Source organism: Amphiura filiformis, chromosome 7 (genome assembly GCF_039555335.1).
Source record: "Amphiura filiformis chromosome 7, Afil_fr2py, whole genome shotgun sequence".
Taxonomy (NCBI): Eukaryota; Metazoa; Echinodermata; class Ophiuroidea; order Amphilepidida; family Amphiuridae; genus Amphiura; species Amphiura filiformis.
In genome coordinates, this window is record NC_092634.1 from 60173442 (window position 1) to 60245530 (window position 72089).

The following is a 72089-nucleotide window of genomic DNA, read 5'->3' on the forward strand; positions in this document are numbered from 1 at the left end:
ATCAGGGGTGGGTACATAGTACAATTGGTTGGCCTAATCTTGTTTATGACCTTCTGTGTCAGTGTATTTTGCTGTTGTGTCAGTTGAGCAACTGTTTGGTTACTGACATGTGTTTAGAGTAGATTATTTTTTGTAATTTTGGTCCATTTTTATGGAGAGACTTTAAGATATGACCTTGTGAAAAATAATTATAAGTTTCTTTTTGAGACCAGTTTATGAAAAATAACGCTGTACGTATACAGTACCCTCTTTAGTTCTTCAAGCATAGAAAAGGTCAAAAGGCAATGGTTGGAGCCCTCTATTGATAATTAAACTGAGTATTTCAGGAAAAAACAAAACAATTATGGGTATTAGGAGTCCAAATATGCTGTCACTTAACAAGTTTAAGTAGTAGCTAATTTGGTTTGGTCGCTATCTTGAATTTCAAAATGGCCGCCATTTTCAGCATATTTGCCTTACAAATCAGCTTGTAAGCAGTGTAGAAGGTGAAAATAGTGCAATACCCATGTTTAGGGGGTGAGGATTCCAACTATTTCATGAAGTAACCAATTTGACTTGCGTCAGGATATTGTATTTCTACTAAAATGGCCGCCATTAATTTGGTGTCATTTTCTATTCACCAATGTGTAAATAAGATAGTGCGCTTTCATTGTGTATCCATGTTTTGACTGTAGTAGTAATGATTTTTAAATACTCTGATGTCTCAGTGTCTTCTTCTGGCTGCTGTATGTATATAGAATAAATGTGATCGTACACCACGAATGAACCGTAAACTCGGCCCCAATCAATTTATTTCGTGTTTAGAAAATATATATCATAAGCTTTAAAATGGTATATCATTTGACTTCAAACGATATCCAGAAGCGGGGTTATGGTTTGTTGAACTTTGCTCCTTCAAAAAAATGGTACTTTTTTCGGATCTACATGTGTTTAGTTTTCCACATTGCTGGTACTAAATATCAAAGAGTCATAATTGGCGGTCATTTCAAATCATCCCCAAGTCAACGAGGTTCAGGAATGTCCTCTCATTGTTAATTGTTGGTTATACATACCTAGACAACATACAGTGCTTTGTAACGCACCACTTCAGGATTTAGCCAAAGTAAACAAAGACCAGAGTTATTTAAGAATTCTATAGAAATAGATAGAAGCTTATTATCCTCTTTAACAATAGGATTATAGTGATATCAACATGATCAAAATGAGATACAGATCGCACCAACTTGAGGTACCTATGAAGTCACACATTTTACACGGTAACTCAGAATACAATTTAGGCCATTACGGCTCTGTAGAGTCTACTGTGCAGGTCAGCTTAGCTTATCCGCAGCTATTACACCTGCTCTGGTGCAGCTGAAATCTCGCGGCACGTCTTATAAATGGGGTGGGGTGGGTGGGTGGGTGGGTGGGTGGTGTGTGGGTGGGGTGGGGGTACGTGCATCTCGTTGCCATGCCATCCAGTGCAGCGACTCTTCAAGACCATTATTACTGATAGTATGAATAAAATTGTTTGAGAACGCAGTGTGTCAAACCTTGTAGAGATGTTGCGCTATTCCATCTAAAATTCACACTCCCCCTGTGGGAGATTTTGGAAATATCTGCCACTGGGGGAATATTAATTTCAAACGAAATTAACACATTAGCAGCTCCATTCGAAACTCCCTCTCCCTCAGGGGAAGAATCAGGTTGAATCTTTCTCAGAGGGTGTATGAAATTCAAATGGAGCTGCCAATGTGTTAATTCCATTTCAAATTCATACTCCCCCTGCGGGAGATATTTCCAAAATGTTCCACAGGGGTAGTGTGGATTTTAGATGGAATAGCCCATTGCGCATTGCCCAACTTGGTGACAGACTAAGCTCTCGAAATGCTCGAGCTGAGAACCAAATAAGTTTGTAATAATAAAAAAAAACTCACCCAGAGACATATGGAGAAGGGCAGGAGGCTCGACATCAGCCTGAGTGATTCTTCCACTAGAGCTGATGAGCTTGACAATTAAATAAGCAGATGGAAGATTTACAAACATTAACAGAAATGTAAATCGTAAGTGGAGACCTGAGCGCAAGAAGACCGTAAGTCCACTTGGCCCCTCAACATGTATACACTAAAGTTACGTATAGTTTCTTAGGGTTTATAATGCTTTTAAACATTATAGGCCTACATGTTCCAGGGTGAAACATCATGGAAGGTTGTGAAAGATTTATTTTGGTCCCTGAACATGTATAAAACATTACCAAACTATACGAAACTGTACGCAACTTTAGTGCATACATGTAGAGGGGCCGCCAAGTGGACTTATGGTCTTCTTGCACTTTAACATAACACCGGAACCAATAATGTGGCCCATAACCCCATCCTTGGCACCCTAACCACATGCTGAGTACGAAGTCTCTTAATACTCCAGTACCCTTGTTCAGCCTTTGGTGCCCCTAACGCCATCCTTGGGACTCCTAACGCCAAACCTGGCCCCCGAACTTCATCATTCCCCAAACCATATCCCCGGGCCACCTAACACCAACTAAGAGACCTTTAACAGTGTACTTCGGGTATATTTACAAATGCGCTTAAATACGCACATGATCAGATGGTCAGTGCCATATATTTGCACTACGTCATTGAAATTCACTGTCCATCACTGAAATGACGACAATTGAGGGAGTGGCTACTATTGTGACCTTGCTTCGTGGCTAGCACTGGCAAGGAACATTCCCTCATTTCAAATCTTTAGTTTTGGTTTCTCTTTTGTTCAGAAACCAAGGGATTAAAAAGTAGAGCTGATCTGGTCTGCAATCACTATTATGCTGGGAGGACACAGTATAGGGTATATAACCAGAAGTATACAATAGCCTATTGTGCTAACATAATTATTATCATGATTGATATCGGAAATCTATCCCGCGGACGACAGTTGATGCTCTCTGTCGAAGGTAGGTGGCATATTACACTCACGAGTTCTAGGCCTAGAAATCATATACATGCGCGTATATTGAAGGACGGGGCGGGGTGGGGATTTGTTTGTTTGTATGAAACATAAACGATGCATGGAGATGATTTGATTATGAATTAGTTTATTATCCCCGGAAGCACAACCCATACCACTTTAAGAGGGGCTCCTCCCTATACATGCTATATAACCACCTCTTCCCTAAATTACCCCTTTCCCCTCCTCCTCCCCTACATTCGATATCTTCATCTCGAGCTCTCCTCCCCTTCTCTTTCACTTCCAATGCTCTCTCATCTGTTTCTCTCTCTCCCGGCCCATATCCCCATTGCCCTCCAACCACCCCCCCACACACACACACACACACAATCTCTTCTCCCCTCTATCTTCTACTTTTTGCAGTAAAAATTGCTTCAGTAAAAGTCATTAGGTTATTAGAGGTCATATAATGGCCTTCCATCGATTCTGGTACATGGGATTAAGGACATGAATCGATTTTGTTTATAGCACCTATACAATTGCAATAGTGGCCCCTTTTGTAATGTCGAATGCAAATATTTCGATGGTCTATATTTTTTCACAGGCAGGGGTGTCTATTCTTCCAAAAAATTTAAATTATTCCCTCACCCTACCGCGCTGTGTCACATCCGTCCCCAGATTCTTCCCCAACTGAGATTTCAAAAAATGGACCCAAAAGGGACAATTTTAGGCTAGTTGCTATCTACATGTACATGTACTTTTCCTTATTTTCTTGTTCACTCCCTTCCTTGTCTGAATATAGGTGTGTTGTCAGACCCAGAAACTTCTTTATACAACTGTTAGGCTAAGTTGTGAGTTGTTTTATTCTTTCTTCCCTAAAAACATCAAATTCTTTCCTAGATGGTACAGCTAGTCTGGACACTGAACCATTGTATCTAAGGACTAATGGTTCAAAGGGAAGACAGGCTGGCAAACACCTCTAGGTGTTTGAGCTAACTGTGATTAATTATTTACAGGGTGTGAGAGTCCCGGGGGGGGGGGTACTCTAGTTTGGTTTTGGTAGGGACGTGCCGCTGAGATTTTGGAAGTAGACCCATAAATATAGCAATTTTTCAAGAAATTTGGACCCATTGATATACCAAAAGTCAAAATTTTCGGCCGAATTTACCTGAAATTGTCTCAGTTTTTACAAATTTTCTCAAAATTTTGGCCAGATTAAAGAAAAATTGGGCTGTTTTCCGAAAAAATTGAGAAAATTTTGAAAAAGGACCCATTCATATACCAAAATAGGCTTTGAAAAAGGGGTCATTGATATACCAGAAGGCTGAAAATGCTACCCATGTTTGCGGCACGTCCCCGTATGGTCATTTGTACTGAGTACCCCCCCGGGTGAGAGTTCAGCTTTTTTTGTTTTGATTTTCAGCTTTTTTTGTACCAGTACACTTGTTCTGTACAAAAGTATAGGATCTTCCCAAATTGCAGCTTTTTGGTAGGTGTTTTCATCTTTTTGCTAACTGTTTTCAGCTCTTTTATATATGTGGTGACTCACATGCCCCTGATTTATAAAGCCTTAGAATTAAAATTCTTCTGTACTAGCAGAGTTCGGAGATTGCCACTGAACTATTGCATCTAGGCCTAGGGAAGGATAATCAAGGATTTGGATCTGAAGCTGAGGTTTAAAATGGAAGATAAACTTGGACAATAGAGCTGTTAACTAATTGATGGTTCTGTCTTCCCTTATCCCAAATGCTTCCCTAGATAGGCAGATGTCCAAACAAAAAAGAAAATGGATTTTGTATGAAATATGCAAAGCAGAGCTCCCTTAATCTTTGTGTGCAAATTACCTACATGTACAGTATGACCACTAGTCACTATTGCCCAGGCAGGGAAGAATTACTAACCCAACTTTTCCCTGTTTTATGCATAAGTCCATGGTTTCCCACAAAATAATTATTTTTGGGATGGGAATAAGCCAAGGCAAGGGACCACTACAGTATGCTAATGCTATGTACCCATTATAATTCTTCCCTAAATTACACTTGATGAATTCACCTACCCTGTAGGGGGCCTACTGCCAGCTAGTGACCATCTATTTCATTCCAAAAATAGCCATTAAACATAATAATACATGTTCCAGTTATACATTTTCCCCCAAATTTGTTAATTTTATTTTTAATCTTCCTTGAATCTTGTTGACTTTCTTCTATTTTTCGCCTCTATTTTTGTTTTCTTTTTCAAAATGCAAAATTCTTCCCCAAAGGGGTAAAATTATTCCCTCCCCTTTGGGGGCGATTAACGGAAGAATAGACGCCCCTGTCACAGGTGAATTAGCCTAGGCTTATTCGGTTTTGTAAACCATGTCTTTCAATGTAGATTACCATGCTCGATTTCTCTCCTCGTGAATATTGCGCTGCGAAATTTAAACATTTCTTTTGTATACTTAGAGTAGGTAACTTCAAATCAAATAATTTTACGATTCACACCACTTATAAGAAACTGAAACCAAAACCGAAACTGACTGACACAAATGTTCGGTTTTAAACAAAAGGTAGAAACAATGAGTTCGATATCTTATGATTCAAGTGGTTAGGCAGCACAATAGGAAACCACGTGACCAAAACCAAAACCAAAACTAAAACTAAACATTTGAAATGAGGCACTATTATACACAACTCTATTTATGTGCATGTCGCATGACGGAAGATCAATATCATAGAAAGCTGGTTTAAACTAACTTTTATTCAATTTATTTATTGGAGAATAGAGAGAGAGAGATAGAAGAGATCGCCAGGGAAAGAGGGTATGTGTGTGTGAGGGGGTAAGGGTAAGGGAGAAAGAGAAACAGAGGGGAGAGAACATTGGAAGTGGGAAGGGAAGGAGGGGGGAGGGGGGGCTCAAGAGTGGAGTGGAATAATAGGGAAGAGTCGATATCGAGTGTGGGGAGGGGGGAGGTAGGAGGTTATATATAGGTGGCGGAGGAACATAGGTAAGAGGTATGGGTTGTGCTTTCCGGGAATAATCTAATTCATAATCAAATCATCTACATCATCATGCATCGTTTATATTTCAGACAAATAAACAAAACACACCCCACCCCCACCCCTCAATATATGCACATGATGTCTATGCATAACTTATCAAACGAATCTCGGAACTCGGGTGTAATTTTATGGTGTAATGGAAGTGTGCCACATACGGCAGAGAGCATCAAAAGTCGTCCGCGTTGATAGATATCGATAATGAAAATGTTAGCACAATAGGCTATTATATACGTATGGTTATAGGCCATTATACTTTTGATTATATATACCCTCTTGTGTCCTCCCAGCACAATAGTGTTATGATTGCATACCAGTTCATCTCCACATTTTAATCCCTTGATTTTTGGTTTCTGAACAATAGAGAAACCAAAACTATATATTTGAAATGAGGGAGTGGCTGGAGGTTCGATGCTAATTTGCAAGGATAATTAATATCGAAAGAGAAGCAACATATTACGTAACGCATTATCCCTTTGATGCCGATTTCATCTGCCAGCAGGCTATTCGTAAAATTGGTACCATTGTTTGGAACAGGAGAATTCAGCTGTCGATGTACACTTCTTAATCACCTACCTGACTTTAGGCGCAAATAAATTGAATGCTCTTTCTGATCGATTACACTTCAGAAGGTATCCAATTTCACGCATTCCTACACCTGAACGGCAGCCATAGCTGGATCCCCGTTGGTTCCACCCCACCTAAAATGTGAAATAAAGCGGCCTTAGCGGCAGTGACGTAGCTGGGATTTTTTCCAAGGGGGGGGCAAGCCTGTATGGGGCGGGGCTCATATCCACCAAACAAAAATGGGGGTAGGTGCAGTGGCGGCGCTACGGGGGGGCAAGTGGACATCCCCCAATATTTTTCTTGCCCCTCCCTCCCCCCCACTTTTGAGGCAAACCCCAAAATCACGTAAATTTCCACTTTTTGCGGCAATTTTGCGCAAAAGCCAATTTTGCCCCCCCTGAAATTCACTTTCCCCCCCAATGCCCCCTAAAAAAATTCCTGGCGCCGCCAATGGGTAGGTGCGGGTGGTGCGACGCACCCCCATCGAAAAGAAAGTGTACTTTCAAAGAAAAGTACACTTTCAAATACTAGTATATCAAAGAAAAAACAAAGGAAATAAGTTTAAATTTGGCAGTAGGGGCCTAAAGTGGCCCAAGATAAAAAATGGTAAATTGGGTTATTACTTTTTCAAACAAATTATGCGCTCCACGAGAAAAATATGCTTTTGTTATATAATTTGGTCTTTATAGAAAAATTGAATTTTGGGCATAATTCTTGCTTATTTCCTGGTAAAAATGTCCAAGTTCAGACAACTTTAGCCCAAAATGAAGGTAAATTTATGTAAAGGCTAGTGCGTGCGCTAATTTTCCAATGTTACCATATTTCGGTCCAAAACATGGTGTTTTGGGAACATACCCTAGGCTATTTTAGTGGCCTGGACCCGTACCCACCTGGTCTAATGGTAAATCCGGCCCCAAGTTTAAAATAGCTCAAATGGTAAATGACTTACACAGCAAACACAAAAATGTTTTTAAATCGTTTTAAACATGTTTAATATGTTGGGTTTTGGTTTAGATAAAACATTAAATGTCGGGTTATATAAAGGTCATGGACACGTTATAAAACGTTTTGTATGAAAACACACTACAACTATATTTTTAAAATGTTTTCAAAATGTTATTGTAAAATATTTTTGCAAACATTTTTTTCCAAATATATTGTCAACATTTAAATAACATTATATTAGAATATTTGCAATAGGTTATCAGCAAATGTTTTTGAATGCTATGAAAACGTTTTATACCCTTTATATGCCCTTCATATAACCCTACATTTAAACGTTTTCTGGCAACCTTTTCTAACCTTTTACGAATGATGTCGAAAACGTTTTGTGTTTACTGGGTAATCGGCCAATTTTGTGTCGATACTGAACATTTTCGGTTGGGGCATGCAATACAAGAAACATGTCGGACACAGCCTTAATTTTCATTGGGGATTTTTGAAATCATCGAACGAAATTCAGGTGACCTCGAGCCTTTTCATATAAATCAATAGTATATCGCTATCAGTTGCACGTTATTTAATCCGATACAACTCGGCGTGTCATATTTTATTCGTTGCCGTATATATTTTGACGTCACAAAAAGTATTCGGCATCGAATATTCGCCTTCGAATATGCACTATGAACCGACCCTAATTCAAACAAGTAACAGGAATAAAAGCAGATGTGTTAAAAAACTGCACTCCTCCAAATAGGATTTTCAGTTTTGTGTGTTTTTGACGAATCTTTAACTTTATTCTTACAGAAATCCATGATTATATTTTTTTAAAATTGTCATGTCAAAAATATGTGACAGTCTTTTGGCATCCATCTGACTTTTTGAAAGTGAAAACAAAGAGAAAAAGATTCACCTCAAAAATCACATTGACTTCGCACACAAAATTTCGGTAGGAAATGACTGTGTGCGGAAATCTTAATGTACTCCGTCTCGGTCTAAACATTTATATCTTATGAAGTGTGAACCTATAGGGCGAATTTCTCGACGGGTGGCTTAGCAATTGGCTTGTCTAGCCTCAAGGCTTAAGAGGTCGTAAGACCAGGCTTAACTGATAACGTATTTCCCGAAGCACGGCTACCATAGCCTCGAGGCTTCGTTAGCCCGTGGGCCAGGCTTGTACTTGTAGGATTAGCCCCAGGCTTCAGTAAAATGTGCATTTCTCGAAATCAGTCTTCTGTAGCCGTAGTCTACGCAAGCCTGTTAGACCAGGCTTACAGCGGCTTTTCTTGGCCCTGCCTCAGAGCAGGTCTTAGGTCGTAAGCCTTGGTCTATTTCAATTGACAAATTATTTAAATTGTAACGCAAAGTTTATCTTTCATATTTTGACGTTCTTTCAATTAACATGAGTAAGCAGTCGCGTAACTAGAGGGGGTGCGCAGGAGCTCTTGCCCCCCCCCCCACCATGAAAAAGGTAAATTAGGCCTACTTCTGAGAGTTATTAATTAACCTCATATTTGGTCATTTTAACCTTAAAAACTCAATTTTTAAGGTTAAATAAATTGCATTTATCCCACTTTTGTACCATTGGCCTATATGCCACCAGCTTTAATAGCTTAAATATGGCATTTGTACCATAATTTTTTTTTCAATCCCACCTCCCCCCATGTCAAAAATAAATCTACGCCGGGGACACATTCCAAGCAGATCCCATAACTCCTCAGACCCACTCCACCCCTTACAAACCCAAACAGCATGAACGATGCCTGCCCCTCATTTATTATGTTTGCCCCCGCTTTCCCCCCACCCCATCCCCAAATGAAAATGTCTAGTTACGCCACTGTGGGTAATTGTTCGATTTAGTTGAACATTACAGCATTTTATTTTAATAGTAAATATTTGACACGAAACAATAATGCATGCAGTATTAAAACTGAATTTACGGATAAGATGCATAATAATATTGCTATATCTTCTACTTAAATAATTATAAATATTGTACCAACAGATAACTTCATGTGAGATCTGAGAAGACTACTGATATCAGCAGTAGATAGCACGTTGGTTGCTTTCCTTTTTAGGGGAATCACAGATTCCTTTCCCATTAGGCTTACAGTTTTACCCTTTTTGGGATGCAAGAAAAAATTCACGAGTATAAAGCATAGACGTATCATTCATCTTCGAGAGCGGGCTAGGCTTAGTAGCCTCAAGGCCACCTTAAGACTACGGCTTAATAAGACTCCTGTCGGGAAACTCGCCCTTATTGCCTTGACCGCTCGGGCAAGTTATTAATCGACGAGAAGCATATTGTATTTGTCATAAGATGTACTGCTACTGCTGCTACTACCACTACCACCCTAGTACCACCTATACTACCACCTATACTACCACCTATACTACCACCTATACTACCACCTATACTACCACCTATACTACCACCTATACTACCACCTATACTACCACCTATACTACCACCTATACTACCACCTATAATACCACCTATAATACTACCTATAATACTACTGTGGAGAATGGATATACGATCGGTCTTACGCCCCCTCCCTTCCTGAGCGGTGCTCCCTGAGAAGAAGGGATCAAAAGGAGTGCTTAGGTTTTGATGGATCCAGAATAAAACACGAATAAAAGTCTCTCCGAAACTCCGATATTAAGCGAGTGCCTCTTTTATACCATTATGAGCTAATTCATCCCAAGTGGCATACCCCAAATAACAAAACCGCCACATATGGTGGAGAATCCGGGTAGAGATTCTGTGTAACCTCTCGCAGGATGGATTTTAACAAACTGTGAAAAGGAGACTTAAACAAAATGTGACTTTTCAACGTGTGAAGTTTCGTCTGCCGCGAGCGCACGTGCGGTACGTACCTGCATCATGCAGCGGCAGGCAGCCTAGGACGGGGCATCATGGACTATTAAAGAAAGCGTAGGCCAAGGGCGAAAAGCATGAAAGACTGGCAGCAGATTTTGTTTTTGACGACGTGAAGTTACAGTTTTGGAACGCTACACTGTTAAAAATGCATGTAATATTACTAAGTGAAATCGTAACTTTACAGTAAGTTTGGTGTCAAAAAACAGCCGACAGGATTAATTAAACAAACCGAACGTTTTTTGCAGTGATATATGCGGTATAATTACAATTTAAATGTAAAAAAAAATATGTCGGTAAAAATACCATCGTATTTGAGAATAGATCGTGATTCCACGTTGACCGTAGTATATCTCTCGTAATAATAAGTGCTTCTATTTGTAATTTTACAGATATTTTCATGTTAGGATAAAGAAGATACTATTTATACTATTTTTGGGCGGTAATTTTACGAAGAATACCGTAACTGTTAAAAACGCATGTAATATTACTAAGTGAAATCGTAACTTTACAGTAAGTTTGGTGTCAAAAACAGCCGACAGGATTAATTAAACAAACCGAACGTTTTTTTGGCAGTGATATATGCGGTATAATTATAATTTAAATGTAAAACAAAGTAAAAAAAAATATGTCGGTAAAAATACCATCGTATTTGAGAATAGATCGTGATTTTACGTTGACCGTAGTATATCTCTCGTAATAATAAGTGCTTCTATTTGTAATTTTACAGAGATTTTCATGTTAGGATAAAGAAGATACTATACTATTTTTGGGCGGTAATTTTACGAAGAATACCGTAACTGTTAAAAATGCCCAGTAAAATGCCTGTAATTTTACTATTACTGAAATTGTAAATTTATAGTAAGTTTGGTGTCAAACAACAGCCGACAGGATTAATTAAACAAGCCGAACGTTTTTTTTTGCAGTGATATATGCGGTATAATTACAATTTAAATGTAAAACAAAGTAAAAAAAAATATGTCGGTAAAATTACCATCGTATTTGAGAATAGATCGTGATTTTACGTTGACCGTAGTGTATCTCTCGTAATAATAAGTGCTTCTGTCTGTAATTTTACAGAAATTTTCATGTTACGATAAAGAAGATACTATTTATACTATTTTTGGGCGATAATTTTACGAAGAATACCGTAACTGTTAAAAATGCATGTAATTTTACTAAGTGAAATCGTAACTTTATAATAAGTTTGGTGTCAAACAACAGCCGACAGGATTAATTAAACAAACCGAACGTTTTGTTTTGCAGTGATATATGCGGTATAATTATAATTTAAATGTAAAACAAAGTAAAAAAAAATATGTCGGTAAAAATACCATCGTATTTGAGAATAGATCGTGATTTTACGTTGACCGTAGTATATCTCTCGTAATAATAAGTGCTTCTATTTGTAATTTTACAGAGATTTTCATGTTAGGATAAAGAAGATACTATACTATTTTTGGGCGGTAATTTTACGAAGAATACCGTAACTGTTAAAAATGCCCTGTAAAAATGCATGTAATTTTACTATTACTGAAATCGTAACTTTATAGTAAGTTTGGTGTCAAACAACAGCCGACAGGATTAATTAAACAAGCCGAACGTGTTATTTTTGCAGTGATATATGCGGTATAAATACAATTTAAATGTAAAACAAAGTAAAAAAAAATATGTCGGTAAAATTACCATCGTATTTGAGAATAGATCGTGATTTTACGTTGACCGTAGTATATCTCTCGTAATAATAAGTGCTTCTGTTTGTAATTTTACAGACATTTTCATGTTACGATAAAGAAGATACTATTTATACTATTTTGGGCGGTAATTTTACGAAGAATACCGTAACTGTTAGTAATTTTACTAAGTGAAATCGTAACTTTATAGTAAGTTTGGTGTCAAACAACAGCCGACAGGGTTAATTAAACAAACCGAACGTTTTTTTTTTTGATATGCGGTATAATTACAATTTAAATGTAAAATAAAGTAAAATAAAATTCTGTCGGTAAAAATACCATCGTATTTGAGAATAGATCGTGATTTTACGTTGACCGTAGTATATCTCTCGTAATAATAAGTGCTCCTGTTTGTAATTTTACGAAGATTTTCATGTTAAGTTGGACCAACCTTAATATGGCGGTCGGAATGCCGACATCAGGCCAACATTGGTAAACAGTATACTGTTGTCTAAGTCATAGGAATGGTCAAGTTTATATTTTCTATTTACTAGGCGTATTTGAATGTGACATCAAATAAAGACTATAATAGCCCAGTAGATAAACTAATAATAGTAATAATAATTATTATAAATTAAAAAAATAATAATAATAAATAATAAAAACAATACTAATAGGCCTATTAAATGATAACAATAATAATAACACTAATTAATAATAATAATAATAATAATAATAATAATAATAATAATAATAATAATAACACTAATAATAATAATAATAATAATAATAATAATAATAATAATAATAATAATAACAATAATAATAATGATAACAATGACAATGCTTAGTAGCCCTAAAAATAATAATAATAATATAACCCTAATAAATGTAATAAATAGAATTAATATTTATAGCAAAATAATGTTATCAATATTTACAGTAAATTTGATCAATATCCCTCAAAAGATGCACTTTAGCAGGTTTAGTTATAAAAATATTGCTTATATTAACTTAAAATACTTCATCAAATATAGAAACCGCGTTAGCTCAGTCGGTAGAGCATCAGACTAATGACATAGAGGTCCCCGGTTCGATTCCCGGTAGGTACCCTAAGGTAAGTGACAAGTATTTAACAGTCCCAAACACCGTTATTTAACAGTCCCAAAAACGCCGACCGTTATTTGACAGTCCCAAACACCGTTATTTAACAGTCCCAAAAAAAGGTTTCTTACTGCTTTGTTTTTTTAACAAGGTTTTACTGTAAATTAACAGTAACCCTGTGGTTATTGTATTTTATTGCCAACTGTTATTTAACGGTTCGGAACGGGGTTTTTTCTTACAGTTTTATTAGCCGCCTGTAAAAATACCGTTGTTCAGTAGTTTTATTTTTCACAGTTTTACTGTAAATTAACAGTTATTCAGTATTTTTATATAATTTACACCCCATCGTGATTTAACAGCGAGTCGTATTGTGAATCCCAGCTGCCAGCGATAAACGCTGTTTTTTACAGTTTTATTAGCCGCCTGTAAAAATACAGTTTTTCAGTAGTTTTATTTTTCACAGGGTTTTACTGTAAATTAACAGTTATTCGGTATTTTTGTATGTTTACACCCCATCGTGATTTAACAGCGGGACATATTTTGAATCCCAGCTGCCAGCGATAAACGCTGTTTTTTTACATTTTTTATTTTAACAGTGTATGGACCTGAAGGAATTGGCAGACATTTGATGCATTACATACAGACAGTTTGACCCAGGACTTCGACAAAAAGTTTACAAGTTTATTGACTTCGCCCTTGTGCCGTGATTTTACAAAAATATGGATTTTTATCAGTGATTTATGTGTGATTTTAAATTCAGAACGTTAAGCCCATCTTGCTTCGTCTGAAACAGGTATTTTATTCTGATTGAAATGTCTACAACTACAATGTTCTACGTGGACCATGTTCTGCTGAATCAGGTGAGGAACTTGAAAACGTCTGCTGTTGCAGAAAAATATTTGGGTTGGAACACTTTGCCTGTTGACGAGCATCCCGTATCCAAATATACGATGGAACCCAACATGTAAATGTTCTGAGCTTCAGAAGATTGGACTGCAATGCATCCAGCAACGTGTCTATTTTTCACCTGTAAAATCGGTTTTGGGGACTGGGCCGCGGAAAGACGTGGAACATCAGAGGTTTGGAGATGACAATTTGAACATTAGATAAATCAAAGAACAATAGATTAATAATCAAAATTTATATCGTACAGAAATCAAAGTTTATCAATCAAAATATAACATGCTGCTTTTTGTTTGGAGAAAATAAGTTGTCGGACAGTTACTTTTTACAACAACAAGGACTTAAATATTGACAGTTTGACTTGGTTATAATACATGACATTGATGACTTGGATGTGATATTTTCAAATGTATGTGTGATCACATCTCATGATTTTTTTTTTTTTTTTAAAAGGGAACAAAAGAAATCCCGAAAATGAACATTTGGATATTTTGTAAATGAGATATGGACAGTATTAACGCCTTTTACAAAATGTGAACTGATGAAAATAGACATTGGTTGAACTTTGTTTTTATATCATCATGTATGTTGTAGTCAATAAGTAGTTCTAAGTTTCAAAAATGTAAGCTAAGGAGTAGTAAATTAAGCCGTAATTTTAAGATGTAGTTTAAGGCACGGGAACGCGCGCTGATAATTGTAGGATTTTTGGCCAGCGAAAAAAGTGTGCGAAAAAGGTGACATTTTTGAAAGGTTTTATAGTGATGTGAAAACTCCCGCTGGGTCGGTGGAGATCTTTTTTTTTATTTGTCCAGTCCATTGTGAAACAAAAAGGCTTGTATATCATGGGTATTTGATGCCAGGTATAAGCAAATAATTATGTTCGTTGTACGAGACTAGTTGTAACCGCAATGCAGTTAGCAACCTGGACAACAGATTCTTTTGTTTAGCAAGGCTCACTCAGTCATTTAATGTGGCAATACAAACGATCGAATTTGGTGTTGAAACGAGCTAAATTTTGAGTTACACCTTTTCAATGTAAAATTAATTTTCTCGGCCAAATGAAATGCAATCATTTTTTTTTCAGTAAATGTCAGGTCAAATTGTAGTGCTTGATACTTATTTTTTTTTCAAATCCTAGTGTTAAACTTAGGCGTGAAATTCAGTCATTTCGTGTAAGATTTTCGATTTTGATAGGCTTAAACTCTGCCCGCGAGCCTTTTCTTGGATCAACCTTTTAGCTTTTCAAAGTGTATATTGTTCGCTAATGAAGGATTTTTCCCAACTTTCTAACGCACATCACCGTGAGCGATATATCATAGTTTTGTCAGAATTTACGTTTTGATTTCACCATTTTTTCACCGGCTGAAATTTTTCAAAATCAACGCGTGTAATATAAGGCTAATAATACTAGCATTGTGGATCGATATCCCTGGGTTTAATAGGAATACCGGCATGATACAGTGTTGCCAGAACTTCAATATAGCAACGAAATTCCCAGGCCTAATAGCGCTCCTATACTGATCATGTTTATAGCACGATGAGGATATTTCATCATCACGTTTAATAGTGATTCGGACCAATGTGTTGAAATTTGCTTCTCCTCAAAACAACTTTGCCCGAAGGCTTACATGCAATTGGGCAATATTTTAAACAAAACTTTCTTTTACAAAACATTATATTACGCTGTATGTTTTATGATCAAGCAAACTGCTTGGAACACACTTCCAAAGAAATAACCTTCGTAACGCCCCGGCGTAACGCCCCAGACTTTCGTTATTTAAACGCCAGAAATAGATTGTCCTTATAAGAACCATCAGAGATTGTGGCTTATATAAGAACCGTTCATTATCATTGTTAACTTAAACAGGTTTATGTTTTTAAACATCTTTATAAATTGATTGTTTTTATGTTTGTTTGTAAATTTCGTGCTTTACGCGCTTTGAGTTCCTCATCAGAGATTGTGCCTTATAAGAACCATTCATTTTCATTGTTAACTTAAACAGGTTTTTGTTTTTAAACAAAACCTGTTCAAGCAATTATTTAAAATTGCTTGCCTAAAAACAGAATAACTTGGATGTTAATACTTGACGTAGTGTTTCAATTGTCATGAAGGTGACTGGGTATGGTGCCTTTTGTTTGTGTTTGTTTGAAACTGCTTTTGGAAACCCACCGAAAGTCATAGGCCCTAATGAAGCAGCCAAAACAATACCAGGTTAAACATGGAAGTTTATAAAACTTATTAAATAACCTTAAGGAAAAAAACAAACATTTGTGGCAACAATAAGCCTTGCATTGAAAGTCATGGTTAAAGTGTGTTGATTACCACACCAAAGTTTCCCTACATACTTCCTACTACCCACCTCACACACCTCTGCACCCACCCCACCCTATAGGCCTACATGTACATGATATTACATAATAATATATAGCATAGCTATATATTTAGGTATAGCGCTTAATTATGACAAATATGATTAGGCCTATATATAGGCCTACATGTCAAATTAAAAACAAACCCGAACACTGATGAATCTCTACAGAAACCCGAACACAAGTCTGAAGGGTGTAATGAAAATGGCAACCCGCGATGGGGGGGCGGTGGGTAGGTCATACAAAATTCACATGGAGATAGGAGGGACAGAAGATTAAAATCCCCTATAATAACACGCTAATTTTTCTAGGTTTGGACCGTGGATTTTCATGAACCTCAAGCGTGCGTCTCTTAATACGGACTAACCTAGGTAAACAAACACACAGACAGACAAAATGGTTTTCATAATCATGGAATCCATATAAATTGAAATTGCAGGCTATCACGGGAGCAAATTTTTAAAATTCACCTCATTTACCAGAAAACCCAATTGGGGATTTGGGCTACCAAATCGCTAGTCGGGCAATCTTCATGATCTTTGCTTTTCAATGGAAAATTGCCCTGGATGACAACAATGAAAATATCGACTATTTCTGCTGGTTGCGCACGAGATAAAAGCACCGAGTTTGACATTTTCAGAGCATGAAGGGAAAAAGGGTAAAATAAAAACGGAAATTCTGACAAAACTATAATATATAGACCCACATGATGTGCTTTACAGAGGTGGGAAATATCTTTCTTTAGCAAACTATATTAGTTTGAGACGCTAAAAAATCAATTCCGTAAAAAGCTCGCAGGCGAACTCAAGGCCTATAAAATCAAAAATATCACACTAAAAGATACAATTTGATGCTTAATTTTAACACCAGGATTTAAAAAAAAAATGTATACTTAGTATCCAAGCACCAAGTTTTTAACTGACATTACTGAAGAAAAAAATATTGCTTTATATTTGACCGAGAAAATTAATTTCATAGCAAAAAGGTGTATCTCTGAATTGTGCTGATTTTAACATGTATCGATCGACTTTTAGCGCGACTAAGCATTTCTAAAGAATCGGTTGTCCAGGTAGGCACAACCATTTGAATAGCATACGTCCTACAGCGATAATCTTTCTCTGATTTGAATGCCGCCCTCTATATCTAATATCCCAGGAACAACCCATGGCGCTGAGTTTATACTTGGTGATCGCTCAAGATTATTGCGATTTCAACTGCGAGACAAAACTAGAAGCTTTTGTTATTGTAGGAAAGTGCTTTTACTTGATTGATTGCTAATCAATAACTCACAGCTTGGCGACTGATTGTAGATCACTATAAATCGGATGCATTGTTGACCCCGCAGTTACGGTTAAGAATACTAGACATACACCGGTTAGTCCATGCTAAGCCAAATAAAAAAAATGATTCGTTGTACGCCCACCTCCTTCCTCACTCTCTGGGATCAGTCCATATTTTTTTATCTTTCAATTTTCATATTACATTAAAAGGTTTCAATACATGAGTGAAATGTTAATGCATATTTACAAGTTTATTAGTCAGCATGAATCACTTGCAAGTGTCTGTGTGGAACTCTAAGGATCTTACCCTCATTAATGATAGTTTCGTCGTTTTCCTGGCATATGCTGAAATGCCCCAAAACTGCTAGCAATGTCAATTTTACATGAAAGCTGCTTTATTTGGGCAATTCAGCAAAAAAACAAAAACAAAAAACACAGCCCCCGCCCTCCTCACTTTTCCAAAAGGTGGGATGCGAAACAAATTAAAAATTTTATGTGGCCATATAGCCGGGCGCTATGTTGGTATGTTATCAGGCCAAAAGGATGTATGCTACGTGTCGGATGTATGTACTGTACTTCTTTTGTCGTGTTACAATAATCGTGATAAAAAGTCCCGAACATTTATTTTAAAATTAAAGATAACACGCATTCTTCTGTTTAGCTTTTTTGGACAAGAACTTTTGTGTGAGCACAATAACACGGACAGTTTTTTCTTTCGGGTGGTAGAATTGGTTGTAAATTGACAGATTTACGAGGTTTTTTGTAATTTTTCGTTTACATAAAAATGTTACTAGAAAAATGCCAAAAATATCACATTTTTGGCCAGTAAATTTAAATTTTGTTCTGCCTATAATGTAGCTTCGACTTAAAAGTAAACATATATATGGGACATATCATATTTTATTGAGGTGTTCTATGAATGCAAACTTCGCAAAGATCATGGTGCGTCACAACAAATTCCAAAAAAATATGGCCACTTGCATGATTTATTTAGGTATTTACGTTTAAAACGATCCCTGCAGCATAGTCTTTACCCAAGACGAAAATTTAAAGTGTGCGCTGAATTTATGCGTGACCCTATCATAATTATATGGTGCTTGCACGGAAGGTTATTAGTTCAAATCATCCACCAGACACGCTCCAGAAGACATGCAAATGCATGGAGTACAATACCAATCGCCTGTTTAACTGGTATTGATCAAAGTAATTCTTTTGTACTCCATGCATTTGCATATATGTGTCTGGTGGATGATTTGAACTAATGACCTTCGTGCAAGCGTTCTATATTCGGGATCATATTCTTTAGGATAGGTCCTTTTAAATCGGAAATTTTCCAAACATTTCAGTTTAAATCCGGGTGGTGTCGCGTAAGCTGGAAATGAATCTTTTCTATAAACAAGAGAGACTTGTGCCAGAGACTTGTGCCAGTCTAGGGGAGTGTTCATAAAATACTTTGGTGGGTGGGTGGGGGGGGGGGGAGTGGGGGGGCGGGGGTGGTTGGACAAGTTGGAACCTCGGACGTCAAAAATTTTTGATTCCCTAAAAAGGGTGGATTTTTTGTTTGTTTTTTGATCCCCCCCTTTTTATAGTCTAAAAATTTTTTAACCCCCCTTCAAGTCCTAAAATAAACCAAAAATATACATCACTATTCACTAACAGTAGATAGATCTTTTTTGGGGGTTGGAGAAAATGTCTTGAAGTCTATTGAATCCAGCACCTTTTGCCGACAAAATAAGATGTACAAATGCGCGCGAAGCGCGCAAAAAATTGCCATATTGAAGCTAAACTGGTGAAATATAGTACAAAACTGGAATTAATTTGCGCGTAGCGCAAGAAATTGGCACTTTTTCGTTTAAAATTACCAAATATGGGGTTAATTTTGGTTAGAAACCCATATACAGGCGCCAACATTGGGGGAATGATTGTATGGACCATACCCCTATCAAAATATTAGGGGGGATTTATCACCAATCCCCCCGGCACACCGACACCGCCTGGCTAATAATTATTTGGTGCAGAAGGACACTAAAATGAATACACGGGATCGATACACGTGAATTGCTATGCACGATTTTGATATCAGACGAAAATCTTCTGATACCGGGTTAGAAAATTTTGTATATCTCCCGTCATGATTTTTTTTTTTTCTCAAGAAACCAGATTTGGTCTCATAAACTTGGAAATACGTGTTGAACAGATATGATAGTCGCTAGAATGCGCTTTGAAAATTGGCCGTGCGCTTTGAACTCAAAATTTGACCATTTTATATTGCGTTGGTCCTGTTATGGACTACAGCGTGCAGCGTGTAGTACAGCTGCACTCACTGTAGGCAGTATAAAGTCGATGACCATTGACCTCAATGGGGTATACAAGCTTAATCACGCACAACCAAGATCGATTACCCGGCTATTGTGAGTAGCCTTAGTTATGTCCCTCGACTAATTATTAGTTTAAAAGAGCTTTAAAGGTTTGAACCAAATGGCTAATCGTGGCTGTGGATTTAACCTACCATGGCGATTCCTGCCATGAAGATATAGGGTCGATGACACTGTGCCCGGGATCTACTCCTATGGTCAATAACTCATTAGCTAAAAATTACCGTTTGGAGTTATTACTCATTGGAGTCTGTGCATTGGAGTCATAGTGTTACACCCAAATTGTAAAGTGCGCACATTTTACCCTGAAATTGTTTTGATCCCCCTATTAAGGACTGAATTTTTTATCCCCTTTTAGGACCCAAAATTTTCTGACCCCCAATATTTTCCAACGCCAAATCGATCTACATGGCAGAGGACCACCATGCATGCCATCTGTGCGAAATTGACCAAGTTTAACTCGTGCGCATATAATATGCATGGAATAAAAGTTAAATTAAATATAGAGTATTACAACTTGAAATTATCACAATGTTGAAATAATTCATTCCTTCATGTTTTATTTCATATATCACAAAATAATAATAATAATAATTATAATAATAACACTAATGATAATATTAAACAAATATTAAAACTTTACAACTTAATGTTATAAAGTTAAAATATTCCCACTTTTATGTTAAATCATTGGCCATTTATTTGTAGCCTATAGTATAAAGATACCACATAATCTACATTTTAATGTGAAAGTCTGAAAGACCATAGTTGAACCAGAGAAGGTGAAATTTTGAATAAAACAATATATAATAATAACAATACTATTAAATATTGCTACTCTAAATATATGAAAATAAATAAAACGTAGTACTAAAATGAAGCAACCTTCCCAGCAAACACAAAACATTTTCGAGATCATTCGCAAACGGTTAGAAAAGGTTGTCAGAAAATGTTTAAATGTCGGGTTATATAAAGGGTATACAGACGATATAAAACGTTGTTTTCAAAAATATTTGTTGATAACTTACTGTAAATATTCTAACATTATGTTATTTAAGTGTTGACAAAATATTTCACACAAAAAATGTTTGGAATTTTTATTAACAATAACAGTTTGAAAACATTTTAAAAATATTGTTGTAGTGTGTTTTCATAAAAAACATTTTAAAACGTTTTAATGACCTTTATATAATCCGACATTTAAAGGGGCATTTCGTGGTCCACAGCATCATCCCCCCACTTTTTTCAAAAAAAAAGTTGAGATTTTTATATCACTGGAAACCTCTGGCTATATAATGTTTAGGTACAAAAAAATCTTGCAGATTAATTCGTTTAGCAAAGATATCGTGAAATTTGAATTTCGTTCTGGTATACCAACACGAAATTACAACACATTGTCTATGGAGCAGTATAATCATGTATAACTCGCAAAATTGGAATCAACTGAAATTTTGGGAATAAGCTTTTTTCGTGGATATCTACTGAAAATTGTCATAAAAAGAGGATGCTATGATCACGAAATACTCCTTTAATGTTATTAAAAAGTTTTAAGCAAAACCAAAACCCAAAATACAACCTGCTTACAACGTTTTAAAAATGTTTTGTGTTCGCTGGGTTAGGGCCTACTACAAAAATGTATTAATTGGAAAACACTTCAGATTTATTGTCCTGCTTTTTACCAAATAAAAATAATAATAATAATTTCATTGTAGGCTGAAAAAGCTTGTCTCTCAGCCTATACCTCAGCGTGCAGTTAGGCCTATATGGCGTTTTAATTGAATTTAGGGCAAAGTGCATTTTAATATAACATTTTTCTGCTAAATTGGATTGGTAGGCTATTGTTTTGTTAAAATAATTACACAAAAACAAATGATACGAGAAGCAATATTGTATAAATAAATTGTATAAATAAAGACAAAATGACAAACGTTTTCAACTGAGACGAAAATCTAGGTATTTTCGTCTCATGTTTTCAAGTTATTTGACAAGTTTATAATATTCATCATGTTCATGCTGTTTGTGTGGCCTATAGGATGTTGCGAAATGATATAGGCCTTGGCCTATAGTTAACATGTTAAATTAGGCCTATGATAAAATAGGCTATGTTTATAATTTCTTTAATATAAAACAAAATCCTACATATTATAGTATATATATAATATTATCATCGTTTAATTATTATTATAATTTCGTTGTTGTTTTTTTAATCGTAATCATAAAGAATAAATTAAGTCATGGCATCCTGCTGCTGAATCCAGGTACCTGGCTGAATCACCTCGTAAAGTATTAAAACGTGCCGCCATAGTTCATCCACAATCTTGATTCTATTTTTACGATATTTTTATCGGATCATTATGTATTGGACACAATAGATGAAGTATTTGATTGACAAAGTTACCCCTGCGTCCCCACACCCGCGGGCCCCACACACTGTGTCCCCTAGCTGCTTGAATACATCTGGCCACCAAACATACTAGGCCTATCAGATATCTGACTTTTGCAGTTCTGAGTTTGATCATGCTAATTATCGATCATCATGTCATCATTGTTGAGAGCTAATCAGCTATGATAGGCCTACGTGTACGTTTCCAGTGCGTAAATTCTTATCCATGACGATTGTCGAACGATTTTACCTTGTATGAACTTTGAACTTTATTAAATCCTATCTGATTTTTTGAGCCAGTCCCATAGGCCCTAATCGTTGCTATGCGCCATTGTTACTATGCAGGCAGACGCAAAACTAGCTAAAACTGCTGATAGCCTATAATGTTGGCAACGTCGAATTTGCGACGGCGTTTTACAATATTCTTTAATACAATCACCACCATGCGTACACATTCTCAGAATCAAGTATTGACTTTATCCCTTTTTACATCAAGCGCACGTCCTTTTTCAGGTTGGATAGTAGCTGGATTTTGATTGGTTCACATGCCATGAGGTCATCGCGAGATGGCGTGTTTCTCACAAGAAGCCTAAAAAGTTTATTACGGGACGCTAAAGACGTGTAGGTGACTGAATGAATTGTCATAAATGTCTAAATCTTTGTATGATATCCTACAAAAGTAGGCAGCGCAAGGATAGTCTTTCATGTTTAAAAGTTTGGCATTTGTACGAAATAGTACATTGGTACTTCACAAGTTGCCCTCCTTTTTCGTATAATGTTCCTAAATGTTTCAATGTATGGAAAGAGGAAAATGATTTAGAGACTAACAAACAAATGTTTTGGTAAAACAGACATTTTGGAAGTTCACATTTACTTCGTTCTCCATGTTTCATGTAAACCGATTTTCATTGTGAAGATCGTCAGCGTGTCCCCTGCGCTGGCTGCCAAATTATGAGTAAATCAGGATGTGGTTGTGATTGTGTTTCAAAGTTTTTGATATTTTTCCCTTTTCCAATTTATGAGTATTTTGTGCAAAACTGCCGCAAATTTTCGTGGTGTTTTCATGTCATAAATTTTGTACAAGGTTTCTTTTTAAAAATGCATTCAAAAATAGCGTGTGCTCTGTATTTTTGCATGGAACATAAAATTGCATTTTTTGAAAACATTTGCTCCAGACATGTTGACTGCATGTACATGTCTGAACATGATTGCTAAATGGTCACCCTCGTACATGCATGCCTTTTATCTTGTGCCGCTTCCGTAGTACCTGCGCGTCGTCGCGTTACACAAAGACTTTTGATGTACCATTATATGCTTATAGGTTAATGAACGCGTATTACTTATTGGGAGAGAAATTAGACAAAATAATGCACGCGTGCTGATGTTGATGCGTCTAATGCACGAGCCCCGAAGGTGTCTGTTTTACCAAAACATTTGTTTGTTAGTCTCTAAATCATTTTCCTCTTTCCATACATTGAAACATTTAGGAACATTATACGAAAAAGGAGGGCAACTTGTGAAGTACCAATGTACTATTTCGTACAAATGCCAAACTTTTAAACATGAAAGACTATCCTTGCGCTGCCTACTTTTGTAGGATATCATACAAAGATTTAGACATGTTGTTTTTTACAAATAATCATAACAAAAGCTCGGTGGATCTCGCTTGGAGGGCGAGGGGGTCATGTGGAGAATGGATATACGATCGGTCTTACGCCCCCTCCCTTCCTGAGCGGTGCTCCCTGAGAAGAAGGGACCAAAAGGAGTGCTTGGGTTTTGATGGATCCAGAATAAAACACGAATAAAAGTCTCTCCGAAACTCCGATATTAAGCGAGTGCCTCTTTTATACCATTATGAGCTAATTCATCCCAAGTGGCATACCCCAAATAACAAAACCGCCACACTACCTATAATACTACTTATAATACTACTTATAATACTACTTATAATACTAATAATACTAATACTAATAATACTAATAATACTAATACTAATAATAATAATACTAATAACAATAATACTTATAATAATAATACTACTAATAATAATACTAGTAATAATACTAATAATAATAATAATACTAATAATAATACTAATAATAACAGTGTTGTAGGTCTCGAGACCGGTCTCGAGACCAGCTAAGCCTGGTCTTGGTCTCGGTCTTGGTCTCGGGACCTGCTGGTCTCGGTCTTGGTCTCGGCCCTCCTGGTCTCGAGGTCTCGGTCCGAGACCGGCTTCGAGACCAGTAAAATAGCACCATTCTGGTCATTTGGCCATTCTTAATTCTGCTCAAGCAGTTTTCATGAATTGAATCATTTAAAGATTAACTAAATCTCCAATTAACATTCTCATTCTTTACCTCAATTTCTGCTCAATTATTTATAATTACACCCAATTATTAATTGTCCAGAATCCTAGATTATATTTACTTTTACAGCTCCCTTAAAATCTCTTTAAGCAACACATTATATTTCTTTGCATTTGCCCAAATTGAATCATATATACGAAAATTACACGTAGGCCTACATCATTCAAAAAGTAGGAACATTAGTTATTCCAAGCAAAATTAATACAGAAACCCTTCTTGGTTTTCTTCATAACATTTCAAAGGACTCAAAGGTTACCAAATAATGTTTAAATATCTACTCTAGACGCTAGGAAAGGTTATGAAACGTTTTCTTATTTTTTTACAATATGGTTTTGTTGTACATAATGTTGTTATAAAGTGGCAAAACATTTATTTAATAACATTTGGCAAAAATATTTAACAATTTTATTTAGCATTTTTATAGTACTTTTGATAATAATTAAAAATAATTAAATAATTATAATAATTAAATAATTTAATTAATAATTTAATAATTAAAAATCTTAAATCTTAAAGTCCACATTATAGACCTTAAGTTATTAAGGTGTTGAACAACGTTTTGGGAAAATGCTCTGCAACACGTTTGGCCTCAAAATTATATTTTAAGGGGGTACTACACCCTTCAATAAATTTGTGACTATTTTTGCGCTTTTCTCAAAAACTAATAACACACTGGTAACAACATTTATATATATTATAGGGGCAAGGAATCCAATTACTACACTGGAATTTCAGTGACCTAATACAAGCGGTTTGTTATTTATGATAAGAAACAAGGTACCGCTAGGATGTACCTCATTTCCTCATAATTATACTGAACCGCTTGTCTTGAGTCACTGAAATTTCAGTGTAGTAATTAGACTCCTTGCCCCAATAATATACGTAACTTTTGTTACCAGTGTGTTTTTAGTTTTTGAGAAAAATACACAAATATTCACAAATTTACCACAGGGGTGTAGTACCCCCTTAATGATTTTGAAATTAATTTTTTAAAAGAAACATATCTTCTGTTTTCCGAGGATCTATTTTTTTTTCAAATTCCATTCATAGCGGATAACGCTTAGGGAACAACCCAAAAGTTCGATGAAGCCCTATAAACGAAAGTCCTTTCGTTAGTGGGGGAGGGGGTCAGAAAGTCCGATTACGTTTGTAAAAAAAATAGTCAAAACATCGGTCAAACTTGATCTTTTTTTAAGGAATTAATAAATCATTTTCCAAATTTTAGTATTTTCCGAAGTACGATATTGACATTTTACACTGGTTTTTTCAAAATGATCATATCAAATCAATATGGAGTGCAGTACTCGCAACCGGCAACGTCATTTTTAAAGCAGCTGTCCCAGCAAACACAAGACGTTTTTAAACGTTTTAAACATGTTATATTTTGGGGTTTTGGTTTTGGTAAAAACGTTTTAATAACATTAAATTGTCGGGTTATATCAGGGAACTTCGATATCTGGGAATTGCGACTGAAATAGATCACGATTCACACAAGTGGTATATCATCTCTACGAACTGAATAAGCCTTTTTGAAATATGGCGGGCACAAAAGGAGAGGGCGTACTTTGAAGTGATTAATCTTTTGTCAATACAAAAGATTACTCACTTCCAAGTACGCCCTCTCCTTTTGTGCCCGCCATATTTCAAAAAGGCTTATTGACATAGGTCAGTGTATTTCCCGGCATTTGGTCACAGTTTAATCAATATGATAAAATATGTTTAATACATTTTATGGTATTAGAACTATTCTACAGTAAATCAGTTATACCAAGTAACTGATGAGACATAATGATATTAATATCTTCCTATCACAAGGCGTGGCTTTTTACTTCCACAAATGGCAGTAGTGGTATATCATCTCTTCTCAACCTGACTCGAGCATTCTCACCCCCTGGTTACTAGTATATAAAGGTCATGAAAACGTTATGTATGAAAACACACTACAAAACTATTTCTACAATGTTTCCAAAATGTTATTGTAAAATATTTTGTTAAGAACATTATGTTAGAATATTTGCAGGAGGTTATCAAAAAATGTTTTTAAATGTTTAATATGAAAACGTTTTTTACCCTTTATATACCCTTTATATAACCCGACATTTAAACGTTTTCTGGCCACCTTTTCTAAACCTTTGGCGAATGATGTCAAAAACGTTTTGTGTTTGATACCACATTCTTTTTTATTTTAAAATCCAGCAAGTCCTATTTTTTCCGTGCCAAAAAGATAATGAAGAAAAATCAAAAATATTTTAAAATAGAATGCATAAACGTGATCAATATCCTAGCTTTGTCACACCCCTCCACATCCCCATACACCATAGCGACGGCCCCTGTATCCTATACATATACGTGTTGGAATTTTCGATATTTGTCACTTACGTTAGAGGGGAGGGGGGAGGGGGTTAGCCTTCTAACGAAAGGACTTTCGTTTATAGGGCTTCATCGAACTTTTGGGTTGTTCCCTTAATAAAACTTGCAACATGTATCATAATGATCAAAGGCGCATCATGAAGCTTTATAAGTGTATTTTTTAGCTTTTGGGCACATACATTTATTTTTGCGCGTTTCGCGAGCATAAAAAAGTCTCAATATAAGTCCCAAATTAGGCGTATGCTCGTTCCCTGACCCCAATCAATTTTACTGCTTCCGGCACCTCTGTTCATTTTTCAAGCCCGTTCTCGGTCTCGGTCTTGGTCTCGGACCTGCCGGTCTCGGTCTTGGTCTCGGTCTCGGACCAGCCGGTCTCGGTCTTGGTCTCGGACTGCCTGGTCTCGGTCTCGGATAGGCCGGTCTCGACTACAACACTTAATAATACTAATACTAATAATAATACTACTAATACTAATAATAATACTACTAATACTAATAATAATACTACTAATACTACTAATACTAATACTAATACTAAGGGTCTTTTTATCTTTTCAGTTTCCGTAAGTCTTTTGTTCAGATTGTAATCTGACTTCTTTGTTAACTCTGAAGTACCAATCAGCTTATTTCAATAGAGATGATTGCTTATGTCAATAAAACCGGGAGAGAAAAGATTACGTTAACACCAGTGTTTTAATGGTTTAGCGCCCTCTCGTCTTTACATTGGTAAATTGATCTACATTAATTTGACAAAATGTAATGCCAATCCGAATGACCATTGGTCCACCTTTTTCTGTAAAAACGTTGCAAATAAGCCCTAAAATCACAATAGGTCCGCTTATGAGCCTGTCGAACCCCAAAGCACTTGTGCATGGCCATAGTGTCGCCCTTCCATCAATGTCTATCTCCCTATTTTGCTTCCTCCTGCCCCCCCTGCTCAGTCTCCTCCCCAGTCCCTACTCTGTCCTCTCGAGTTATTCTCTTTCTAGTCTTTCAGTCTCTCCCTCTCCTCTCTTTCCTCCTCACCCCTCCCACTCTCACTTGTTCAGTCTCAAGTATTTCCCTCCCTCCCTCCCTCTCCATCCTTAGCGAAATTTATCAGTATGATCCATGACTGAAAATAAGCTCTACAAAAATAAACATTTAAAATAAACCCGAGCCTTGCATATAGACCCAACCAATTATCAGATTAGCTTGCCATTGGTACGAATGAATAGAATACATTATCTTTGCTCCAATGCAATTCTTTTGTATTGCATTTCAATATAAAACATGATTACCAAATCACCACTTGTACGCGCCTCATTGGGAGATATTTGACTATTTTAGACGCTCGTTTCATCGCCAATATGAAAGACTTTTGCTTATAACTTGGCAACATGGTCAGTATATATTCCAATGCAAGACTTTTTTTACGAGCCACTTACGTCTAGGCGTAAGTGCATATACACCAAACACAAGTCAATTGAAGCCGTACAATTTCCCGCTAATTTACCGTCGTTTTATCTTTTCAGTTTCTGTTTCCGTAACCGTAATAGTTTTTGTAAGTCATTGTTATTCTGAAGTGGTAGTCTCCCAGGTGTGACCAATCTTTTATTCTAGCCTTTTGTTAGTTACTGAAAATTTGAAGCTCGTGAATTTCAGTTTTCGTTTTGTTAAGTTATATTGATTTTTTACATAAAATCTTGAGATGTGCGGTTGGGTGCTAATCTAGACAAAAGAAGAGTCTAAATTTTACGGTCCTAAATTGTACGGCTTTAATTGATTTGTGTTTGGTGTATATGCACTTACGCCTAGACGTAAGTGGCTCCTAAAAATAGTCTTGCATTGAAATATATACTAACCATATTGCCAAGTTATAAGCAAAAGTCTTTCATATTGGCGATGAAACGAGCGTCTAAAATAGTCAATAGTCATCTCCCAATGAGGCGTGTACAAGTGGTGATTTGGTAATCATGCTTTATATTGAAATGCAATACAAAAGAATTGCACTGGAGCAAAGATAATGTATTCTATTCATTCGTACCAATGGCTTCAGTCATGGATCATACTGATACATTTCGCAACGGATGGAGAGGGAGGGAGGGAGGGAGGGAAAATACTTGAAACTGAACAAGTGAGAGTGGGAGGGGTGAGGAAGAAAGTGAGGAGAGGGAGAGACTGACAGACTAGAAAGAGAAGAACTCGAGAGGAGAGAGTAGGGACTGGGGAGGGAGTGGGGAGACTGATCATGGGGGGGGGCAGGAGGAAGCAAAATAGGAGATAGACATTGATGGAAGGGCGACACTGGCCATGCACAAGTGCTTTGGGGTTCGACAGGCTCATAAGCGGACCTTTTGTGATTTTAGGGCTTATTTGCAACGTTAAAAAAAAAAAAAGTGGACTTTGTCATTCGGATTGGCATGCATTTTGTCAAATCAATGTAGATCAATTTACCAAGAGGGCGCTAGGCCATTAAAAACACTGGTGTTAACATATTTTTTTCTCTCCCGGTTTTATTGACATAAGCAATCACCTCTATTGAAATAAGCTGATTGGTACTTCAGAGTTAACAATGAAATCCGATTACAGTAACTTACTGAATGAATCCCTTGCGTTTTCGTATCTGAACAAAAGACTTACGGAAACTGAAAAGATAAAAAAGACCCTTAGGACCGTAAAATTTAGACTCTTCTTTTGTCTAGATTAGCACCCAACCGCACATCTCAAGGTTTTATGTAAAAAATCAATATAACTTACCAAAACGAAAACTGAAATTCACGAGCTTCAAAAATTTACAGTAACTAACAAAAGGCTAGAATAAAAGATTGGTCACACCTGGGAGACTACCACTTCAGAATAACAATGACTTACAAAAACTATTACGGATACGGAAACAGGAACTGAAAAGATAAAACGACGGTAAACTAATACTACCGATACTACCGATACTACCGATACTACCAATACTACCGATACTACCGATACTACCGATACTACCAATACTACCGATACTACCGATACTACCAATACTACCGATACTACCAATACTACCGATTCTACCAATACTACCGATACTACCAATACTACCGATACTACCAATACTACCGATACTACCAATACTACCGATACTACCAATACTACCGATACTACCGATACTACCGATACTACCAATACTACCGATACTACCAATACTACCGATACTACCGATACTACCGATACTACCAATACTACCGATACTACCAATACTACCGATACTACCAATACTACCGATACTACCAATACTACCGATACTACCAATACTACCGATACTACCAATACTACCGATACTACCAATACTACCGATACTACCGATACTACCGATACTACCAATACTACCGATACTACCAATACTACCGATACTACCGATACTACCAATACTACCGATACTACCAATACTGTATATGTACACGGAGGCATCTCCCTACACCAGAGGATGATTTAAGGAAGCCCCATCATGCACTGCAAAAGTGTTATCACTAGAGTTTCAACTGCCACTTTACTTTTCAAATCCCATTGAACTCTGTGCAAAAGATGTTGTTTTAGAATTGTGCGTGTGTCATTATTACTTGGTCGATTTCAGAATAAAAGTGATGTGTGTTAAATGATAATTCATACCTTCTGTAGATAACATAAAATGTGAAATCGACTAACATCTTCACAGCGTTTTTTATGTAAATATAACTGTACAAATTCAAATTAAACCATGTACGTGCAGTACGTCTATATATGCAGTGGACGAGTAGTGGTGTCATGTTCGCTCACACAGCTATGCTAACCGCAAGTAACATAGTGGAATGTTGGGAAGTGCTTAAATCATCCTCTGTCCCTACACTGACCAATGGATTTCACTTGAGCACACACACAGTACATCAGTAGTACCTCATATTAGCCCGTTTGTAATTTTGGCAAAAACATGTTTTGATGAAGTTCAAATATGCACCCCTAAATATCAATCAATAAATCTATAACTTTGGCAATCACCTAACAAGAAGTTCCCATCTACTGTAGCCAACTTCATGATTTAAGATACCAATCAGTGATGCCAACGCCGCGCCTTTGGCGCACAATTGGGCTACTTGGCGATCACTTGCCGCTACTCAAAAAAGCATGCCGCTACTAAAATTTGCCAGTCTCAGGCCGCGGCACTAATTTGATGTATTTTCCTTTCAATTTAGCCGATTTATAAAGGTTTTGAGTCTTTGAAGCTCCAAATTGAAATTACAATGGGTTTTGTGACCATTTTTTGATCGGTCAGTAACTTCCCAGTAAGTACCAGAAGTTTCAAAGTCAAGTGCTTTTCCGCCCAATTGGGTGTTTTGCGTTCTAAATTCGGGTAAATCCGCCCAAATATCCGGTATTGGGCGCTTTTTTGGAAGCTTAAAAAATTGGGCTACTTGAGAATCTTTTACCGCGGCCTGGCGAGTCAATGCGCCGCGCCTTGACACTGAAAAGTTTTGGCAACACTGATACCAATAGTTTTCTCTCCACAGCAAGCTAAAGTGAAATCTACAGGTTATTTGTATAAAAGAGTGATTTTAATGTAAATTTTCTCCAAATTCCAAGATATATTAGGCGAGTGAAGTTTTTGTATACTATACACCTATCCGACTTCGCCATTACTGCGGTGTCCCTGATGTAAAACTGCGGTGTCCTGAGGTCGGGGTTCTATCCATTATTTATTGTGTGCTATACAGAATTGTACCCGGGAATTGTACACAACAGTGATATTCAATACACAATCATGAGTATTGAATTATGAATTAAATCTCCCGCTCTGGTACATCTGTGTTGCCGTCAATAGAGGGCCAAATACAGTAAACGCTTCTCGGATTGGTGTATACTATATATATTTATCTAATTCCATGTGCAATTTCATAAAATTTCTCAACTATTTAGGGGTGCATTTTGGATGATGAAATTTATACCCTCTTTAATAGGATTCAGAATTATGCAGTACCGTAGGCCTACATGCACAGTATACTCTATATAATGACCATGGTAATATCTTAAAATTGCACATGAAATTGGTTCAATATTGTTATTATAATATACAAAACTTGACTCATCCAATATAACTTGGAATTTAGAGAAAATTTGCAGTAAAATCAAATTTTAATGCAGATACACTCCATGGGAAACCGAGTACATGGATGCGTCTCATGTGTAAAAAATGTATCACCAAATTTTGACAACTTGTTATTTAAGTAAAAAAACATGTAATTAAGTTGATCTGTAATGACGAATTTTTATGCAAGGTTTCCGAATTTTGCACTTTTTTGGACTTGATAATTTTTGGGCCTTGTATGCAAAATTCGGAAACCTCGCACGAAAAATCGTCACTACAAATCAACTTTATTACATGTTTTGTGACTTAAATAACAAGTTGTTATAATTTGGTGATACAGTTTTTTGGTCAAATTTGTTCATAATTTTTCTTCCGTGACTGCCATCTTGGATTTGGACAAAGAAATAAAGAACAAAAAGGCTATTTCACAAGACCATATCTCCGAATGCATTTATGAAAACCCGTATTTATAAATGATTTCTTCTTGTAAGTAGGCCTATTTGTATGAATCACGTAATCCATTTTCAAGGGTTACTGAAAAGGCGTTTTTTGAAAATAATGAATTTGAATCTGGAAATTATTCAATTTTGTGCAATTTTTACTTGGTGTCCATAATCTGTCCAAACTGCCTATTCAAAACACGCATATAAAATTGGCCATAACTTCAGAACCATTTATCCTATTGAGGTCATTTAAAGACTGAAATGCTCCACTTAATAATCTCTTTAATATAAGGTATGATTCTACAATACTGGAGAAACTTCAAATTTTCATGGTCAATAATAATAATAGTAATAATAATATTGTTATTGTTATTTTTAAATATTTTTCATTTATTATTATTCATTATTATTCATTATTATTATTATCATTATTATTACAAAAGAGATGAGAGTCCTTAACAACAGGTAAAAAAACAGGCTAAAAAGACGTTTGATACATTTTCTTCTAGATTTTTTAATTCCACATGTTTATTATCGGTTCCCTACTCCAGTGACACCTCATGCATATTTTCCTGGGTAGGATTTATGCCTATGTTCAATTGGGCATAAAAACACTACAGCCCCGTTATATTGATTGTTTGAGAGGGGAGAGTAAAATGCTAATACCTCTCTGCTATTACAATACAGTCAAAGGTTCAGTGATTATAATAAGGCGTCACTGGAGCTGGAATAGATAAAAGTAGGCATGTTTTTACGTATACAGGGGCAAAACCATCACATAATATTAAGTAACCTGAAGTCAGCAATCTTCGTCAATTTCATTCATACTACACGTTTCGACACAACATTCTTCATGGAGATCGCGCTTTCTGTTCGCCCCATCTTCCAGGAATGTGAGAGCATCTACAATGAATAATGAATTAAAAAGTAAAAATTAGTTTGTGAAATATCAATATATGATCAATATTTCCACAAAATTCGGGCTTTCAGAAACAATTATTTATTGTATTTGAAGCACATGACGCGTCGCATCTTCAAACGGATTTACGTACAACACTACCCGGCACGACAACAGGGGGTACTCAGGGCCATGCCATACGGCATGTACCCATGCGAGAATAGCCCAACTTAATGGTTTTGTCATATAAGACGAGTCGTAGTGTAGCGTGACCTAGCGGTGTGTACGCTCAAATATTGAGACAGGTAAAGGCGACACTTAAAGGCCCATATAAAAATAACAGATGTGGAAATAGGGGTATAAACTGACTGAGTAGATAGCAGTTGTAGTCCAACTAATTCATGGCATATTAGACGGCCTAGGGGAAAGTTGGCCCATATTTGCAAGACTATCCTTGCCTTCAAGGTGAAACAAACCTACTCATGTTACCCTCTGGTCATGGGCTGGCCTGGTGTCATATCGTACCCAGGGAAAGATGACATTCCAATATTGGCCTTTAAGAGGATATGGGTTCTAGGCTTAGCCATCACGCTACAAATGAGGTGTCAAAATGCGCAGAAATAAATTGTGCTTCCAACGCATTTTCAGATTCGTAGACATTTGCCCGTTTTGGAATAAGGGACGCACCATTAGATATTATCGGGGGGGGGGGCTAGGGAGTTTGGGTCAGGCAGGATTTTTTTTGCCGCCTTGAGGCAATTTTTTTCTTCAAAAAACTCCCTAGCCCCCCCTCCCCCGATAATATCTAATGGTGCCTCCCTAATGGCCATTATTTATCATGTTTATGGGGTTAGTTACTTTTTTTTCATTGCATAGAACGGGTAATATAAGTTTTTCGGATTCGATGTTTACCCCTCCTAATTGGACCGATTTTAACACCACTAGTAGGTCCTTTTAGCAGCTTTTGTATGTATTTTTGTTTTCACCATAAGGTTTTGTATTAAAGAGATCATAATTGAGTTTTATACTGGTCATGAGGCGGTAACATTTAGCCTATTCATGAGATTTTACATAATTATGACAATTTTGTATGGGATACTTGTTTTCTTCTATTTCAGAACAGGTAATAAGGCTGCAATTATTCAGGAAGGAATAGCCTATTCAGTACAAATATTTTTTGATATGTTGGATAATTTTATCCGTCCACTTCCAGGTATCCTTGATTGTAACACCACAGCTTTGAAAGAGGAGGTGCGGGCGGGCGGATTTTTTATCCCCTTCTGGACCAAGGTCTCGCAATTTTTTTTCGCAGGTCTCGCAGGTTTTTCTCCGGGTGCTCCGGTTTTCTTCCTGCTTCTAAAATCGGACCTCTTCCCATATCCCTGTCCTGTCATATCTGGAGGCATCCCTTGAATCCCTTGAGCACTATTGGGTTTAGCCTGGCTTCGGCCGAATGTTATAAATAAAAAAATTAAAAATAAATGTAAGTTCCACGGTTTAACTTTTCATTTTCAAGACACAAAATGATGTTGTTTTTTAAGTCAACAATAATTAATAATCCGGCATTTTTGAACAAACAAATTGTGATAATGCATGGTGCGGTCTAAGACTAACAAACACTTTGTTTTGGTCTATATACACCGATTTGTGTATAATGATATATTTTACCTTTTAGGTCTCGTTTCCCGCATCTGTAGAATCTTTCCAACGTCAGCTCTGTTCCGCAAAGTTTTAGTTTAAAATCAGCCCTATAGTAATAGAGTAAGATATATAAATATAAGTATATACAAGGCTACTCGGGTCAAGTGCAGAGGATGATTTAAGCACTTCCCAGCAAGTCTTGCGGTTAGCACAGCTGTGTGAGTGAACATGACACCACTGCCCGCCCACTGCATACACACGTGCCTGGTTAAATTTGAATTTGGACAGATATATTTACAGTAAAAACAACTTCAAAACGTTGGTCGATTTCACATTTTATGTTATTTACAGAAGGTGTGAATAATCCTTCATGCATACATCACTTTAGATCTGAAATCGACCAAGTAATAATGACACACGGGCAATTCTAAAACAACATCTTTTGCACAGAGTTCAATGGGATTTGAAAAGTAAAGTGGCAGTTGAAACTCTAGTGATAACACTTTTACAGAGGATGATTTAAGGAAGCCCCATCATGCACTGTAAAAGTGTTATCACTAGAGTTTCAACTGCCACTTTACTTTTCAAATCCCATTGAACTCTGTGCAAAAGATGTTGTTTTAGAATTGCCCGTGTGTCATTATTACGTGGTCGATTTCAGATCTAAAGTGATGTATGCACGAAGGATAATTCACACCTTCTGTAGATAACATAAAATGTGAAATCGACCAACCTTTTGTATGTGTTTTTATTGTAAATATATCTGTCAAAATTCAAATTTCACCATGCACGTGTGTATGCAGTGGGCGGGCAGTGGTGTCATGTTCACTCACACAGCTGTGCTAACCGCAAGACTTGCTGGGAAGTGCTTAAATCATCCTCTGCACTTTTACAGTGCATGATGGGGCTTCCTTAAATCGTCCTCTGGGTCAAGTGGTTTGGGTTCCAATTGCCCGGATCACGTGTCCCGAGTGACGGTACGTCTTCCAGTACTACGCCAACTCAGTGCTGAAGAAGTGATCTCGGATGAGACACGAAAATTCCACTCGTAAGTGAAATTTTACTATTGCTCGTGTGAATAAGTTTAAAATTGTTCTACATTATAAGTATATACATTTTTGTAGAAAAAAAACAAGTAACTTTTGCAGACCCTGCGCATTCGGTTTTTGGAGCAATTTGCAGCATTGTGTTTGTTTTTATTTAACTTTTGTTCACGAAATCCAGAAAAAAAAATTGTATGGTCAAGATGAGAAAAGATGAATAAGAACATTTTCATTTTCGTTCCATCGTTTCGTACATTTTTTGGAAAGTAACCCCAGCAAACACTTGGTCAGTCTCATAGCCAGCAACTTTGAAACTGTTTTTTTTTTTCGGCACAGAATGTTTACCTATACATGACCAATCCCTCGCGGACCAACCTGGGTAAACAAACAAACAAAGAAACAAGCATCTCATTGCACGACAGCCGAGTTAATAGATAAAAAGCTTGTTTTTACCTACACATGCGCTGAGATTATCAAGATCATCCTGATATGAACAAGACTAGGTTGAGTTACTTAAACCTGAAATGATAAAATGCTGATTGGTTCTATTTTTTCTATACCCCCTATTGAATCGGTGCATTTTGAAAATTTAGCCTCTATGCATGATATATTTGACCTAATCTACTCTGTAACTCCCACAGAATTAAATTTCTAATTCTGTGGTAACTCCTTAACTAAGCATTCTAGTGCATAATGACAATTGACTTTTTTTATTCCTAGTAATAAAAGGAGCAATTTATTACAACATGTCAGAACAAATTTTAAATTTTGGCCCCATTATGACCTTTGACCCCTCGTGGGAAGCACATGGGGTATAGAAAAAAAATGGAACCAATTCTAGTTTTATCATTAAGAGGTGTTAGGATGACAAAACACATTGGTTCTAAATGTTTATTTTTGCGGAGCTGATTTTTGTCAGGCATTGATCAAAATGATAAATTTCACAAAAAGGGAGGGAGATACTTGAGACTGACGGACTGAACAAGTGAGGGGAGGGGGTGAGGGAGAAAGAGGGAGACACGGAAAAACTAGAAAAAGAAGAACACTGAACACGGGGAGAGAGATTGCCGGGGAGGGAGAGGGGATTCTGATTCGGAGGGGGGAGGGAGTTAGTGAAATAGGGTGTGCTACATTGATACAGATATGTCAGGAGGGAAGTGCGACACAGGCCCGTAGCCAGGATTTATTGGGGTGCGATCGGCTCGAAAGCGGACCTTTTGTGATTTAAGGGCCGATTTTCAACATTTTTACAGGAACAGCGGAGACATTTTCATTTGAATTGGCAGTTTGCCACATTAATGTGAACCACTTTCGACATCAAAGGCCTACTATAGGTACTGGAAGAAGACATAAGCGAGAGGGGCGCTAGACCACTAAACTAAAAACGCCGGTGGTTACATACACTGTGTGTGTTCCATTAACATATTCTTGCACTTGAGAATGTTCTTGCAATCTTATTGGTTCTTACCCGTGTGATATGACACGATATCACACACCTTAGCGCGTGCGTGTCGACGCGATACTCGTACGCGCTATTTGAACCAATCGGATTGTACATAGCTGATCGATTCTAAGCCCTAGGTAATTCCTTGCAAAATGTAGGTTTTGATTTGATTAAAATTCGGTATACTTATGATTAATATATTTATTTTCATTGAAATGTTTAAGAATGACAATAAAGGTATTGTTTTTAGCCGCTGTCGTGCATCTATCGTCCCATATAACACGCGACATTATTTTTGGCGTATACTCGGCTTCGCCTCGTTTTACTTAAAATAATGATGCGGCTAAAAACAATACTTTTATTCTCTAAATCTTGTCTTATCCAGCCTTGATTGACAGCAGGCGATCACCTCTATTGAAATATTAAGCTGATTGGTACTTCAATGAATTCAAATTACAGATCAACTCACATAATCCCTTGCGTTTTCATTTCTGAACAATAGAGCTCCCAAAACTGAACAGATAAAACTAGATTTATTGCGACCCTGATAAGGCCACAAAGTATAACCGTGACCTTGAAATGTCCTCTGATGACTTTGAAATTACTGTAGACAAATTTGCCAACATCGTATAAAATGTCGGTACTATGTTTAATAATAATCCATCTAATAAACTAGATTGACCTTTGGTTGACCTCTGATGACCTTGAAATGACATTTCATCATGTTTTGAATCATGTCAACATCACATCACATACTAATTTGGACAAACTTTGGAAATCTACCACTTTTGACCTCTGGTTGACCTCTAGTGGCCTTGAAATGCCCTCCATTATATTTTGAATCATTGAATCATATCAAGATCACACGTACTAATTTTGATTTAAATTGGACAAACTTAAGCATTTTACCCCTTTTGACCCCAAAACAGACCCCTCCTCCACATTTAAGCCAAGTCTTGATTACAAACCTATGTGCACATACCTCAAATTCATCGAGTCCATGTTTGTTCCTCTGGTTAATGCGCCTACGTTAAGGAGAAATGAAAGAAAGGTTTTTATTTTTTTTTTAATGCATGAAGGTTTAAGAATTTCCTTTTAAAGTGATTTGCTCATCCGGACGATTGTAAAATCATCAAAATTCACATCATCCAGTCCGCACCTCTATGGCTGGCCGTAACCGCCACAACGTGGAGCTGCTACGCGTAGCTTACTTTTCGCTTCGCGGAGCTAAATTGACCAATCATGTTAGATCTTTTCATTACGCGGAGCCAGTTGATGCATCATCGTTCCAGAGAGAGAAAACTCTTGCCAAAATTAATGTTTACTATGTGGATTTTAAATGAATCGAATGTAAATAAACCACAAACAGTTGTACAGGATCAATACCATTGTTTGATTAGTGTATAGTCAAAGTTACCTTGCATGCATGTGCCATGTGTGTGGCGTGTTTGTTTGTTTGTCTACTGTGTCAGGCCAGGATCACTGACACCCACGGTACTGATACTGTCATACTATCACGGTGATCATATTGTTGAATGTTGTTGACTTTAAAATAATCATGATGCAGTCATGTCTACAGTAGAATTCACCACGACCTTTGAAGGACTTAAACCCCATTAAAAGCTATTAAACCAAGATAACACTCAATGAAAACAGCTCAACTATGTTACATCAGATCTTCTCTGGTTAAATACACACTGCACTTGTGTCTGTTTTACCTGTGCAATGAACAATGAGCTGGTATTATAGTTTCAGTTGGGTGAATGATTATAAAGCGAACGCAAGGTAACAATACTGTCTGGGCTTTTGTTTACGAAATGAGACAATAGTCTGCTTATTGTTAACCAGCGTTCTTGAAAATGAGAAGCATAATGGTTTGCAGACTTAACACGGTTTAGAAATAATTTGTTCATATTTTTTGGTGTTATCTGTCGTTTATACATATCCTTCCTAAAACACAAAAGTACCAATATTTCCAAACACCTAAATTAGCTAAAAATTTAGGAAATGTTACAAAACTATATTTTCTAGAATTTCAGAGAATACTTTAAATATTGACTGGTTATTTTTTACACAGTGACGTCATATAGGCAATGGCATAATACTTCTAACATACACTAGGTCACGCGTCAATGGTGAGCGCACTGAGTATTGTGTATAGGAAAACGGGCAGTACCGTAACTACAGTATGTATGGCCTACTACTAGTATATAAAGTAAATCCGAACTGGTTTGCTGAAGGTCGAATTCCGCAGGCCACGCCGCGCAAGATGTACAAATCAGCTCCCGGCGTACACTGCAGATCGCAGAATTGTGTGCATGGTTTACCACCACTCTGCCTAGCTATATAGTTGTGTACAATACTGTATGAGTTTCTTGTGAGTGCATGTCCATCTTAATAATAAGTCGGTTCGTACTTTTCATAAATTACTTTTTGAATCATAACTATCGTGACCGAGGATATCTTGCAACTACGTGAAGCTCGTCTGGCAAATTCTTAATGACTAAATTCGCTTCACGTAATGAGTAAGTCGTACTTGATTGGTCAGTTTTACCTCCGAGTAATGAAAAACTCTAACATGATTGGTCAATTTGGCTCCACGGAACAAAAAGTCAGCTACGCGTAGCAGCTCCACGTTGTGGCGGTTGCGGCCTACCATACACCTCACGTTGTCGGTGACCACGACCGTGATTTCGAGCGAGGCATCATGGGGTAGATTTCCCCGAACTGCTATTATTCCAGCTGGTATTTCAGCAAGTTCTGGACTAACAGGAGAAGTAATGCATCAAGTTCGTCTTGAAAATTTTCTTCATCTTCGGAACCAGGCATAGTTATAATATTAATGATAATCGTGAAATAAAATACAAGATGACAGTGGAAACTTTGAACTCATCTGTGTACACTTTCCTATTGTTTACGTGGGGATTCCAAGGAAGATGTGAGTTTATAAGGGCAATGTCGGGAACTATAAAGGTCACAGTAGATGCGAAGACATGAGATCTGACCAACAGCCATTTTGTTCATTATAACGAATGGTTCGTGTTCTAACTAATTCCAGCGGACGGTATGTGGCTAGTAAGGAATCGTCTTTGACCATGCGCAGATCTGTCTGGTCAGGAAGATATTTAGTATCCCGATTTTTTTATATCGCGATAGGTAGGCCCTATTCAAAAATTGTTTGAACCTATTGCTATGGTAGTTAGGGAATGTTCATAAATACTTTGGTGGGGGCGTTGGAAAATATTGGGGAGATAAAAAAAAATCAGTCCCTAATAGGGGGGATCAAAAAAATTTTGAGGGTAAAATTCCGGGGTAAAATGTACGAGAGGGCATGTACATTCAAAACATTTTGCACGCTCTTTACAATTTTGGTGTAACACTATGACTCCAATGAGTAATAACTCCAAACGGTAATTTTAGCTAACGAGTTAATGACCATAGGGCATGTAGGGGTAGATCCCGGGGGATGGGGGATACCCCTCCAATATTTTGGTGGGGTGGTCCATACAATCACCACCCCCCCCCAATGTTGACGCCTGTATATGGGTTTCTAACCCCATATTTGGTCATTTTAAAATTAAACCCATATCGCGCTTCGCGCGCATTTGCACCATAAACTTATTTTGTCGGCAAAAGGTGCTGGATTCACTGAACTTCAAGAAATTTTCTCCAACCCCAATGTCAAAAAGAAATCTATGCCACTGTTAATGATGTATATAATATTGGGTTTCTTTTTTAGGACATGAAGGGGATCAAAAATTTGTAGACCATAAAATCCACCCTTTTTTAGGGGGGGGGGGGGCAAAAAAGTTTGACGTCCGAGTTTCCAACTTTTCCACCCCCCCTACCAAAGTATTTATGAACACACCGTTAATCCGATTATTACATCACTTCGACAGCGAATAACAAGATGGAATGGCCGTTTTCGGTAATAAATAGTACGAACATTTGGTGAAGGTCTCCAACAAATTACTGAAGACACTGATACGATGATGAAATTCCATAAGTCGGGAAATATCTGCGTCAAATGTTTTGCTTTGGTTTTTGGAATTTGACCTTAACGACTTCATGACATTATCATTCAAAATCAACAAAAGATATTTCAACAATATATGGCCCGTTCTTTTTCTGGAGTTTTCTGAACATGTATCATGTGAAATAACTTCAATGGTTCTCTAGCAAATAGCAAAAACAGCCTTGGCGTAAAAATAGCTAGAGGTACCATAATTATTTACGATGTTTGATCGGTTACAAAAATTAATTTTTGTCATTGATTGAAATAGCATCTGTCATCATTACACTTCAATTTTTACTCCAAGGGCTCTTTGATTTCTTCAATATTTTTTTGAAATAATAGAGTGAATCCCTGTCTAATGAGTACGCAGAAATGATCCCAGCGCCTCTAACTCTTTCCACGCGGGTGTCGACTGCAGACGACAAGTTTCCAAAAAAATTTTAAAAACTCAAAAATTTCAGAATTGTAAATTTTCATGACCATATTTGGAATCAGCATGAAAAATGCATTAAATTGAGTACAAACAAGCCTAGTATTGGTTCAGTAGTTCTTAAGATAGCTCTTGATATTTCGACAAAATATCTCAAAACTTGGACTTTTTATGTTGAAGCTTACGGCTAGCACATACAGCATTAACGTTTGCGTTGAAGTAAATCAGAGCAAGAAAACCAATCGATAAACTATGTGAAGTTGACGTAAAAGTCGAAGCAAATTTGCAAACTTCATTTCGCAACTCGATACCGTAAAACCTCGTCTACAAGCATATAGAGTGCTTCTGATGACAGCTAATGTAATTTAGGCGCCATTATGGAGATTGAGCAAATAAATGACGGATCCAAACATATACAAACAAGTATTATTGTAAGACCAATCTATTGTATTGTCATATTTACGCATGTATCGTATTAATTTAGCTTTCATCAGAAACACCATAGGCCTATATGCTTGTAGACGATGTTTTACCGTATATTATTTACCTGGATAACCGGCAGCCATCGTGGCGAATAAGACCACAATCAAAATGGTTAAGGTCTTCATGATTTCACTCTTGTTAATTTATAGCACAGTAAATCCTGAAAACAAAATTAGAAAGCATTAATATCAATTCACCAGGGACATATTTTACATAACAAGTTTTTGATTTTTTTTTACAAAAATACACGATTTGCGCAGGTCAGAAATTTGAAAATGAAATCAATGTAGGCCTATATAAAATTGGTATCCACCTTATTGTGCTTGCTAATTAAAAACTCGGTTGAAATAAAATTAAGGATCGAATGCATATTAGTGTCCAAAATGGCAAAATTATCGTCAAAAATCTGCCGAATTATGCACCCTTGCGGAGGGTGCAGACAACAGTGGCGTAGCGTCATAGGGGCAGGGGGACGTGTCCCCAATCGATCTGAAATTTTTTAAATCCCATAGGAATATTGCCGAAAAACGGCCTGTGCCCCCCCCCCCCCCCGGCCCCGGTGCCGCCCCCCCCCCCCAAAATGATGGTCGGTGCCTCTCCTCCCCCCAGTGGATGACCCACGCTACGCCACTGGGTGCAGAATTCGAATCAGGAATGAAATATATCCGATCTTTGCGATCAAAAACACAATGTTACAACTTTAAACATAGGCCTACTGCTGGCAAAGGACATTATTGCCAAACAATATACACTAAGCCAAAAAAGAAACTTATAATATTTCACAAGGTCATATCTTAAAATCCTGTCCATCAAAATTAACCAAAATTACACACAGGATTGCCTCAATACTCTACTCTAAAAACATGTTAGTAACCAATCAGTTGGCCAACTGACACAACCGCAAAATGCACTGATATGGAACAACTTCCTAGACCACATGTGAGCCCTATTAGCATCCAGCAAAAGAAATCTGTGAGATCGAGAATGGCATCTTGAATCAAAGGTCACATCCAACAATTTTAACAACATTAAGTTAAAAACATTAAAGAGAGTCAAAACAAACTTACCAGGATCATCATGTTACATGTCCAAACAAATAATGAAGTCCTTTAGTAACGGGAAGTATGGGGCAATCTTCCCCAGGATATCATCAAGAACTTGGTTGGAACAGGGATATATCCCTGGTTGGAAGCATGAGAAGCAGGTGCACAGCATGCGTGCAAGCGCACGGTGGACCGTTACTAAAGGACTTCATTATTTGTTTGGACATGTGACATAATGATCCTGGTAAGTTTGTGATCTGTTTGTATCGGTTGGTAAGTTTGTGACCTGTGATTCAAGATGCCATTCTCACAGATTTCGTTTACTAGGTGTCAATAGGGCTGTGAATGTGGTCCAGGAAGCTGTTCCATATCAGTGCATTTTGCTATTGTGTCAGTTGGACAACTGCTTGGTTACTGACATGTGTTTAGAGTAGAGTATTGAGGCAATCCTGTGTGTAATTTTCGTTAATTTTGATCGACAGGATTTTAAGATACGACCTTGTGAAAAATTTTCTTTTTGGCTTAGTGTAGAATAGAACATTCGACGTCAACTTGTCAAAATATGCTCACCAAACATTGGAAAAGTGCGCAATCCAATTCCCATTCAAGCGCGTGGGAAACTGAAAGTCCACAATAGTCCAGTCAATCTAAACAAATTAGTGGTGTCACCCACCACTAATTGCAACAGAATTTTTTCACTTTTATACATTTTAGAGATGTCCCCTGAACATCATACCAAAAATATACCAAAATATACTTGGTGGAAAGGTAGTTTTTTGGCGGGAAAAGGTCATACAGGGGTCAGATTTCAAAATTACTTTAATCTTTTAAAAACTATACCAAATCATTCCTCTAGTCTTAAGGATTCAGAAAAAGTATAGTTTGTCATATCTGTGATGTACCATTCTCAAGTTATAAGCAAAAAGGTCAAAGGTCAAATTTTGGGCTCCACGTGGATCAACTTCGAAAAAATGCTCCGATCTCCTTAAAAATGGTCTCAATGTGTTCGTCCTTTAAAAACACTCCAAAATAAGAATAGTTTGCCATATCTTGGATGCTTCGTTACCTAGGTAGCAGGGTAAAAGAGGTCATTGACCATTGAACTCTATTGACCCCGACCTAGTTTTCGACGTTACGCATGTAATTAAACAACCTAAACTGTGCAAATATTCTTTAAATGAATTATGTTTGCAAGCCGAACAATTTGAGACCATTTTGGTTTAAATCAGACAATTTTTAGTTTTTTGACCTCTGGTGAACCCAACATTTGACCTTTGACCTTTTCGGCTATAACTCAAGAACTGTACATCACAGGTATGGCAAACTATGTTTTTTCTGAATCCTTATGACTAGAGGAATAATTTGGTATCGTTTTTAAAATGATTGAGCAATTTTGAAATTTGACCCTGTATGACCTTTTCCCGCCAAAAACTACCTTTCCACTAAGTATATTTAGTATACTTTTGTATGCTGTTCAGGGACATCTCTGACATTCATAGGAGTGAAAAAAATTCTGTTGCAATTAGTGGTGAGTCAAAACCCACTTTGACTGGACTAAATCCCGACTTTACGGCTCATTCGCCATGTACGGTCACATATACGCCGTATGTCGAGTCGTAGTCAAGTCCAATATTTTGAAAACTCATAGCGCGACCAATAAATATTGGGCGTAAAGCGCCGGGGGTAAAGCATCAAATTTTATCATATTTATCAAAACCAGGTGGTGGCCACATTGCATTCTCTAAATTCAGTAACTTTTCATCGTCAACCGTGTAATTGAATGGAATTATTTTGAAATTTTAAAACGCTTGAAATATCACAAACAAAATAGGCCTATGTTGATAACTATTATAAATACAAGCTAAAACCGTTGGGATTCGATAATGAACCCCACAAACCTAACCGACTATATTGGAAAATGCCATACGGCCGGGCGATTTCACAAGTTGCCGGCTCGATCATGTCATCCGCCGCCTGATCAAAACATAGTAATGCTAACCCAGCAAACACAAAAACGTTTTAAATAAGTTTTGGCTTTTGGTTTAGGTAAAAACGTTTTAATACCATTAAAATGTCGGGTTATATAAAGGTCATGATAACGTTTTAAAACGTTTTGTATGAAAACACACTTACAACAATATTTTTAAATGTTTTCAAAAAAAATTTATTGTAAACTATTTTTGCAAACATTTTTGCCAAATATTGTGTCAATACTTAGATAACATTATGTTAAAATATTTGAACCCAGCAAACGCAGAAATGTTCTTAAAATGTGGTGTTTTTTTTCAAAACCTTTTCATAACATTTAATTGTCGGGTTATATAAAGGTCATGAAAACGTTTTTAAAACGTTATTGAAAATATTTTGAGCAAACATTTTTCGCAAATTATTTTTCAACCCCAAAATAACATTGTTTAGAATGTTTTGTATCAAGTTTTCATAAATGTTTTTGACATGTTATTAAAACGTTTTTATACCCTTTATATAACCAGTTTTCTGTAAAACATTTTTTTTTGCTGAGCAGTAGATTATTAGAAAATGTTTTTCCACCATGGTGGGATAATTCAGAATTGACACTTAATTTGGATGTACTTTGTCTTGGGCCCAATCTCTATCATGGAAAGTTTGCTATATCTTTCTAAATATATGATTGTTTGTTCTAGATTTGAGTTTTCGCGTTTCATATTTGAAAGAACTAATGTTTAATTGCAACATTTCGAAACCACAAACCAAAACTGGGTGCTATGATGTACAAGATTGGGCTACGAGTATGCATTTAACCAAGTTAGCAATAGGTAATTGCTTCATTTTGCATATGCATGACTTTCTTTATTATACTCAAAATCGGATTTTATTATACATGTTATAAGGAAGTTGTTTACGTGTATATAGGCTCCTTCACAGCCGGTTTCTGGCGTGTATGTTTGCGAGTGACCACAAGCAGACTGGGTTGCCAGGGACTACAGGACAAAATACCTGTTTCTGACTATAACTATTACGTTTGGCATCCTACAGCTATACTGATAATGGTTAATTGGAAATCTGAAAATAAACACTTATTTTGTAAACAGATGATACTCTGCGATTATTTATGGATGGAAACTTAGGAAATTGCTGTTAATGGAATAATTGATATATTAAACATACATTTTGTTTTGTTAACGATAAAAATCCATTCACAAATAAGGTTTTTAGGAACCATGTGACATTAAATATTTTGAACAATTGCTCTATGAAAAATGATATAAATGCCCCCTTCTGATCCAGGCTACTGATAAGCTGTCAACAAGTGACCATTAATTCAACAATTATAATGAATAATTATCTGACCAGACAGAAATAAATTAAATGTAGACCTATTTAACACACATTTGTCAATTGAGCTTGTAGTATGTCATTGGTGGTATTCGTGGTAGCAACATTTCCAACCCGGTTAGTTGTGCATGTGCTATACACAAAAAATTACTAGCATTCCAAGTACTTGTCAATGTACAAAATTATGAAACATGAATTTCATCCATGGTGTTGTCTTTTTAAAGACATTTCTTGTTTAATGTTATGAAAACTTTGTATACTCTTAATATACCCCTTATATAACCCGACGTTTTCTGACCACCTTTTATAACCTTTTGCGAATGATGTCGAACACGTTTTGTGTTTGCTGGGTGGGAAAACGCGTTTGCTGGCTAAATTTTCGACATTGTGTTACGTAACAGTAACACCGTGCAAAATTTTGTCGAACAAAAGAGGTCACGAAGTTGTTGTCGTACTGTAGCTATATGTCTATAGACCACTTGGCATCTGACGTCATTGCCCGGCAGTATGCGCGCGCATTATGGCAATTTCAATTGTTCTTTGCCCTGCAGTGTGCGTACGCATCGTAGTCTGCTAAGGGCACGTGCATTTTAAATCGCCCGCCACATTTCTTATAGTACAGGAAAGCCATTGAACAGTGTAGCGGCTCGTTCGAGCATATCGATAGACGAGTTCCTCGCCTTTGTTGATAAACAGTGATGTCAAGTGGTCTATAACCATGTGAAAACTCACAAGCTACCTAACCACTCATACCAGTTTACCAACATGGCTTAGACTATAAGCGAAGTAAACTATGTATAATATAAGCCCGAACTCAGGTTGGTTAATTAAACAATAAACACTTACCTGAGCAGAAAATGGATTGTAGCGATGAACTTTTTGAAGTTAGATAACAGAGAATCGGAAGACAAGCTACAACTCTGGCGGAAATTCGTTGCCACACCAGCACGTTCTGGTGTTAAAAGCACGCAATCGAAGCTAAGTATGTGATAGTTCCGTATTATTTTGTATAATAGTTGCAAATGCACATTCAGATTACACTTGCCCCTTCCCCACCCCCCATTTTCCAATGTTGGGAGACTGTAATGTAGAAATGATGACGATTTTGTCCAAATCAACATTGCAATAGGGAAGCGGGGAAGGATGTTGGCCAATTAACGATCAGGTGTGGCAACCTTATTCGCCAAGGTTGTAGCTACTGTCAGTGACTGTTGATGTTGCTGAGCCCAGAGACAACTGTGATGAATTACAAATGTAGGCCTAATCATGGAATAATTGATAGGAAGAGGCACTCCCTAATTAGCATGAGGCCGCATTCTTATTTAAATTAGCCATTGTGTTATAAATTCATATTCATGTTTACCAGTAGCACTTTACACCACCAGGTAGGGTAAGCCATGAATAATTTAGTGTTGTAAAGTCAAATAAGCTTCATTCTTTCCAGTCTTGAACAAAATAGTAGGCGGAGGCGAGAATCGATCTCGGTACCTCTCGGATGAAAGGCACAGCGTACGACCACTACGCCAAGTAACTATCTGCTGTGAGACGTATGATTTTAATCCTTGATATTGCTCAATGGAATAAATCGTGAAATTAAATCAATAATAAAAGAAGCAGAGTTTTATTTTGAGCTCAAATTGGAGACAGCTCTACTAGAGAAAAGGGAAAATATTTGTCTTTGCTCTAAAGAAAATATTTAAGTTAGAAAATAATCAAATAAATTAAAATAAATATTTTGAAACAGAATGTTATGCCTCTATTGGAAAAAAATATATTACAATAACTTGTGTGTACTATAATTTATTATTTATTTATTATTAATTACTTACTTACTTAATTAATTTATTTATTTATTTATTATTTAATCACTAACATTTATACTCACTTCATCACTCACTCACTTAAAATTAATCTCACTCTGATGACAAAACAACCCAATTAATTATATCATGAATAATATTATTTAAATTATTAAAATTTTGTAAATTTGACCAAATATTTTTATAATTGTCCCAGAAAGATTAATTTGATTGTAGGTGCATGCAGTAGAAAATAGTCTAAAGACAATATATGCAAAGTTTAAGGACTTTTATGGTGGGTTTACTTTTGGAGCTACATTTTATTTCAGGTCGAAATATGGTGAAAAAATGAAATGTGTAAAAAACGCGTTTGAAAATTTAAAAAAACGTTGTTTTTAATTTTTTTTATCCGATTTGCATAGCTTTTGAAAGTTTGTTTAATGTATCATCAAAAGTGCATTATGTTAATGTGTCTACTAATGAAAAACACATTGATATAATGATGATTTTTTGATTTCTCTTGACACCTGTCTCACTTTAATTTCAAAATGGCAATTTATTGCTCGCATTTATTTCAGAAAAATTAATTCATCCAACAATGCCAAGAAATCTACCGTCACCACTGTCTATTTTACCATAATGACAGATTCAGTAATCATCCATCTTACAAAATAATATTGTGTGAAATAATATATGGTCAGTAAATCAATCAACCAATCAACTCCTCCTCTCAATTACTCTTGCATTCATTCATTTACCTGTTATACCTTCACACTTTATTCCAACAATCAATCATCAATCAATCAATCAATCAATCAATCAATCAATCAATCAATCAATCAATTCATCAATCAATCAACCCATACATCAACATATCAATCAGTCAATCTGTCAGTCATTTAGTCTCACGTCATCACAAGTCATAAAATTAAAATTGATCGACAACTTGATTGGTCGATCAGTTCATTGTTTCATTGTTTGATGGTTTGATAAGTCTATTGATCGAAATTGACTATTATATAATTATTAATATTGTTATTGTTTGATTGATTGATAACTTGAAGAATTGATGTATCAATTAATTCGTTGAGCCGTTGCAAGTGAGTACGTGAAATGTTTAAGAGCTGAGTTACTTCAATAGGCCTAAATTAAATAAATAAATAAACAAGCAAATTAATTAATTAATTAATTAATTAATTATTAATTAATTAATTAATTGATTAATTAATTAATTAATTAATTAATTAATTAATTAATTAATTAATTTATTTATTTGTAAATTTATTAATTTATTTATTAATTTATTAAGTAATTAATTCATACATTCATTCATTAATTAACTAATTAATTATTAGATGAATAAATAAAAGTTGTGCAAGAAAAATCAATGCAATAGATGTCCCATTTCGTTTACGGCTATCTATCTGTATATTTGTTTTGTTTTCATAAAATTGCTGTAGGCCTATTTCTCTTTTGAAATCATTAGGGGCTGGGTGCAATAGTTATGATCCCTGGGGGAGGGTAAAATTGAGGGGGGGCAAGAATTTTTTGGCGAGCCGCAAGGGGGGACAAGCAATTTTTGGCCAGCCGAGAGGGGGGAAAGCGATTTTTGGCACACATCCATGGGGTGCGTTTTAAATAAAACGCTCTAAAAAGGCTTCGAAAAACAGTACGGAAACGCTTTATATATAATTTTCCTGCTCGCCGCGCTCACAACATAATAAGCCATACCCGCAAATCATTGGCATGTGCAAGAGGGGGGGGGGCTAAGAATTTTTGGCGGACCGAGAGGGGGGTGCAAGCGATTTTTGGCAGGCTGAGGGGGGGGAACGATATTTGGCGGGCCTTTCGGAAATTTTACCCCCGGTAACGTACTGTTATCCTAAGCCTTTTTAGAGCATTTTATTTAATAGGCGTAGGCCTACCATGAATAGGGCCTATGTGCAACCCCCCGGCTCAGAATTATTACACAGCCCTTGATAATCTCCGGGGATAATCTCCAAAATCATTCAATCATTCTTTTGATAGACCTAAACTCTTCTAGTAGGCCATAGATTTTAAATACTATGAGCAGAGTAGGCCTATACGTATTCAGCAAGTGACATGTACAAGTACTATAAACGCCGTGCATCAGTGTGTCACTTCATTAATATTACTAACCGGCTCACACGCTGTAGTGTATAAATCAAAATTCAAAACACTCGGGTGATTACATAATCAGTGGCCTCAGCTCAATTGAGGGCGTTTCAATTTATTACGTGATTTGGAAAATGCACAAGATCAAATAGAACGGCGAGTAATGATTATTTACTTGTTTTTAAAACAAACTGCTTAGGGCGGTAATACAACGTGTACGTCCGATAACTATAGATTGAATGATATTTATCATCACACGAGGAAACAAAAACAAACGAGTTCAGTGGAGGTCAGTGGTCTCAGCTCTCAGAGGGGGCGCATTTTTCAAGCTTGGTACTCGCATTGAACAGACAAAGTTCGCAAACTGAATGGCGGCTTTATTTGTCAACCGTAATTAACATAATCAAGGGGTCGAACATGCTAATATCCATAACCGATCGATAACTGGACTCATTTTCTACCAAGCAAACCAGCGGGATTTGTCATAGGTTTGCGTGCGTAATAGAATAACCGTGAATTTAGTGTCACCCCCGTGGCCTAATATAACCAGAGAAGATGCCCACGTATTCCAGCTCATTAGCATTTCAATATTTTGTTTCTCATGGCTCCAACGTTAATGTCCACCTATTGGCGGAATTGCTTCATGCTATTGGCTAGTTTTACCAGGTCACTCACAGTCGGAAACTAAATCCTCCTAATCCCATTTAGTCCATACAGGACCAACGCAATAATAGCGCTATAATGATCAACGCCGTCAGGCATTGGTCCTTAGGCTGCGTTCACATAGAAGTATACTATTCGGGTATACGGTGCATGTTTTGCAGGTGCACGCGTATAGCTTAAATCGAGCAAGACAAATTCATAGTACCGGGTCACATAAGGTTATGATCACATAGAAGTATACTATTCGGGTATACGGTGCACGTTTTGCAGGTGGAGGCCTACGCGTATAGCTTAAATCGAGCAAGGTAATTTCATAGTACCGGGTCACATAAGAGGGCACTCAAGTTCGAAAAGGCCGTATACCTGCGTATAGTAGTATATTGGGAATAAGTGAGAATCGTGCGTGTTCGATTTTAGTGCAGCGTATACCGTCCTAATTTTAAAACTAAACCATAGGCCTATGTGGGTAAATTCATTTTTTTTAAATAGATGCACTATCTAATTCTGCACATTATGACACCTCATTGAATGCAATGTGACCTCAAGAAGTAAAGTTACAAGCATTTGACGAAGAAAATTGGTAAACTAACATATCATGCCTAGACTCGCTAATCACTATACGAAATACGCTCATTCGATCAGGCTGAGTTCACATAGTATACTCCTATATGAACTCAGCCTGATCGAATGAGCGTATTTTGTATAGCGAATACCGTATACCACTGTATACCGTATACTTCTATGTGAACTCAACCTTACAGATTTGTTCGCTACCCGCAGCAGCGTACTCTCATTATAATAAAAGGTGATCAAACCAAACCAGTTGATGACCTACGTCATTAATCCAAATATGGAAAATAGCCCCGCCCATCATTCGGGCCATCATTTAACCACATAATTCATGAATTGGGACTCTCAAGTCATCTCAAGCATGGAGCTATTAAAGAGATATCAAGCATATAGGTATCTGAAAGCCATATTACAACATTTTCATCCGCTTCTCTGATTTTCATACAAAATAGATTAGCAATTCTTTGCCATAAAATGATAGTTGTTACTGTCAGATATATCCCCTTTTATTTTTGAGCCGAACAACTACGGCAAAGCAAAGAAAATTGGAATTTACTACCAGCGCATATTTCGCCAATACGTACCACTCTTTCGGTCATGTTATGGTACGACCCTTTGTTGTGTATGTAGATCACCGTCCCGCACGCCGTGTACGTAATGTGTGTTATGAACATCATGTATGCGTTCGACTAATAATTCCATCGTTTTAATAAAACGCCGTTATTCAAAATTTTTGACAAAATTACGGCACCTAGAGTTTTGATTTTTGCAGGGTATGTTGGTTTAATAAAGTACAATATAATCGTGTGAGGGCGTCCTCCTCAGCAAATGTTATAATATGGCTTTAATCGATTGATTTTGATAATGCAATACAAAGCAATACAAAACTTTTGAGGTCGCTTATTACCAGTGTAAATCGGGCTATGAAAGTTTTTTTTTGCTATATCAGTGTAGAGAATAATGTAAGCCTATTCAGTGTTAACAAAGTGTCATTTGTATGATTCTAGGTTTGTTTTCTGTTTTTATTTAACATTGTCGCATTTGTCGATAGGCCTAGCCGTGATAACATTTTAAAAAAAATAGAAGAACATTAATTCTACACACCGTTTATTTGGAACTTAAAGACCCATTCACATATTCAGTGATCCCAGCGCAAGTGTAAAAAATTGAAATTGTTTATAAATTTCTCAAAAGTAAAGGATAAGTCATTCAAATTGTCATATGGTATGTTTGAAATGAAAAATCTGGTAAAAAATTAAGAAAACAGCAGTACTGACAAAGTTGAAGCCCCTTTGAAATACATGTAGCTAATTTAGATACTGTCAGTATCTAAATTACAGATTCGTTTAAGGGATCTGGAATGAGCGTTTTGGGCGTTTCGACAGTTTTTTTTTGTGGGACATGAGAGCACATCAGACATATCGAATTGCATTCTGAATACGAAGAATGTCTTTCTGATATCAAATAATTTTCATTTTTGAAATTCACGGTATAATACAAATTTTATGACAAATTATTAAAAGTTGATATTTTTCACATTTTTGATATATAACAGTCCTCGAAGTAAATTTTACAAATTTAATGATATATTCTTAAAGTGTATACATGTAGCTGGGAGGAAAAGCCGACGATCGATTGAAAATTTTGACCTTTCATATTGAAGATATGGATTTGGATTTTTTTTTCTTAAAAGACCTAATCTTTTTCTGGTGTTTTGGGGAAAAATCCATATCTTCAATATTTCTTTAATCCTGAAGGAATGAAAGGCCTGTGGTATATTTGAATTTAGGTTTTTGATTTAAACTATTTTAATATCAAATGTGTTCTCGTTTTAATCGAGGGGCATGGGTTCACCACTTTTCCTGTTAAGGGGGTACCCCTGGCGAATTTTGTGCCTTTTTTTGCATTTTTCTCAAAAATTATGGTGCATTAGTGACAATTAAGATATGTATATTATAGGGACAAGGACTACAACTGCTGCACTGAAAATTCAGCAACTCAAGGCATGTAGTTATTGATTTATTGATCAAATATTGGTTTTCCCTCATTTTTGACTGTAACTCCACAACTGTTGTCTTGCTGAAATAAAATTTCCAGTGCAGTAGTTGTAGTCCTTGTCCCTGTAATATACATATCTTACTTGTCATCAATGCTCTATAATTTTTGAGAAAAATGCAAAAATAGGCACAAAATCGGGCAGGGGTGTAGTACCCCTTAACCGTGGCAACGGCTCTCCGTTGAAAGCAATACTTTCCTGGTCTTTGTTTTATTTCAAAGTATAGTACAAACAAGACAAAACAAGACAAAATTTAAAAAGGTCTCTGTTGAAATTGCGTTGAAATTCTGTACTCGTTTTATCAATTTTTGGCAACCGTCTGTTTGAATGAGGCGAGGCCCAAATCCACCAAAAAGGGAACGCTACAAAATTAAATGTTTATAGGCCTATTTAAGCACGATATGAGTCCAATAGATTACCGTGACCATCGTGCAGATCATGTTAAATTTGCCGTATTTGGCAGAGATACAGTACTTAAAGCCTTAATATACGATTTCCGTCAAATTTTGATTTTGTTATTATTTATCAAAATGTTGAAATAATATTAGTAATAAATGACGGGAAAGGGTTGCTGTCCATTTTAGGTTGAAATAACAAGGAAAAGTGAAAGAAACCCCACTGGTTATTTTGGCCATTTAACACGCAATTCTATGGGAGGACATACACTGCAAAAATTGTGTCTTACCTGAGGACACTATTTAAGACGCGACTTTGATGACACTTTCTAGCCATGTCCTTATGCAAGTCATGTCTTGCATGGAGACATGGCTTGTGGAAAGACAGGACTTTGAGCTATGTCCTTATCCAAGACATGACTAGCTACAAGACATCAACAAAGTATGTAGCTAGCCTTAAGTCATGTCTTAATTATAAGAGCAGAATGGGACATGTCTTACTTCATGTCCTAATTAAAGACACATTATCGAATAAGTGACTTCTAACAAGTCGCTAATTCTTCGAGTCATGTCTTATCACAATTTCACATGTCTCTAAACTAGACATGACTTATATGCATAAAGTCATGACTAACCACAAGACATTATGATATGTGACTTGCACAAAGACATGTCTACTGAGGACATGTCTCAATGCTAGACACAATTTTTGCAGTGTATTATCATAATTTTAAATTATGATAATATGTCGAACTTTGCTCTGTTGACCTACAAAGACAACAAATTTGGTCGATTCCATTTAGGTGCAAGTTGGGACATGTGTAAACATTACAAACATGCAATAAAATCAGGTTGAAAAAAATTAACCAATTTCATATTATAAGATCGTACATTATGTCTTTAAAGGAGTATTTCGTGATCCTATCATCCTCTTTTTATGACCTTTGTCAGTAGATATATCCACGAAAAAAGCTTATTCCGAAAATTTCAGTTGATTCCGATTTTGCGTTTGCGAGTGATGGATGCTTGCGCTTATGTGTATTACACTGCTCTGTAGACTATGTGTTGTAATTTTGTTCTGGTGCACCAGAACGAAATTCAAACTTCGCGATATCTTTGCTAAACTAATTAATCCGCAAGAAATTTTTGTACATAAACAATATGTAGTAGTTTCCAGTTATGATACCTTTTTTGAGAAAAGTGGAGAGTGGATGATGCTGTGGATCACGAAATGAGCCAAGGGAACGTTCATAAATACCTTGGTGTGGAGGGGGGGGCTGGGAAATTTTGATTTCAGTGAAAACTTTTGACCCCCTGTCTGTATAGTAAACTTTAAAAAAAAAAACCTCTTTATGGACTCAAAACTTTTGAACCCCCTACCCTTTGTATAAACCCAAACTTTTGTACCCCCCCACACACACACCCCCTACCCCCCCAGCACACATACCGGTAATGAAGGTATACTTAAAATACACTGCTCTTGTTCAGGTAATGATTTATTTTACTATAGTGGATTACATTTATTTACAAATGCACAACCTGTAATATCAGATATCTAAGGCCTAAATTGTCCATAAGTTCATGACATCATCGAATATATTGCTTTCAAACGAGGTCTCATAAGTTATTGCACGGATGTATCAGGGGCGTAGCCAGCTTCCTTGGTCGGGGGGGGGGGCAAAATAAAATGTTTGGGGCACAGACGATAATCAATCAATCAATCAATCAATCAATATTTTATTAACATTCACCAAACAAACTGGTATAGTTAATATTTACAAATACAAATATTTACAATTGAAATTGTAATATTAAAGTTACAAGTACAAATATGAATATTTACAATTATAAAAGAAATATAAATTAGTCTTAATAATAATAGACAATATTAAAAGTGGCGCTCAAGTCCACGTTGTATTGAGCCTATAGAATAAAAATATGGCAGGGGTTCTCTAAGCCCAAATGGGAACTTTGTTATTATCTATAAGTCCATGTTCGTTCGTGAATCAAAAGCTGATTTGACGAATTTGGTTATTGGAGTAATACTGTCAAAATCACTTGCACTCATTATAAGTTTGAAAATGTCAGTGTATACCATACCATCAATATCCTACATTTCATGTATTGTAGATAATAAATCTTGGCGAGGGTTGGTATAGAAAGGACATATCATTACAAAATGAAATTCACCCCGAGGAAATTCATCCTCCATCTTATTTAAATTACAAAGTGTACACATTCTATTCTCTCGATTAATTTTTGGAGAGAAGTGACGCCCTTTTAGATCATGAGATTATGTGCGCTTATTCTTAATTTACAAAATGCAGCCCTGGAAGATCTTTTAGCGATAGTAACATAATTTTCTGTACTGAAAGAGTTTTTGAATGTACAATATGTTCTGAGTTTATGACTAAAATTATTAAAATGATTAACCCAAAGATTGTTATAGACGAGTTGAAGTTTAGATACAATAATTATGAACTCCGAGTATAATTTTGCAAACCTTAATGTGAATAGATTCACTTGGAAGTTTATCACATGTTGTAAGAAAGTTTGAGTCGTTCAGTTTGTTTAACAAATATGGTGCCCAAACCTCACATCCATAGCTAAGGATTGGTTGGATGAGGGTCTGAAATAATGTCATGCTACATTTGTAGGAGTCACTTATAAAATTAACAATAAACAATCATTGCAGTTGCTTAATTAAGGGGGTACTACACCCCCAATTTTTTGCCTATGTTGCATTTTTCTCAAAAATTATAGGACATTGGTGACAAGTAAGATATATACTGGACGATATGTGGGTGTAGCGAGCAAAGAATTTGAATTTGACATTATTTTCGCCCATGATCGGGATGAAAAGGGCTATACTGTGACAATGTGCGCATGTAGCTCGCAAAATATTTTGACCCATCAAATTGATATTTAAAAAACAAAAACATTTTAACCCCCTTATGGGTGTCAAAACTCTCTTGACACCCCCCCCCCCCTCCAAGCCATTTGAAATATGAAGTTTCTATTCCATTTAGTTTTCAAGAAATTGCTAGTTTAAGGGCTGGGGTATGAACGTTTGGACAGTATTTATTGTGGGACATTAGAGCACATCAGACATATCGAATTGCATTCTGAATACGAAGAATGTCATTCTGATATCAAATAATTTTGATTTTTGAAATTCGCAATTTAATACACATTTTATGGCAAATCATTAAAAATTGATATTATTGATATTTAACAGTACTTGGAGTAAACTTTATAAATCTGATGATTTATACTTAAAGGTGAACCTCATTGAAAATAAAGTTACATATCAATGGAAAGCTTATGATGTCAGGATACTAAAAATTATTTTTCCGATTTTTTTGATGGCCAATAAAGCTGAAAAATTAAAAAAATGAATGAATTTTTGGTCTTTTTTAAGGCGCCCAAAAAAAGCACCCAAATCAATCGTCTATGACCTTGAGAATGCTCGTGACGTAAGCTCAGGGTTCGCAGTCACGTGATCCTACTCGGAAACATGTAACCAAGACTTGCTTCCTGTACTTTGCAAGCTGCCCGGCAAGTCTGATTTTCACAATAAAGCTTGAAATTAGAGGAATCTTCAAGTTGCTGGTTCCTTCTATATATATTAAAAATAATAGAATTATTGTCAGCACATAAATTTTCCGTAAATTTTTGACAAAATCAGTCATAACTCGCTGGGTATAATTGGGTACCGTAATTGAGTTTGAATTTCGCGCTGGGATCAATTCCATGCGCAAACTTGCTGCTACCGCTCATGTCATGGACTGAATAAACATGATCGAAAAACAAATTACATACTTGTTTGTGACATTTCTATTCTTGATTCATTTGAAAATATCTGATATTTAAAAATATCGTCTTGCAGTAATCAAAACATTAATAAAAAAAACCGCCGATTTCATCAAATCCAGCCCATAAAGGTTTTCATATTTAGCGCATTGCGGTAAATACATTCTTTCCACGCAATCACGATTGAAAGAAACATACTTTATTATAAAATAAGTACAATTGAGGCTTAGTAGATGGAATTCTGAAATCTGAATAAAATTAAAATAGTTTGACTTGTGTCACGATTCTTTAATGATAGTACAACCAGTGTACGGTACTGAAAAAGTGAAACATTCATGTTTTATGGATTTATACCGAACACGATGCGTAAATTGCTGCTGAAGAAATAGCATTTACCCGACCAAGGTGTGTACGCGCAAACACAGCGAGTCGCCAAGTTCGTCCTCCGGTATAGCACTTGCGGTGCGGTGCGTGTTGCAGCAGATTTGATCAAGTCTGCTTTTGTATGCATTTTCGCAATTAAGCTTGAAATTAGAGGAATATTCAAGTTGCAAATAATAGAATTATTGTCAACACATAAATTTTCCGTAAATTTTGGACAAAATCAGTCGAAACTGGCTGGGTATAATTGGGTTATTGAGTTCGAATTTCGCGCTGTGATCAATTCCATGCGCAAATGCTTGCTGCGACCGGTGACCGGTCATGGCATAATAATATAAACATCAAATTAAATACTTGCTTATCAAGTGACATTCCCTGTTCTTGATTCATTTTAAAATATCTGATTTCTAAAAATATTGTCTTGCAGTAATCAAAAAAGATTTCAATAAATCCAGCTCATAAAAAGGTTTTCATATCTAGCGCCGTGATCATTCCCCGGTCGGATATCATTCATTGCGGAAAATATTCTTTCCATGAATTGACAATTGAAAGAAACAAATACTTTATAAATACAATTTAGGCTTGGTAGACCGTTATTTGATGGAATTCTGAAATCTAAATTATAATATTGTCATTTCTGTCACAGTTATTGATGATAGCACAATCGGTGTAGCCCTACTGAAAAAGAAAAACATTCATGTAATTGTTGTATGGATGATGGTAGTAGCGAAATACTGAAGAAATTGCAGGAGCTGATGTCTGCGAGGCGGATATGCCCAAACAGCGCTAGCCTTCGTCTTCCGGGAGCACTTCTCTGTGTATTAGCTGATTTGATCAATCGTTCCTTGATATTTGGAACATTTACAGGAATAAAGTTTGCTGATGAAGTAGCAATAAGTTGGAAATATCAGAATGTGAATATCAAATCGGTCATTTTGTCTGCAAGTAGCCTACAGTGCAGTCGCGGATACCGAACACTCGGCGACTCAGTCATTGAGTTCATCCCGTATGTATCTACGAGTTCGCCTATCATACATGACCGGTTGTAAAGCTAAGAAATAACTAAAAAATCCTGTACATGTACCTTATTCTATTCCTTCATTTTCTCATTGTGATAAGTTTATCTCAACTTGGTGTGACGATCTGAACTGGTAGCACTAGCAGTTATTTTTGGCAATCTGTTTTCATTCCGGTTCTTCGGCGAATCTTTGCTCTTCGTGCTTTACTGTAATATTCCTTATGCATATCGTGGTTGGCTTGGCCTATCCCAAATCACCCCGGCCAGCACTTTTTCCATTTTTATCCACACACTTTATTCAGGAACTTCATTCTTGATTTGATCATGATGTTTCCTTCATGTTATTCTTATTTTATTGAAGATATTTTTCATGTAAAGTAAGTTGACAATGACTTAATTCGTACATTGGCCCGATGCATGCCACAGTAATGCATGGACATTGTGTTTACAATCAAACCCGGAAGTAACTGTGTGTCCCCGAGCTGACGTCATCAACGAAAGCGCCCAATTTGAACGATTTCGTTTTGTAATTTAGGGGGGGTGCCAATATCCAATCTTTGCATGGAGATTTTGTCTAGCCTGGTACGTTAGGCAAATAAAAATATTCTTTTCTGCTTCCTGACATCATAAGCTTTCCATTGATATATAACTTTATTTTCAATGAGGTTCACCTTTAAAGTGTATGTAGGTGGGATGAAAAGCCGACGATCAATTGAACATTTTGACCTTTCGTATTGAAGATATGGATTTTTTTCCCAAAACACCAACAAAAATTTGGTCTTTTTGGGAAAAAATCCATATCTTCAATATTAAAGGTCAAAATTTTCAATTGACCGTCGGCTTTTCCTCCCTGCTACATACACTTTAAGAATATGTCATTAGATTTATATAATTTACTTCGAGGACTGTCATATATCAAAAATTTGAAAAATATCAAATTTTTATATATTGTCATAAAATTCGTATTATATTGTGATTTTCAAAAAATGAAAATTATTTGATATCAGAAAGACATGCTTCGTATTCAGAATGCAATTCGATAGTTCTGAGGTGCTCCCATGTCCCACAAAAAATACTGTCGAAACGCAATAAACGCTCATTTTAGATCCCTTAAATGTGCCATGAAAACGGAATAGAACGCTCGGTTTACAGATTTAACAATATGCCAGAAAAGATTCTACAGACTCTTCTGGACATTTTAAAAGTATGACATTTCCATTTGAAACATCTGTCAAACGACGCGGAAATTTCATGGGGCTAGCCCCTATACTGCTATAATAGGTTATTCTTTTTATCATTTCTTGCAACAAGCTGACTAATTTCACGAATTTGTGATCATTTTCAACAAAATCAGATCAATTTTAATTTTTGCCCCTGTGGAGGCAAAGTTAGACATATGACGTCACAATTCGCCAGCGAAGTGTTACGTGTAATCCGATTATCACTATGTCAACTGGATCACGCTTTTAATTTCTGCACTACGATCGAAATGATCGCAACACAAAGTCTATGGCATGTACTACCGATTCCAAATGGTGCGTGATCCAGTTACCAAGGAGTATGTAACCACTTCGCTGGCGAATGTTCTGTGCATATACCCATAACCTTACGTCATTAGTATACTTTTTCTGAATACTGTAACGGGAAGTTCATTGCCAGTTCGATAAACAGTGGCGTACCGTGGCCGCCCCAACCCCGGGGGGCTGAAGAAAATTCAATTTTGCCGCCCCTTCCTCAACAGCCCGAAAAGGTTGACCCAATTTTTTTCTCGGTCGTTTGAAAAAGTAGAGCAAAAAAAAAAAAAAAAAACCGGTTTCAGGCGCTAGCGCCCTAATAAAGCAGCACATTTTGATGTATAGTCACCATTTTTTTCAAATTTTTTATGCTTTATCAAAATTTTCAGCCCTTTTTTATTTACTAATTCTTTTTCCCGCCCCCTTCGTTTATGCCGCCCCTGTTTTTTGCCGCCCCTTCATTTTTGCCGCCCCCTGCTTTTACCCCGGGGGGCTGGCGCCCCCAAAGCCCCCCCCCCCCAAAAAAAATACGCGCATGATAAATTTATCATAATTTATCATAAAACAAATAAGGCCAACAAATTCTTCAGTCCCAAGTTATTTTCATAGATCATGTGTTTTCTCACGGAAATAGATGTTTACAACTTTGGTTAAAAACACCTAACAATAGGTACCTATTTTCCGTTTCCGTGTTCATAATAATGGAGCAACAAAGACTATTATGATAGTAACCCGATTTAGGGCAATTCAAACGGATAAGCCATGTTAATGTGTAATTTATATAACTTGTTATGAAGGACGAATATTCACAATTTGGTAAACAAGTTCCCCCTGGCACCAAATGACACTTTTATGTGTACACAGGCGGATCTTTTTTTTTTTTTTTTTTTTTTTTTTTTTTGTATTTTCGTTTCTTTTTAAGGGGGTACTACACCCCTGTGGTAAATTTGTGACTATTTTTGCATTTTCGGAGTACCTTTAGAATACCCTACCACATCGACTGCGCCGCGAAGCGGCACCTTTTTTTGTAAAACTACACCGACGTCCGCGCGAATTACTTATGAACGGGATAGATTTAAATTAAGTTAGAGGTATATGAGTCAGGTTTTTAAAAAAGGATGTCGGCGTTTGACTTAATGAAGTTTGCATTCATCAAGGTAATAAGTGTTAGTACGATTAAATTATTATGGTTACTTCTAGATAGTAGTAATGTCATTTGAATTTTATTTAAGCATAATGAAATTCGCGGGGAAAAAATTGCCCCTTCACACTCCTATTAATCAGACCAGGGATCAGACTCCATGCGGGGAACTGAACACCCCCCCCCCCTTTCAATGTGCTGCGCACGCCACTACGGGAAAGCAAGAAATGGAAGGAGATAAAGAAAGAAACTGAGAGAAAAAAGGAAAGACAAAGAAAAAATAAGTCAAAAGGGTGTTTGGTACACAAATTACGCAAAAGATTATGCTAAAGGAAATCGTTTGTAAAATGGGGGCAACAAATTGTACCACATCACTGACCGAGTAGGCCCTAATAATTGAGCTGTTAAATCGATACCAATTGTCATGATTACCATTTTCCATCGTTTATGCTAACCGCTCCCGTTTACTAACCGCTCCTGTTTACTCATCTAGCGGTGGCTCGTGAGAAGCGCGGCCGGGACCCGCTATTTATAGTAATTATAATTATTGTGACGTATAAGAGGCCGATTCTAATTGGTTATGAATGATTATATAATTCTAATTATTATGATGGATTAGAGGGCGATGGTAGTTAATTAATAATTATGACATAATAATAATGAGTGTGAGGGATTAAGAGGGTTGTTGTAAGTAATTAACAATGATTGTTAATAGTGATTAAAGTTATATTGATAAGAGGAATGTTAATTGTTAATGAGTGGTTTGATTAAGAATGAGTAGCATTTATTTCATGGAGTAAATACGTTAAGGGGGAATAATACCCTGATTTTCATCAGTACCCCTCTTCTTTTTTTTCTTGCAAATTTATAAAGTATATACATAAATATATTCATCACCTCATGTCATGAACTTGAAATATATCTACATACAAAGTGTTTTTAAACCATTTTAGTAAGTCATTTTAGCTCCATATATTTTTTGTTTACTGTATCCTAGTAACTCAGATGTCAGTGTGTTTCATAACAAACCATAATTTATAATATTCAATATTTTCAAGTAGAGTACAATCAGTACATGAATAGAATACATTAAATCCTTTGTTATACTCTCTATAGAAAATCTAGTGGTGCATGCAAAATATAACACTGAATAAATTAAATAAACACTTACACAATGGAAGCATAGATTGTGATGATTCACCATGGCAGCGAAATTACAGCGCTTTGAATCCTTCAAGATCTAGCTGGAAAAAGGCGCTATATAAATCAGAAATTTATTTATTTTTAATTTATTTTATAGTCATTAGTCAATTTAATACTATAGTGTGTTGTTAGGAGAAGAAAAGGCTATTAGGTCACCGTATGTCAGGTTATAGGTCAATTGGTTCAGGTCAAATTTAAGCATCAATTTTGAATACACATGTGAGAGTTTGTGATATCATAATGAGGCATAATTTTGATATTCTGTCTTTAACTGGATATATATCGAGAAGTGCAAGGTGGATATACTAATATACTTTGGGATGTAAATGGTGAGTACAATTTAGAATGCCTAGTTGAGATGGATTTCACAAATAAATATAAAATAGTTACCAAAATCACAAAAGTTAAGCTTACGGAAAACTACCCAATATGGTGGTATAGGTGACAATTTTTTTCAACATTGCTGCAGTATGGTTGTGGTAACCTGTTACCTATGGCTTAATTAAGTTTCAGTGAAATAATGTCGCAAGTTAAAAATACAAAATATAGCTCAACATTGAAAATAGAAGCATTTTAACCAGTTCCTTTTTTGATAGTTGTGGAGCACCAAGTTCATGAAGTCATAAAAGAAATCAGGAACCACTTATTCCCATTTTATATATCAACTTTATTTTCCTAATGTGTTAGCAACACATAACCAAAATTTTAACGAAATCCGTTGATAGTAAGCTTTCCAAAATGAAGTGAATTTAAATCATCAGTGATGTACCACCTTTTGGCTTCTACATTTAAAAGCATGTAAGCCGCTACGCTGATACCGATGCCACCAATAAAACGAGAAGATTTGCCCCTTCGTTTTGCATACCACTTGTGTCCATTTTTGTTGTTGTAATTTCTTCACAAAATGCAAAAAAATGCAAAAAAAAAAAAAAAAAAATCAATGGGTGTAGTACCCCATTAAGTAGCATTATCTTAATACTAATAACGGCGTGTCCGTCCGTCCGTCCCTCTGTCCGCGCGCTATCGCGTGCGTGCCCCCGGGCTATTTTTTATTTCTTTCTGTATAAATAATCATAAATAACGAACCGCCTGTCTTGGATCACTGAAATTCCAGTGTAGTAATTGGATTCCTTGCCCCTATAATATACAAAACTTTTATTACCAGTATATTATTAGTTTTTGAGAAAAATGTAAAAATAGACACAAATTTAGCGAGGGGTATAGTACCACCTTAAATAACAAATTCTGGTTTTCCAGTGCACGAGGTCGTCAGGGTGATACTAATTTAGTGCTTTTAATTTCTAGTGTAATGGCTCTCTATACACAAATGAACAAACACAATGGAGAGGGGTCATTTTGCCATGATTCGGGAGGATTGTCGCCCGCCTGGCTGTAATCAAACGAGCAGGAAATCTTGCAAATGTATACAATTTATTGATCTCGTGGTACACTCGAAATTCCTCCTTTTGTAGATTTGAAGTGGGAATTAAATATAGGCTACGCATCTTGAACCGGAACGAACAAACACAAACGATATTTACTTTAATATTGCAAGAGGAAATAAAAATTCACGATGCGTAACTCCTACTTGTAAGGAAAATAGTTATGATTAACCATGCAGTGATGTTAATCGCCGGTATGAGCAAGTAAGAATTCAGAGAATGTTAGGAATTAGATTAGGTTAACCCCGTAAGCTGTATAGTCGAGGATAGAGCCCGGGGGGGCACTCCAACTTTGGAGGTGACGCGTATGTAGGGCTGTTAAGACCCCCTTTTTCAGCATCGCTGTCACCCAAAGACCCCATATTTTTTTTACGAACACATACTCTGTCCCAGCTCTGTCACCCGAAGACCCCATATGTTTCCATTTGATCTGTCACCCAAAGACCCTTACAAGTTCAATTTGAACAGGAACTTTCATTTATCACTGATTTTGTTACTTATTTTGAAAAAACAATGAAATTTGAAGCCATTTAGAACTAGAAATTCGATTTTCGAGGTTTTTGCGGCGCTGTTTCGGCTCTCACCCAAAGATTCCATTTATAAAAAGGTCATGTTCTCACCCAATGACCCCATATTTTTTACATTTTGCTCTCACCGAATGCCAAAATCATGCTCTCACCCAATGACCCCATATTTTTTACATTTTGCTCTCACCGAATGCCCCTTAGTGCGAAAGTGCCAGCCCTACACCTATATCCATTTCATATTGAAGTGCCCCCGGGGATAGAGACCATTGATCCCCCTCCCCCCAATAACAATGTTGATCGGGTCTTAATATCATCAGGCCCCATGTTGGACTTTGCAACATTGATTCGTGGGGAAAGGGGAGAGATATGGCTTACAGGAGGGTTGAGGCTACATGTAGAACATTACTTAAACAACATCCATCAAAATTTACGTGACTGGGAATGAAAACAATGAGTACAATAATTATTGACCACGTGTCCCAACACAATATTTCTATGATTGTCTCTGGCGAAAGCAAAATATTTCATCTAAATCTGGTTTTCGTCTCATAACTCAAAAACGGAATGTCGCACGAGGTTCATATTGCACTTGATTTGGGAGGAGACAATACCCTTTTCAATCATAATAAAATTGTTGTTGAAAAAAATAGTTAATTTAGGGACTGGTCACGGAAAACACCCCTATGCTAACTTACACATATTTCGTAATTATCACTCTAAAATGCATGATACTGAGTTAAATTTTATTTTTGTCTCAGAAAATATAGAAAAAAGAAGGGCGGACATTGGCACAAATTAATAGAATGATAAAAATAACATGATGAAAGATATTGTAAAATAATGATAAAAAAGAAAAGAAATCTAAATATATTCAGGGTTTGAAAGAGCACACTAAAAATTGTCCATACACTAGCTTCATTTCAATGAGCAATGGCTAATTTTCTTTAAATTGCAAATTTTGTGCAAAAAGTTACTATTTTCGCCTGTTTTGTCAAACGGTTGTAAATTCAATGAAACTAGCGGTTACCCGTCTTTCGCGGTTCGTAAATAAATGCAATTTTACAAATACATCATTACCCTCCGAGGTTTTATTGCGAACAATTTTACCAACTCTCTAATTGATCGATTGATCAGTCGTTTCATTTTAATCAACTTCTTCTTTGTTGCTCCCCCCCTCCGTGTTGTCCCCAGCCTCCCGTTTTTTCCACTGTTCCCTTTAATGTGTTCCAATATTTGTAATGACACCCTCTCTGAATATGTTTTTGTAAATGGGGGGGTACCTCAGGGTACAAAACTGGGCCCGCTGGGTTTTCAGATTTTAATGAATGATGCCGCAACTGATGCAAAAACAGAGTACCGGCACTGGAAGTATGTTGATGTTACAGTATATGATTACAGTTGATGATATGACTTTTGCAGAAAACCGTAATGTAAAGCAATAAGGTGGCTTACAGGATGACCTAAACAAATTTGAGGATTGGTCTGAGACTAATGGTTTGAAACTCAACCTTTCAAAATGTCAGGCTCTTCAGATTAATTTGGGCAAATCTGAACCTCTTTTCTCCGAGCTTACTATTGGCAATGAACCCCTTTCTGTTGTTAATAAAGCTAAAGGTTTTGGCTTATGAGTGCAAAATTACCTTAAATGGGATGGGATGCCCAGCTCAATAATATTCTTGTGGCAGCCAATAGGAGGCTTTTTATGCTCTGTTCATTTAAAAAAATGGATTTGACGAGCAGGAGCTCCCTGTAGTTCTCAAGAGTTATCTCAGACCTGTCATGGAATATTCCGCTGCTGTCTGGCATTTAGGTATTACAGTTAAACAAAGAAATGGATTAGGAAGAATTCAAAGAAGGGCATGTAAAACCATTTTAGGCCCTGAGTACACCACCTATATATAGCAGTCAACATTAATAGGTAAATTTTCACGGGAAAATTTTCTGGACACGTTACCAATGCGTATCAATGTGTGTGTAACCTCAAGCCTGATCTCTGACCCTCGGCGGTGACCTCGCTATTCAAGTCTTAGTAATTTTGAATTGGAATAGTACTTTTGACCGCAATTTTGATAGAAATTTGTGCATTGCAAATTTATTGAATATTATGTTATCTTAATTTTTTCACAATATCATCAAATTGTAATTTCAAAAATATCTATCTGCGGAAAAAAATATTTATCTACGGAAACTCTTACCATAACATTATTAACTTGCGACAAGTAACTTATTTTGCATCAAAGGAGGCATTCTTCCTATTCAAATACATTGGAAGAACACCCGCTGTGCTCGGGGTCACATTCCATAATGCTAATATGTCTGCGCCCATGGGTGTCACGTGTCCAGAAAATTTTCCCGTGAAAATGTACCTATTAATTCTGACTGTATAGTCTCACTTCCCTGCTATAATGATGCTTTGTTATCATGTAACCTTGAATCCCTTGATACAAGGAGAACAAATCAGTGTTTGAAATTTGCCATTGGTCTCCCAGATAATATCAGATGTAAACACCTGCTGCCACCAACACGTATTCAATCGCATGGCAGGAACCTCCGTAATGCAAATTCTGTATCCCAATTTAAAATCAGAACATCTCGTTTTCGTACTGCAATTTGGCCATAGACCCTGGAAGAGGGTCTATGATTTGGCCGGTAGGCCACGATGTTATTTTTAATAAAATTGAATTGAATTGAATTGAATTGAATTGAATTGAATTGAATTGAATATGCGGGTCAAGGTGATCCATTCAAGATTGAAACTTTAATCAGGTCATCCCCTTTCAAGCCTATTCTGAAAATACTAAGAATAACACAAAATATTATGAGCATGCATATGAAAATTTCAGAAAATTGTGTAAAAAAGTGAAAAAATTTACCGAAAATATTTGTTTAAATATGTAAAATAAGATAAAAAAATATAACAAAAACACACAAACTTTGAGAAAATATTTACAAAAAATTGCAATTTCCAAAAATATTGTAATAACACAAACATTCAGAACACTTACTGAAACAATGCAAAATTTCAGGAGATATTCTAAAATAACACAAAATTTCAGGAAATATATTCTAAAATAACCCAAAATTTCATTAATAAAAATTCCCTTTAAAAGGGAAAGCCAGCTTCAATACAGAAGAGGTCTTGTAATTAGTTTGGGTGGAACGTATTTTTAAGATCATGCTTTTTTAGGATCCAACATGTTTCATGACAGTCCACCAAACCATCAATGATGAGAATATGCACACAGAAACAGCAAACCAAACATTAACTCCTATAACTTCCTGTCAACTCTTTAATCCATTACTCCAAATTGTTCTGTCTTTTTGTCTTTTCTGCCTTTTAAACTTTTTGAATGTGATATTGTTAGTCCGATACTCCGGCGAAGTTATGAATTCCATATAGTCTGCATTGTGTGTTTTGTCTTCAATTATTTTGTTGAATGCCATAATAATTATTTAATAATCAATGTGATCAAATAAAAAAGGTGGATTCACATTAGTCATTTTATTTATAATTGATAGAATAATACAATAATTCATTTGTTTACCTACCTATTTATAATACATGTCAAATGGGGGTATATTCTTCAATAGGCCTACATGTATATATGCCCATATCATAGATAGGCCCTGAAATTGCATCGGATTATTCCCGTTGAAAAGACAAAACCGATGTTTAAGATATCAACTATTTCATTAATGACATTTTGAGTCATAGGATATTTTTACTTTGACTTTTACGTCCACAAAGGTTTTACATGTTATCAATACACTCACATCTCATGCTGTGCTGGTCTCCAGGAGGCCTGCAAATGTAAATCTAAGTACGCCTGATACCACGGATACTATAATTTTCGTTTGTTGATATGCTGTGGAAACTATTATAGGCCTGGCATATAACTTATAATGTAATAAAATTTCCTTCAAACCATAACTTTTGAAATTCTCACTCGTTTTCATTCGTTGAAACGGCAAAACATACTTTCTTTTTCTTACAAATCGAATAACAGGTCTTACATATATTTTCACCATAAAAAGTTCCGCAAAGTAATTCAAACCAATGCTAGTACCCCCGTAATATCTTTAGCAAACAAAGACGATCTCCAAATTAGATAGCCAGCTCTTAGCTGGCGAAAAGGTGAAAAAGTGAAAATTTCAGAAAACAGTTGAAGAACATCTAATATAACAAAATAATGAAAAAATAACTTGGTTTTTTAAGGTTATAGGCCTACTTTGTGTCATCGAAATGCATTACATAACAAGATGGTGGTATTGTGGGAGGTGTTAGTTAAAAACTTCCCCTATCTGCGCATATTTTTGGACGTACATGTAATAATCTCTGGAGAATCAAATTAAAAAAGAAATAACGTTCAAAAGGCATGAGGAATCATGGGGGTTAAAGAACTTGGATCTGGACGTGGTGGCGTAGTGGGGGTTTGGCCCCGTGTATATTTTTGTAAGTTTAAAAGACTGGGTTTGGCCATGAGAGATGACTTTGGGGTTTAGGTTAGTCGGTCGACCAACGGATTTTGTGGCCACAGTCGGCGAAAAGGCAGATTGATATGACCTTCACTTTCTATTGAAACTCATTTGGTCATGCTTAATTCAATAAGATTTACAAATGAAAGGCTAGGTAGTTTTATTTGAAGATGGTTAATAAAAAGTGGAATTTAGTCTTTTGTAAAATTGTCATGTTATGATAAGAGATTTGCATTAATTAGCTTGGAACTTTACTATTCATGTAGTGTAAAGTGTGGCAGGGTAATATAACTCACAAGGAAGTGATGTTGTTGTAAATAAGAAATCCACCGATAAATAATCCGGGGGGCACTTCAATATGAAATGGATATAGGTGTAGGGCTGGCACTTTCGCAGTAAAGGGGCATTCGGTGAGAGCAAAATGTAAAAAATATGGGGTCATTGGGTGAGAGCATGATTTTTGGCATTCGGTGAGAGCAAAGTGTAAAAAATATGGGGTCATTGGGTGAGAACATGACCTTTGGAACCTTTGGGTGAGAGGCGAAACAGCGTCAAAAAACCTCGCAAATTGAATTTTTAGTTCAAAAAGGCTTCAAATTTCTTAGTTTTTTCAAAAATAGGTAGCAAAATCAGTGATAAATGAAAGTTGCTGTTCAAATTAAAAAATAAGGGTCTTTGGGTGACAGAACATGTGTTCGTAAAAAAATATGGGGTCTTTGGGTGAGAGCGACGCTGAAAAGGGGGTCTTAACAGCCCTACATACGCGTCAACTCCAAGGTGGGAGTGCCCCCCACCCGGGTAAATAATGTCATAGTAACAGTGTACACAAGGGCGTAAATCCGTTTTTGAAAATGGGGGACACGATGACCATTAGGGCCTATGAGTCAATGATACTTTGGCGAGAAAACGTCGCACGTCACGCGTGCGCGACGTAGGGAGGTGTCTGAGGGGGGATGTTCCCCCTAAGTGTGAAATGTTTCAAAACGAAGCCCCAATTTGAGCCATTTGGAGCACCATTTTGGCACTATTCTAGTATTATTGTAAAATTTTAGTTTAAAAAAAAGCCGAACATTTGTGAAATGACGGCCTATTATTGTGACTAATTATTGCTTTCAAAAACAAAGCGACCGGTGTCCAAATCAGAAGCGAAAGAGGTCGCTTTGTTTTTGAAAGCAATAATCATGTATGTGTAAGGGGGGGCAAAGAATCTTTTGTTTTGGGCGTGTTAAAGGGGGGGGGGGCAAAGTTTTTTTGGCACATCAAAAGGTGGGCAAAGTTTTTTTTGGCACAGCCAAAGGGGGTGGGCAAGCGATTTTTGACAGACCATTTTGGGAATTGACCACCCCGGGGTACACCACCCCTTGTAAGGAATATACTCTTAATTTCGGTGTCTTGGATCAAGTCTCTACCATAAATAATGTGCCCGAATTTGTGTTGGTGTAAAATGTATAGATAAGACTTGGGTATTTTATGTTCCATATTTGAAACAAACAATCTTAATTGCAATATTTTGAGTCCAAGAACCAAAACTGGATGCTATACTGTGACAACATTGGGCTACAAATATAAAAGTTTCAAAGATCGGCTTTCATTCATGACTTTCTTAATTGTGATGGCCTTCAAGAGATGTGGCTATTGTCAGAAAAAGAGATGGGGTTGTTTATTATGCTTGAAGAATTTAGGCAAATTATGAATAAGTGGCGGATGTATGATTTGCGGGATGATTTGTTTATGGATGACATTTGCTGTAATCAAGGAAATCATGCAAATTAAAGACTCCATTCCAGTCTAGATTGACACCTGGCAAAATCAAATTGACTACATTTTGATGAAAATAGGAAAAAACATTGACTTCATATGTGGCAAAAATTTCTTCCATTCAACAAAAAAGAAATGAAAGTTCCATTGATTTTGTAGTCAGTAGTATTATACATCCATCTACT

The 72089-nt window shown here is 36.4% G+C and overlaps 1 protein-coding gene across 1 annotated transcript; it reads right to left on the reverse strand.

The window, feature by feature from the left end:
• Window positions 1–9720: 9720 nt before the first annotated feature.
• LOC140157983 (uncharacterized) lies at window positions 9721–31809 on the reverse strand. The gene is made up of 3 exons (XM_072181232.1): window positions 31786–31809; window positions 30025–30613; window positions 9721–10040 (listed from the first exon to the last, which is right to left on the reverse strand). Exons 1-3 carry the CDS (start codon window positions 31807–31809, stop codon window positions 9721–9723), a joined length of 933 nt encoding a protein of 310 aa, XP_072037333.1.
• Window positions 31810–72089: the final 40280 nt, after the last annotated feature.

Coding starts and splice junctions, on each gene's coding strand:
- LOC140157983 (XM_072181232.1), bottom strand. CDS start 31,809: ATGGCGAAGTCGGATAGGTGTATA. Junction 30,614..31,785: donor CGAAGTCGGATAGGTGTATA/GTATACAAAAAC, acceptor CCTCTGGTGTAG/GGAGATGCCTCCGTGTACAT. Junction 10,041..30,024: donor CCGTATCCGTAATAGTTTTT/GTAAGTCATTGT, acceptor CCTTCTTCTCAG/GGAGCACCGCTCAGGAAGGG.